This window comes from Lissotriton helveticus, chromosome 11, assembly GCF_964261635.1.
Source record: "Lissotriton helveticus chromosome 11, aLisHel1.1, whole genome shotgun sequence".
In the NCBI taxonomy this organism is placed as follows: Eukaryota; Metazoa; Chordata; class Amphibia; order Caudata; family Salamandridae; genus Lissotriton; species Lissotriton helveticus.
This window is the reverse complement of record NC_136072.1, coordinates 456,818,913-456,891,001: the sequence shown is the minus strand read 5'-3', so window position 1 is coordinate 456,891,001 and position 72,089 is coordinate 456,818,913.

Here is a 72,089-nt window from a genome sequence, read left to right as displayed (position 1 = left end):
CATTACACCTCCCACTTGGCTTGCAGTCATAATTACAGATCGTTACCTAGTGCGCAATTCCTAATGCCTCATTGTTCTGTGTAATTGTCACCCATGGCGATTGGTCAAATGGTGCCCTGACATCATAATGCTACTGCAGGATGTCATCTGACATGAGGGCAAACAATAAGATACATTTATCATGGTATTGAAATAGGTAGCAGAATAGACAGGACTCCCCGATGAAGGCAAAGATTGTGAGATGAAATAAACAAGGGCATTATTTGAAACTTATTCATTAGTTTTATGGTGTCGGTGATCATGATATTCTCAGGTTCTCTATAGGTGAACTGATAGGGATTTGCAAGAATGAAGATGTCAGAATCTGTTGTTTATAGCTTTTCTCATTCCCACTAACTGTAGCATAAACCTTCCTCCGTAAACTTATCAGATAACTTAATGGTCATTGGTGTACCATAACCTAAAAGAATTGCAGTGAGCAGGGTACGCTGTCACTTGGATAGCAATGAGATCTTTTTATCTACATTCTAATATAGGTGCTATGGTTGTGTAGAGAGTGGTAGGAAAGGAGGATTAAGATTGACAGGTATGCTAGGTTGAAAACAATATTGAGATTTGAATTCTTTTTGAGCTGTGGATTTTCAAATATTATAGACGTCATAGTACTGATTAATAACCCTTCATCAAAATCTGTTTGTTGTTGTGTTGCATTAGTTTTGGAATTTTCAGGTTCTGTTAATAGACCAACAGTGGAATTTTCCATTTGCAGAATATATTGAATGACCAGCAGAGGCAGTGTTGCAGAAGATGATTTCTCGGAGTTGCTGAACACAAAAAAAAAGTTCACCAGCTTTCGGCTATATTTACCAACTTACATGGTGAGTCAATCTTTCAATTTATCATTTTCCTTGTCCTTAAAAGAAGTTCAACGCATCTGATGGCTCTCAGCTCCTTTTAGTCGGGTATTACGCATGAATAGTATTTGTCAAGTCTAAAGCGATATGGATGGCGCTATGGCTATCAGGATAGCCTTTCAATGACGTTGACTGTCTACAAGGCTGACAATCCTACTTTAAATACTTGTGCTAACAATATGTCAACAGAGGAAATTAGTGTCTTTGAGGCTGAAAGGAGGTGTCTTATATTGGAGCAATTGGCTTACTCTCGCATGGAGGAAAGCTAATGTAACCTTCTTCCCTTCACACTGCAAGTGGGACTCTTATACTCAAGAAGGTTTACTCTTTTGGATACTCTGTGTTCTTGTACCTCCTGCCCCCCTTTCAAAAGGGGAGCCCAATGATTTCAATATTGCAGAGTCCTTTCCCATTACACCTCCCACTTGGCTTGCAGTCATAATTACAGATCGTTACCTAGTGCGGAATTCCTAATGCCTCATTGTTATGTGTAATTGTCACCCATGGCGATTGGTCAAATGGTGCCCTGACATCATAATGCTACTGCAGGATGTCATCTGACATGAGGGCAAGCAATAGGATACATTTATCATGGTATTGAAATAGGTAGCAGGATAGACAGGACTCCCAGATGATGAAAAGATTGTGAGATGAAATAAACAAGGGCATTATTTGAGACTTATTCATTAGTTTTATGGTGTCGGTGATCATGATATTCTCAGGTTCTCTATAGGTGAACTGATAGGGATTTGCAAGAATGAAGATGTCAGAATCTGTTGTTTATAGCTTTTCTCATTCCCACTAACTGTAGCATAAACCTTCCTCCTTAAACTTATCAGATCACTTAATGGTCATTGGTGTACCATCACCTAAAAGAATTGCAGTGAGCAGGGTATGCTGTCACTTGGATAGCAATGAGATCTTTTTATCTACATTCTAATATTGGTGCTAGGGTTGTGTAGAGAGTGGTAGGAAATGAGGATTAAGATTGACAGGTATGCTAGGTTGAAAACAATATTGCGATTTAAATCTTTTTGAGCTGTGGATTTTCAAATATTATAGAAGTCATAGTACTGATTAATAACCCTTTATCAAAATCTGTTTGTTGTTGTGTTGCATTAGTTTGGGAATATTCAGGTTCTGTTAATAGACTAACAGTGGACTTTTCCATTTGCAGAATATATTGAATGACCAGCAGAGGCAGTGTTGCAGAAGAGGATTTCTCGGACTTGCTGAACACAAAAAAAAAGTTCACCAGCTTTCGGCTATATTTACCAACTTACATGGTGAGTCAAACTTTCAATTTATCATTTTCCTTGTCCTTAAAAGAAGTTCAACGCATCGGATGGCTCTCAGCTCCTTTTAGTCGGGTATTACGCATGAATAGTATTTGTCAAGTCTGAAGCGATATGGATGGCGCTATGGCTATCAGGATAGCCTTTCAATGACGTTGACTGTCTACAAGGCTGACAATCCTACTTTAAATACTTGTGCTAACAATATGTCAACAGAGTAAATTAGTGTCTTTGAGGCTGAAAGGAGGTGTCTTATATTGGAGCAATTGGCTTACTCTCGCATGGAGGAAAGCTAATGTAACCTTCTTCCCTTCACACTGCATGTGGGACTCTTATACTCAAGAAGGTTTACTCTTTAGGATACTCTGTGTTCTTGTACCTCCTGCCCCCCTTTCAAAAGGGGAGCCCAATGATTTCAATATTGCAGAGTCCTTTCCCATTACACCTCCCACTTGGCTTGCAGTCATAATTACAGATCGTTACCTAGTGCGGAATTCCTAATGCCTCATTGTTATGTGTAATTGTCACCCATGGCGATTGGTCAAATGGTGCCCTGACATCATAATGCTACTGCAGGATGTCATCTGACATGAGGGCAAGCAATAGGATACATTTATCATGGTATTGAAATAGGTAGCAGGATAGACAGGACTCCCAGATGAAGAAAAGATTGTGAGATGAAATAAACAAGGGCATTATTTGAGACTTATTAATTAGTTTTATGGTGTCGGTGATCATGATATTCTCAGGTTCTCTATAGGTGAACTGAAAGGGATTTGCAAGAATGAAGATGTCAGAATCTGTTGTTTATAGCTTTTCTCATTCCCACTAACTGTAGCATAAACCTTCCTCCGTAAACTTATCAGATCACTTAATGGTCATTGGTGTACCATAACCTAAAAGAATTGCAGTGAGCAGGTTACGCTGTCACTTGGATAGCAATGAGATCTTTTTATCTACATTCTAATATAGGTGCTATGGTTGTGTAGAGAGTGGTAGGAAAGGAGGATTAAGATTGACAGGTATGCTAGGTTGAAAACAATATTGAGATTTGAATTCTTTTTGAGCTGTGGATTTTCAAATATTATAGACGTCATAGTACTGATTAATAACCCTTTATCAAAATCTGTTTGTTGTTGTGTTGCATTAGTTTGGGAATTTTCAGGTTCTGTTAATAGACTAACAGTGGACTTTTCCATTTGCAGAATATATTGAATGACCAGCAGAGGCAGTGTTGCAGAAGATGATTTCTCGGAGTTGCAGAACACAAAAAAAAAAGTTCACCAGCTTTCGGCTATATTTACCAACTTACATGGTGAGTCAATCTTTCAATTTATCATTTTCCTTGTCCTTAAAAGAAGTTCAATGCATCTGATGGCTCTCAGCTCCTTTTAGTTGGGAATTACGCATGAATAGTATTTGTCAAGTCTAAAGCGATATGGATGGCACTATGGCTATCAGGATAGCCTTTCAATGACGTGGACTGTCTACAAGGCTGACAATCCTACTTTAAATACTTGTGCTAACAATATGTCAACAGAGGAAATTAGTGTCTTTGAGGCTGAAAGGAGGTGTCTTATATTGGAGCAATTGGCTTACTCTCGCATGGAGGAAAGCTAATGTAACCTTCTTCCCTTCACACTGCAAGTGGGACTCTTATACTGAAGAAGGTTTACTCTTTCGGATACTCTGTGTTCTAGTACCTCCTGCCCCCCTTTCAAAAGGGGAGCCCAATGATTTCAATATTGCAGAGTCCTTTCCCATTACACCTCCCACTTGGCTTGCAGTCATAATTACAGACCGTTACCTAGTGCGGAATTCCTAATGCCTCATTGTTATGTGTAATTGTCACCCATGGCGATTGGTCAAATGGTGCCCTGACATCATAATGCTACTGCAGGATGTCATCTGACATGAGGGCAAGCAATAGGATACATTTAACATGGTATTGAAATAGGTAGCAGGATAGACAGGACTCCCAGATGATGAAAAGATTGTGAGATGAAATAAACAAGGGCATTATTTGAGACTTATTCATTCGTTTTATGGTGTCGGTGATCATGATATTCTCAGGTTCTCTATAGGTGAACTGATAGGGATTTGCAAGAATGAAGATGTCAGAATCTGTTGTTTATAGCTTTTCTCATTCCCACTAACTGTAGCATAAACCTTCCTCCTTAAACTTATCAGATCACTTAATGGTCATTGGTGTACCATCACCTAAAAGAATTGCAGTGAGCAGGGTATGCTGTCACTTGGATAGCAATGAGATCTTTTTATCTACATTCTAATATAGGTGCCAGGGTTGTGTAGAGAGTGGTAGGAAATGAGGATTAAGATTGACAGGTATGCTAGGTTGAAAACAATATTGAGATTTAAATATTTTTGAGCTGTGGATTTTCAAATATTATAGAAGTCATAGTACTGATTAATAACCCTTTATCAAAATCTGTTTGTTGTTGTGTTGCATTAGTTTGGGAATATTCAGTTTCTGTTAATAGACTAACAGTGGACTTTTCCATTTGCAGAATATATTGAATGACCAGCAGAGGCAGTGTTGCAGAAGATGATTTCTCGGAGTTGCAGAACACAAAAAAAAAAGTTCACCAGCTTTCGGCTATATTTACCAACTTACATGGTGAGTCAATCTTTCAATTTATCATTTTCCTTGTCCTTAAAAGAAGTTCAATGCATCTGATGGCTCTCAGCTCCTTTTAGTTGGGAATTACGCATGAATAGTATTTGTCAAGTCTAAAGCGATATGGATGGCGCTATGGCTATCAGGATAGCCTTTCAATGATGTGGACTGTCTACAAGGCTGACAATCCTACTTTAAATACTTGTGCTAACAATATGTCAACAGAGGAAATTAGTGTCTTTGAGGCTGAAAGGAGGTGTCTTATATTGGAGCAATTGGCTTACTCTCGCATGGAGGAAAGCTAATGTAACCTTCTTCCCTTCACACTGAAAGTGGGACTCTTATACTGAAGAAGGTTTACTCTTTCGGATACTCTGTGTTCTTGTACCTCCTGCCCCCCTTTCAAAAGGGGAGCCCAAGGATTTCAATATTGCAGAGTCCTTTCCCATTACACCTCCCACTTGGCTTGCAGTCATAATTACAGACCGTTACCTAGTGCGGAATTCCTAATGCCTCATTGTTATGTGTAATTGTCACCCATGGCGATTGGTCAAATGGTGCCCTGACATCATAATGCTACTGCAGGATGTCATCTGACATGAGGGCAAGCAATAGGATACATTTAAAATGGTATTGAAATAGGTAGCAGGATAGACAGGACTCCCAGATGATGAAAAGATTGTGAGATGAAATAAACAAGGGCATTATTTGAGACTTATTCATTCGTTTTCTGGTGTCGGTGATCATGATATTCTCAGGTTCTCTATAGGTGAACTGATAGGGATTTGCAAGAATGAAGATGTCAGAATCTGTTGTTTATAGCTTTTCTCATTCCCACTAACTGTAGCATAAACCTTCCTCCTTAAACTTATCAGATCACTTAATGGTCATTGGTGTACCATCACCTAAAAGAATTGCAGTGAGCAGGGTATGCTGTCACTTGGATAGCAATGAGATCTTTTTATCTACATTCTAATATAGCTGCTAGGGTTGTGTAGAGAGTGGTAGGAAATGAGGATTAAGATTGACAGGTATGCTAGGTTGAAAACAATATTGAGATTTAAATCTTTTTGAGCCGTGGATTTTCAAATATTATAGAAGTCATAGTACTGATTAATAACCCTTTATCAAAATCTGTTTGTTGTTGTGTTGCATTAGTTTGGGAATATTCAGGTTCTGTTAATAGACTAACAGTGGACTTTTCCATTTGCAGAATATATTGAATGACCAGCAGAGGCAGTGTTGCAGAAGAGGATTTCTCGGAGTTGCTGAACACAAAAAAAAAGTTCACCAGCTTTCGGCTATATTTACCAACTTACATGGTGAGTCAAACTTTCAATTTATCATTTTCCTTGTCCTTAAAAGAAGTTCAACGCATCTGATGGCTCTCAGCTCCTTTTAGTCGGGTATTACGCATGAATAGTATTTGTCAAGTCTGAAGCGATATGGATGGCGCTATGGCTATCAGGATAGCCTTTCAATGACGTTGACTGTCTACAAGGCTGACAATCCTACTTTAAATACTTGTGCTAACAATATGTCAACAGAGTAAATTAGTGTCTTTGAGGCTGAAAGGAGGTGTCTTATATTGGAGCAATTGGCTTACTCTCGCATGGAGGAAAGCTAATGTAACCTTCTTCCCTTCACACTGCATGTGGGACTCTTATACTCAAGAAGGTTTACTCTTTAGGATACTCTGTGTTCTTGTACCTCCTGCCCCCCTTTCAAAAGGGGAGCCCAATGATTTCAATATTGCAGAGTCCTTTCCCATTACACCTCCCACTTGGCTTGCAGTCATAATTACAGATCGTTACCTAGTGCGGAATTCCTAATGCCTCATTGTTATGTGTAATTGTCACCCATGGCGATTGGTCAAATGGTGCCCTGACATCATAATGCTACTGCAGGATGTCATCTGACATGAGGGCAAGCAATAGGATACATTTATCATGGTATTGAAATAGGTAGCAGGATAGACAGGACTCCCAGATGAAGAAAAGATTGTGAGATGAAATAAACAAGGGCATTATTTTAGACTTATTAATTAGTTTTATGGTGTCGGTGATCATGATATTCTCAGGTTCTCTATAGGTGAACTGAAAGGGATTTGCAAGAATGAAGATGTCAGAATCTGTTGTTTATAGCTTTTCTCATTCCCACTAACTGTAGCATAAACCTTCCTCCGTAAACTTATCAGATCACTTAATGGTCATTGGTGTACCATCACCTAAAAGAATTGCAGTGAGCAGGGTATGCTGTCACTTGGATAGCAATGATATCTTTTTATCTACATTCTAATATAGGTGCTAGGGTTGTGTAGAGAGTGGTAGGAAATGAGGATTAAGATTGACAGGTATGCTAGGTTAAAAACAATATTGAGATTTAAATCTTTTTGAGCTGTGGATTTTCAAATATTATAGACGTCATAGTACTGATTAATAACCCTTTATCAAAATCTGTTTGTTGTTGTGTTGCATTAGTTTGGGAATATTCAGGTTCTGTTAATAGACTAACAGTGGACCTTTCCATTTGCAGAATATATTGAATGACCAGCAGAGGCAGTGTTGCAGAAGATGATTTCTCGGAGTTGCTGAAGACAAAAAAAAAAAAGTTCAGCAGCTTTCGGCTATATTTACCAACTTACATGGTGAGTCAAACTTTCAATTTATCATTTTCCTTGTCCTTAAAAGAAGTTCAACGCATCTGATGGCTCTCAGCTCCTTTTAGTCGGGTATTACGCATGAATAGTATTTGTCAAGTCTGAAGCGATATGGATGGCGCTATGGCCATCAGGATAGCCTTTCAAAGACTTTGACTGTCTACAAGGCTGACAATCCTACTTTAAATACTTGTGCTAACAATATGTCAACAGAGGAAATTAGTGTCTTTGAGGCTGAAAGGAGGTGTCTTATATTGGAGCAATTGGCTTACTCTCGCATGGAGGAAAGCTAATGTAACCTTCTTCCCTTCACACTGCATGTGGGACTCTTATACTCAAGAAGGTTTACTCTTTAGGATACTCTGTGTTCTTGTACCTCCAGCCCCCCTTTCAAAAGGGGAGCCCAATGATTTCAATATTGCAGAGTCCTTTCCCATTACACCTCCCACTTGGCTTGCAGTCATAATTACAGATCGTTACCTAGTGCGCAATTCCTAATGCCTCATTGTTCTGTGTAATTGTCACCCATGGCGATTGGTCAAATGGTGCCCTGACATCATAATGCTACTGCAGGATGTCATCTGACATGAGGGCAAACAATAAGATACATTTATCATGGTATTGAAATAGGTAGCAGAATAGACAGGACTCCCCGATGAAGGCAAAGATTGTGAGATGAAATAAACAAGGGCATTATTTGAAACTTATTCATTAGTTTTATGGTGTCGGTGATCATGATATTCTCAGGTTCTCTATAGGTGAACTGATAGGGATTTGCAAGAATGAAGATGTCAGAATCTGTTGTTTATAGCTTTTCTCATTCCCACTAACTGTAGCATAAACCTTCCTCCGTAAACTTATCAGATAACTTAATGGTCATTGGTGTACCATAACCTAAAGGAATTGCAGTGAGCAGGGTACGCTGTCACTTGGATAGCAATGAGATCTTTTTATCTACATTCTAATATAGGTGCTATGGTTGTGTAGAGAGTGGTAGGAAAGGAGGATTAAGATTGACAGGTATGCTAGGTTGAAAACAATATTGAGATTTGAATTCTTTTTGAGCTGTGGATTTTCAAATATTATAGACGTCATAGTACTGATTAATAACCCTTTATCAAAATCTGTTTGTTGTTGTGTTGCATTAGTTTTGGAATTTTCAGGTTCTGTTAATAGACCAACAGTGGACTTTTCTATTTGCAGAATATATTGAATGACCAGCAGAGGCAGTGTTGCAGAAGATGATTTCTCGGAGTTGCTGAACACAAAAAAAAAGTTCACCAGCTTTCGGCTATATTTACCAACTTACATGGTGAGTCAATCTTTCAATTTATCATTTTCCTTGTCCTTAAAAGAAGTTCAACGCATCTGATGGCTCTCAGCTCCTTTTAGTCGGGTATTACGCATGAATAGTATTTGTCAAGTCTAAAGCGATATGGATGGCGCTATGGCTATCAGGATAGCCTTTCAATGACGTTGACTGTCTACAAGGCTGACAATCCTACTTTAAATACTTGTGCTAACAATATGTCAACAGAGGAAATTAGTGTCTTTGAGGCTGAAAGGAGGTGTCTTATATTGGAGCAATTGGCTTACTCTCGCATGGAGGAAAGCTAATGTAACCTTCTTCCCTTCACACTGCAAGTGGGACTCTTATACTCAAGAAGGTTTACTCTTTTGGATACTCTGTGTTCTTGTACCTCCTGCCCCCCTTTCAAAAGGGGAGCCCAATGATTTCAATATTGCAGAGTCCTTTCCCATTACACCTCCCACTTGGCTTGCAGTCATAATTACAGATCGTTACCTAGTGCGGAATTCCTAATGCCTCATTGTTATGTGTAATTGTCACCCATGGCGATTGGTCAAATGGTGCCCTGACATCATAATGCTACTGCAGGATGTCATCTGACATGAGGGCAAGCAATAGGATACATTTATCATGGTATTGAAATAGGTAGCAGGATAGACAGGACTCCCAGATGATGAAAAGATTGTGAGATGAAATAAACAAGGGCATTATTTGAGACTTATTCATTAGTTTTATGGTGTCGGTGATCATGATATTCTCAGGTTCTCTATAGGTGAACTGATAGGCATTTGCAAGAATGAAGATGTCAGAATCTGTTGTTTATAGCTTTTCTCATTCCCACTAACTGTAGCATAAACCTTCCTCCTTAAACTTATCAGATCACTTAATGGTCATTGGTGTACCATCACCTAAAAGAATTGCAGTGAGCAGGGTATGCTGTCACTTGGATAGCAATGAGATCTTTTTATCTACATTCTAATATTGGTGCTAGGGTTGTGTAGAGAGTGGTAGGAAATGAGGATTAAGATTGACAGGTATGCTAGGTTGAAAACAATATTGCGATTTAAATCTTTTTGAGCTGTGGATTTTCAAATATTATAGAAGTCATAGTACTGATTAATAACCCTTTATCAAAATCTGTTTTTTGTTGTGTTGCATTAGTTTGGGAATATTCAGGTTCTGTTAATAGACTAACAGTGGACTTTTCCATTTGCAGAATATATTGAATGACCAGCAGAGGCAGTGTTGCAGAAGAGGATTTCTCGGACTTGCTGAACACAAAAAAAAAGTTCACCAGCTTTCGGCTATATTTACCAACTTACATGGTGAGTCAAACTTTCAATTTATCATTTTCCTTGTCCTTAAAAGAAGTTCAACGCATCGGATGGCTCTCAGCTCCTTTTAGTCGGGTATTACGCATGAATAGTATTTGTCAAGTCTGAAGCGATATGGATGGCGCTATGGCTATCAGGATAGCCTTTCAATGACGTTGACTGTCTACAAGGCTGACAATCCTACTTTAAATACTTGTGCTAACAATATGTCAACAGAGTAAATTAGTGTCTTTGAGGCTGAAAGGAGGTGTCTTATATTGGAGCAATTGGCTTACTCTCGCATGGAGGAAAGCTAATGTAACCTTCTTCCCTTCACACTGCATGTGGGACTCTTATACTCAAGAAGGTTTACTCTTTAGGATACTCTGTGTTCTTGTACCTCCTGCCCCCCTTTCAAAAGGGGAGCCCAATGATTTCAATATTGCAGAGTCCTTTCCCATTACACCTCCCACTTGGCTTGCAGTCATAATTACAGATCGTTACCTAGTGCGGAATTCCTAATGCCTCATTGTTATGTGTAATTGTCACCCATGGCGATTGGTCAAATGGTGCCCTGACATCATAATGCTACTGCAGGATGTCATCTGACATGAGGGCAAGCAATAGGATACATTTATCATGGTATTGAAATAGGTAGCAGGATAGACAGGACTCCCAGATGAAGAAAAGATTGTGAGATGAAATAAACAAGGGCATTATTTGAGACTTATTAATTAGTTTTATGGTGTCGGTGATCATGATATTCTCAGGTTCTCTATAGGTGAACTGAAAGGGATTTGCAAGAATGAAGATGTCAGAATCTGTTGTTTATAGCTTTTCTCATTCCCACTAACTGTAGCATAAACCTTCCTCCGTAAACTTATCAGATCACTTAATGGTCATTGGTGTACCATAACCTAAAAGAATTGCAGTGAGCAGGTTACGCTGTCACTTGGATAGCAATGAGATCTTTTTATCTACATTCTAATATAGGTGCTATGGTTGTGTAGAGAGTGGTAGGAAAGGAGGATTAAGATTGACAGGTATGCTAGGTTGAAAACAATATTGAGATTTGAATTCTTTTTGAGCTGTGGATTTTCAAATATTATAGACGTCATAGTACTGATTAATAACCCTTTATCAAAATCTGTTTGTTGTTGTGTTGCATTAGTTTGGGAATTTTCAGGTTCTGTTAATAGACTAACAGTGGACTTTTCCATTTGCAGAATATATTGAATGACCAGCAGAGGCAGTGTTGCAGAAGATGATTTCTCGGAGTTGCAGAACACAAAAAAAAAAGTTCACCAGCTTTCGGCTATATTTACCAACTTACATGGTGAGTCAATCTTTCAATTTATCATTTTCCTTGTCCTTAAAAGAAGTTCAATGCATCTGATGGCTCTCAGCTCCTTTTAGTTGGGAATTACGCATGAATAGTATTTGTCAAGTCTAAAGCGATATGGATGGCACTATGGCTATCAGGATAGCCTTTCAATGACGTGGACTGTCTACAAGGCTGACAATCCTACTTTAAATACTTGTGCTAACAATATGTCAACAGAGGAAATTAGTGTCTTTGAGGCTGAAAGGAGGTGTCTTATATTGGAGCAATTGGCTTACTCTCGCATGGAGGAAAGCTAATGTAACCTTCTTCCCTTCACACTGCAAGTGGGACTCTTATACTGAAGAAGGTTTACTCTTTCGGATACTCTGTGTTCTTGTACCTCCTGCCCCCCTTTCAAAAGGGGAGCCCAATGATTTCAATATTGCAGAGTCCTTTCCCATTACACCTCCCACTTGGCTTGCAGTCATAATTACAGACCGTTACCTAGTGCGGAATTCCTAATGCCTCATTGTTATGTGTAATTGTCACCCATGGCGATTGGTCAAATGGTGCCCTGACATCATAATGCTACTGCAGGATGTCATCTGACATGAGGGCAAGCAATAGGATACATTTAACATGGTATTGAAATAGGTAGCAGGATAGACAGGACTCCCAGATGATGAAAAGATTGTGAGATGAAATAAACAAGGGCATTATTTGAGACTTATTCATTCGTTTTATGGTGTCGGTGATCATGATATTCTCAGGTTCTCTATAGGTGAACTGATAGGGATTTGCAAGAATGAAGATGTCAGAATCTGTTGTTTATAGCTTTTCTCATTCCCACTAACTGTAGCATAAACCTTCCTCCTTAAACTTATCAGATCACTTAATGGTCATTGGTGTACCATCACCTAAAAGAATTGCAGTGAGCAGGGTATGCTGTCACTTGGATAGCAATGAGATCTTTTTATCTACATTCTAATATAGGTGCTAGGGTTGTGTAGAGAGTGGTAGGAAATGAGGATTAAGATTGACAGGTATGCTAGGTTGAAAACAATATTGAGATTTAAATATTTTTGAGCTGTGGATTTTCAAATATTATAGAAGTCATAGTACTGATTAATAACCCTTTATCAAAATCTGTTTGTTGTTGTGTTGCATTAGTTTGGGAATATTCAGTTTCTGTTAATAGACTAACAGTGGACTTTTCCATTTGCAGAATATATTGAATGACCAGCAGAGGCAGTGTTGCAGAAGATGATTTCTCGGAGTTGCAGAACACAAAAAAAAAAGTTCACCAGCTTTCGGCTATATTTACCAACTTACATGGTGAGTCAATCTTTCAATTTATCATTTTCCTTGTCCTTAAAAGAAGTTCAATGCATCTGATGGCTCTCAGCTCCTTTTAGTTGGGAATTACGCATGAATAGTATTTGTCAAGTCTAAAGCGATATGGATGGCGCTATGGCTATCAGGATAGCCTTTCAATGATGTGGACTGTCTACAAGGCTGACAATCCTACTTTAAATACTTGTGCTAACAATATGTCAACAGAGGAAATTAGTGTCTTTGAGGCTGAAAGGAGGTGTCTTATATTGGAGCAATTGGCTTACTCTCGCATGGAGGAAAGCTAATGTAACCTTCTTCCCTTCACACTGAAAGTGGGACTCTTATACTGAAGAAGGTTTACTCTTTCGGATACTCTGTGTTCTTGTACCTCCTGCCCCCCTTTCAAAAGGGGAGCCCAAGGATTTCAATATTGCAGAGTCCTTTCCCATTACACCTCCCACTTGGCTTGCAGTCATAATTACAGACCGTTACCTAGTGCGGAATTCCTAATGCCTCATTGTTATGTGTAATTGTCACCCATGGCGATTGGTCAAATGGTGCCCTGACATCATAATGCTACTGCAGGATGTCATCTGACATGAGGGCAAGCAATAGGATACATTTAACATGGTATTGAAATAGGTAGCAGGATAGACAGGACTCCCAGATGATGAAAAGATTGTGAGATGAAATAAACAAGGGCATTATTTGAGACTTATTCATTCGTTTTCTGGTGTCGGTGATCATGATATTCTCAGGTTCTCTATAGGTGAACTGATAGGGATTTGCAAGAATGAAGATGTCAGAATCTGTTGTTTATAGCTTTTCTCATTCCCACTAACTGTAGCATAAACCTTCCTCCTTAAACTTATCAGATCACTTAATGGTCATTGGTGTACCATCACCTAAAAGAATTGCAGTGAGCAGGGTATGCTGTCACTTGGATAGCAATGAGATCTTTTTATCTACATTCTAATATAGGTGCTAGGGTTGTGTAGAGAGTGGTAGGAAATGAGGATTAAGATTGACAGGTATGCTAGGTTGAAAACAATATTGAGATTTTAATTCTTTTTGAGCTGTGGATTTTCAAATATTATAGACGTCATAGTACTGATTAATAACCCTTTATCAAAATCTGTTTGTTGTTGTGTTGCATTAGTTTGGGAATATTCAGGTTCTGTTAATAGACTAACAGTGGACTTTTCCATTTGCAGAATATATTGAATGACCAGCAGAGGCAGTGTTGCAGAAGATGATTTCTCGGAGTTGCTGAACACAAAAAAAAAGTTCACCAGCTTTCGGCTATATTTACCAACTTACATGGTGAGTCAAACTTTCAATTTATCATTTTCCTTGTCCTTAAAAGAAGTTCAACGCATCGGATGGCTCTCAGCTCCTTTTAGTCGGGTATTACACATGAATAGTATTTGTCAAGTCTGAAGCGATATGGATGGCGCTATGGCTATCAGGATAGCCTTTCAATGACGTTGACTGTCTACAAGGCTGACAATCCTACTTTAAATACTTGTGCTAACAATATGTCAACAGAGTAAATTAGTGTCTTTGAGGCTGAAAGGAGGTGTCTTATATTGGAGCAATTGGCTTACTCTCGCATGGAGGAAAGCTAATGTAACCTTCTTCCCTTCACACTGCATGTGGGACTCTTATACTCAAGAAGGTTTACTCTTTAGGATACTCTGTGTTCTTGTACCTCCTGCCCCCCTTTCAAAAGGGGAGCCCAATGATTTCAATATTGCAGAGTCCTTTCCCATTACACCTCCCACTTGGCTTGCAGTCATAATTACAGATCGTTACCTAGTGCGGAATTCCTAATGCCTCATTGTTATGTGTAATTGTCACCCATGGCGATTGGTCAAATGGTGCCCTGACATCATAATGCTACTGCAGGATGTCATCTGACATGAGGGCAAGCAATAGGATACATTTATCATGGTATTGAAATAGGTAGCAGGATAGACAGGACTCCCAGATGAAGAAAAGATTGTGAGATGAAATAAACGAGGGCATTATTTGAGACTTATTAATTAGTTTTATGGTGTCGGTGATCATGATATTCTCAGGTTCTCTATAGGTGAACTGAAAGGGATTTGCAAGAATGAAGATGTCAGAATCTGTTGTTTATAGCTTTTCTCATTCCCACTAACTGTAGCATAAACCTTCCTCCGTAAACTTATCAGATCACTTAATGGTCATTGGTGTACCATAACCTAAAAGAATTGCAGTGAGCAGGTTACGCTGTCACTTGGATAGCAATGAGATCTTTTTATCTACATTCTAATATAGGTGCTATGGTTGTGTAGAGAGTGGTAGGAAAGGAGGATTAAGATTGACAGGTATGCTAGGTTGAAAACAATATTGAGATTTGAATTCTTTTTGAGCTGTGGATTTTCAAATATTATAGACGTCATAGTACTGATTAATAACCCTTTATCAAAATCTGTTTGTTGTTGTGTTGCATTAGTTTGGGAATTTTCAGGTTCTGTTAATAGACTAACAGTGGACTTTTCCATTTGCAGAATATATTGAATGACCAGCAGAGGCAGTGTTGCAGAAGATGATTTCTCGGAGTTGCAGAACACAAAAAAAAAAGTTCACCAGCTTTCGGCTATGTTTACCAACTTACATGGTGAGTCAATCTTTCAATTTATCATTTTCCTTGTCCTTAAAAGAAGTTCAATGCATCTGATGGCTCTCAGCTCCTTTTAGTTGGGAATTACGCATGAATAGTATTTGTCAAGTCTAAAGCGATATGGATGGCGCTATGGCTATCAGGATAGCCTTTCAATGACGTGGACTGTCTACAAGGCTGACAATCCTACTTTAAATACTTGTGCTAACAATATGTCAACAGAGGAAATTAGTGTCTTTGAGGCTGAAAGGAGGTGTCTTATATTGGAGCAATTGGCTTACTCTCGCATGGAGGAAAGCTAATGTAACCTTCTTCCCTTCACACTGCAAGTGGGACTCTTATACTCAAGAAGGTTTACTCTTTAGGATATTCTGTGTTCTTGTACCTCCTGCCCCCCTTTCAAAAGGGGAGCCCAATGATTTCAATATTGCAGAGTCCTTTCCCATTACACCTCCCACTTGGCTTGCAGTCATAATTACAGATCGTTACCTAGTGCGGAATTCCTAATGCCTCATTGTTATGTGTAATTGTCACCCATGGCGATTGGTCAAATGGTGCCCTGACATCATAATGCTACTGCAGGATGTCATCTGACATGAGGGCAAGCAATAGGATACATTTATCATGGTATTGAAATAGGTAGCAGGATAGACAGGACTCCCAGATGAAGAAAAGATTGTGAGATGAAATAAACAAGGGCATTATTTGAGACTTATTAATTAGTTTTATGGTGTCGGTGATCATGATATTCTCAGGTTCTCTATAGGTGAACTGAAAGGGATTTGCAAGAATGAAGATGTCAGAATCTGTTGTTTATAGCTTTTCTCATTCCCACTAACTGTAGCATAAACCTTCCTCCGTAAACTTATCAGATCACTTAATGGTCATTGGTGTACCATAACCTAAAAGAATTGCAGTGAGCAGGTTACGCTGTCACTTGGGTAGCAATGAGATCTTTTTATCTACATTCTAATATAGGTGCTATGGTTGTGTAGAGAGTGGTAGGAAAGGAGGATTAAGATTGACAGGTATGCTAGGTTGAAAACAATATTGAGATTTGAATTCTTTTTGAGCTGTGGATTTTCAAATATTATAGACGTCATAGTACTGATTAATAACCCTTTATCAAAATCTGTTTGTTGTTGTGTTGCATTAGTTTGGGAATTTTCAGGTTCTGTTAATAGACTAACAGTGGACTTTTCCATTTGCAGAATATATTGAATGACCAGCAGAGGCAGTGTTGCAGAAGATGATTTCTCGGAGTTGCAGAACACAAAAAAAAAAGTTCACCAGCTTTCGGCTATATTTACCAACTTACATGGTGAGTCAATCTTTCAATTTATCATTTTCCTTGTCCTTAAAAGAAGTTCAATGCATCTGATGGCTCTCAGCTCCTTTTAGTTGGGAATTACGCATGAATAGTATTTGTCAAGTCTAAAGCGATATGGATGGCGCTATGGCTATCAGGATAGCCTTTCAATGACGTGGACTGTCTACAAGGCTGACAATCCTACTTTAAATACTTGTGCTAACAATATGTCAACAGAGGAAATTAGTGTCTTTGAGGCTGAAAGGAGGTGTCTTATATTGGAGCAATTGGCTTACTCTCGCATGGAGGAAAGCTAATGTAACCTTCTTCCCTTCACACTGCAAGTGGGACTCTTATACTGAAGAAGGTTTACTCTTTCGGATACTCTGTGTTCTTGTACCTCCTGCCCCCCTTTCAAAAGGGGAGCCCAATGATTTCAATATTGCAGAGTCCTTTCCCATTACACCTCCCACTTGGCTTGCAGTCATAATTACAGACCGTTACCTAGTGCGGAATTCCTAATGCCTCATTGTTATGTGTAATTGTCACCCATGGCGATTGGTCAAATGGTGCCCTGACATCATAATGCTACTGCAGGATGTCATCTGACATGAGGGCAAGCAATAGGATACATTTAACATGGTATTGAAATAGGTAGCAGGATAGACAGGACTCCCAGATGATGAAAAGATTGTGAGATGAAATAAACAAGGGCATTATTTGAGACTTATTCATTCGTTTTATGGTGTCGGTGATCATGATATTCTCAGGTTCTCTATAGGTGAACTGATAGGGATTTGCAAGAATGAAGATGTCAGAATCTGTTGTTTATAGCTTTTCTCATTCCCACTAACTGTAGCATAAACCTTCCTCCTTAAACTTATCAGATCACTTAATGGTCATTGGTGTACCATCACCTAAAAGAATTGCAGTGAGCAGGGTATGCTGTCACTTGGATAGCAATGAGATCTTTTTATCTACATTCTAATATAGCTGCTAGGGTTGTGTAGAGAGTGGTAGGAAATGAGGATTAAGATTGACAGGTATGCTAGGTTGAAAACAATATTGAGATTTAAATCTTTTTGAGCCGTGGATTTTCAAATATTATAGAAGTCATAGTACTGATTAATAACCCTTTATCAAAATCTGTTTGTTGTTGTGTTGCATTAGTTTGGGAATATTCAGGTTCTGTTAATAGACTAACAGTGGACTTTTCCATTTGCAGAATATATTGAATGACCAGCAGAGGCAGTGTTGCAGAAGATGATTTCTCGGAGTTGCTGAACACAAAAAAAAAGTTCACCAGCTTTCGGCTATATTTACCAACTTACATGGTGAGTCAAACTTTCAATTTATCATTTTCCTTGTCCTTAAAAGAAGTTCAACGCATCGGATGGCTCTCAGCTCCTTTTAGTCGGGTATTACACATGAATAGTATTTGTCAAGTCTGAAGCGATATGGATGGCGCTATGGCTATCAGGATAGCCTTTCAATGACGTTGACTGTCTACAAGGCTGACAATCCTACTTTAAATACTTGTGCTAACAATATGTCAACAGAGTAAATTAGTGTCTTTGAGGCTGAAAGGAGGTGTCTTATATTGGAGCAATTGGCTTACTCTCGCATGGAGGAAAGCTAATGTAACCTTCTTCCCTTCACACTGCATGTGGGACTCTTATACTCAAGAAGGTTTACTCTTTAGGATACTCTGTGTTCTTGTACCTCCTGCCCCCCTTTCAAAAGGGGAGCCCAATGATTTCAATATTGCAGAGTCCTTTCCCATTACACCTCCCACTTGGCTTGCAGTCATAATTACAGATCGTTACCTAGTGCGGAATTCCTAATGCCTCATTGTTATGTGTAATTGTCACCCATGGCGATTGGTCAAATGGTGCCCTGACATCATAATGCTACTGCAGGATGTCATCTGACATGAGGGCAAGCAATAGGATACATTTATCATGGTATTGAAATAGGTAGCAGGATAGACAGGACTCCCAGATGAAGAAAAGATTGTGAGATGAAATAAACGAGGGCATTATTTGAGACTTATTAATTAGTTTTATGGTGTCGGTGATCATGATATTCTCAGGTTCTCTATAGGTGAACTGAAAGGGATTTGCAAGAATGAAGATGTCAGAATCTGTTGTTTATAGCTTTTCTCATTCCCACTAACTGTAGCATAAACCTTCCTCCGTAAACTTATCAGATCACTTAATGGTCATTGGTGTACCATAACCTAAAAGAATTGCAGTGAGCAGGTTACGCTGTCACTTGGATAGCAATGAGATCTTTTTATCTACATTCTAATATAGGTGCTATGGTTGTGTAGAGAGTGGTAGGAAAGGAGGATTAAGATTGACAGGTATGCTAGGTTGAAAACAATATTGAGATTTGAATTCTTTTTGAGCTGTGGATTTTCAAATATTATAGACGTCATAGTACTGATTAATAACACTTTATCAAAATCTGTTTGTTGTTGTGTTGCATTAGTTTGGGAATTTTCAGGTTCTGTTAATAGACTAACAGTGGACTTTTCCATTTGCAGAATATATTGAATGACCAGCAGAGGCAGTGTTGCAGAAGATGATTTCTCGGAGTTGCAGAACACAAAAAAAAAAGTTCACCAGCTTTCGGCTATGTTTACCAACTTACATGGTGAGTCAATCTTTCAATTTATCATTTTCCTTGTCCTTAAAAGAAGTTCAATGCATCTGATGGCTCTCAGCTCCTTTTAGTTGGGAATTACGCATGAATAGTATTTGTCAAGTCTAAAGCGATATGGATGGCGCTATGGCTATCAGGATAGCCTTTCAATGACGTGGACTGTCTACAAGGCTGACAATCCTACTTTAAATACTTGTGCTAACAATATGTCAACAGAGGAAATTAGTGTCTTTGAGGCTGAAAGGAGGTGTCTTATATTGGAGCAATTGGCTTACTCTCGCATGGAGGAAAGCTAATGTAACCTTCTTCCCTTCACACTGCAAGTGGGACTCTTATACTCAAGAAGGTTTACTCTTTAGGATACTCTGTGTTCTTGTACCTCCTGCCCCCCTTTCAAAAGGGGAGCCCAATGATTTCAATATTGCAGAGTCCTTTCCCATTACACCTCCCACTTGGCTTGCAGTCATAATTACAGATCGTTACCTAGTGCGGAATTCCTAATGCCTCATTGTTATGTGTAATTGTCACCCATGGCGATTGGTCAAATGGTGCCCTGACATCATAATGCTACTGCAGGATGTCATCTGACATGAGGGCAAGCAATAGGATACATTTATCATGGTATTGAAATAGGTAGCAGGATAGACAGGACTCCCAGATGAAGAAAAGATTGTGAGATGAAATAAACAAGGGCATTATTTGAGACTTATTAATTAGTTTTATGGTGTCGGTGATCATGATATTCTCAGGTTCTCTATAGGTGAACTGAAAGGGATTTGCAAGAATGAAGATGTCAGAATCTGTGTTTATAGCTTTTCTCATTCCCACTAACTGTAGCATAAACCTTCCTCCGTAAACTTATCAGATCACTTAATGGTCATTGGTGTACCATAACCTAAAAGAATTGCAGTGAGCAGGTTACGCTGTCACTTGGGTAGCAATGAGATCTTTTTATCTACATTCTAATATAGGTGCTATGGTTGTGTAGAGAGTGGTAGGAAAGGAGGATTAAGATTGACAGGTATGCTAGGTTGAAAACAATATTGAGATTTGAATTCTTTTTGAGCTGTGGATTTTCAAATATTATAGACGTCATAGTACTGATTAATAACCCTTTATCAAAATCTGTTTGTTGTTGTGTTGCATTAGTTTGGGAATTTTCAGGTTCTGTTAATAGACTAACAGTGGACTTTTCCATTTGCAGAATATATTGAATGACCAGCAGAGGCAGTGTTGCAGAAGATGATTTCTCGGAGTTGCAGAACACAAAAAAAAAAGTTCACCAGCTTTCGGCTATATTTACCAACTTACATGGTGAGTCAATCTTTCAATTTATCATTTTCCTTGTCCTTAAAAGAAGTTCAATGCATCTGATGGCTCTCAGCTCCTTTTAGTTGGGAATTACGCATGAATAGTATTTGTCAAGTCTAAAGCGATATGGATGGCGCTATGGCTATCAGGATAGCCTTTCAATGACGTGGACTGTCTACAAGGCTGACAATCCTACTTTAAATACTTGTGCTAACAATATGTCAACAGAGGAAATTAGTGTCTTTGAGGCTGAAAGGAGGTGTCTTATATTGGAGCAATTGGCTTACTCTCGCATGGAGGAAAGCTAATGTAACCTTCTTCCCTTCACACTGCAAGTGGGACTCTTATACTGAAGAAGGTTTACTCTTTCGGATACTCTGTGTTCTTGTACCTCCTGCCCCCCTTTCAAAAGGGGAGCCCAATGATTTCAATATTGCAGAGTCCTTTCCCATTACACCTCCCACTTGGCTTGCAGTCATAATTACAGACCGTTACCTAGTGCGGAATTCCTAATGCCTCATTGTTATGTGTAATTGTCACCCATGGCGATTGGTCAAATGGTGCCCTGACATCATAATGCTACTGCAGGATGTCATCTGACATGAGGGCAAGCAATAGGATACATTTAACATGGTATTGAAATAGGTAGCAGGATAGACAGGACTCCCAGATGATGAAAAGATTGTGAGATGAAATAAACAAGGGCATTATTTGAGACTTATTCATTCGTTTTATGGTGTCGGTGATCATGATATTCTCAGGTTCTCTATAGGTGAACTGATAGGGATTTGCAAGAATGAAGATGTCAGAATCTGTTGTTTATAGCTTTTCTCATTCCCACTAACTGTAGCATAAACCTTCCTCCTTAAACTTATCAGATCACTTAATGGTCATTGGTGTACCATCACCTAAAAGAATTGCAGTGAGCAGGGTATGCTGTCACTTGGATAGCAATGAGATCTTTTTATCTACATTCTAATATAGCTGCTAGGGTTGTGTAGAGAGTGGTAGGAAATGAGGATTAAGATTGACAGGTATGCTAGGTTAAAAACAATATTGAGATTTAAATCTTTTTGAGCTGTGGATTTTCAAATATTATAGACGTCATAGTACTGATTAATAACCCTTTATCAAAATCTGTTTGTTGTTGTGTTGCATTAGTTTGGGAATATTCAGGTTCTGTTAATAGACTAACAGTGGACCTTTCCATTTGCAGAATATATTGAATGACCAGCAGAGGCAGTGTTGCAGAAGATGATTTCTCGGAGTTGCTGAAGACAAAAAAAAAAAAGTTCAGCAGCTTTCGGCTATATTTACCAACTTACATGGTGAGTCAAACTTTCAATTTATCATTTTCCTTGTCCTTAAAAGAAGTTCAACGCATCTGATGGCTCTCAGCTCCTTTTAGTCGGGTATTACGCATGAATAGTATTTGTCAAGTCTGAAGCGATATGGATGGCGCTATGGCCATCAGGATAGCCTTTCAAAGACTTTGACTGTCTACAAGGCTGACAATCCTACTTTAAATACTTGTGCTAACAATATGTCAACAGAGGAAATTAGTGTCTTTGAGGCTGAAAGGAGGTGTCTTATATTGGAGCAATTGGCTTACTCTCGCATGGAGGAAAGCTAATGTAACCTTCTTCCCTTCACACTGCATGTGGGACTCTTATACTCAAGAAGGTTTACTCTTTAGGATACTCTGTGTTCTTGTACCTCCAGCCCCCCTTTCAAAAGGGGAGCCCAATGATTTCAATATTGCAGAGTCCTTTCCCATTACACCTCCCACTTGGCTTGCAGTCATAATTACAGATCGTTACCTAGTGCGCAATTCCTAATGCCTCATTGTTCTGTGTAATTGTCACCCATGGCGATTGGTCAAATGGTGCCCTGACATCATAATGCTACTGCAGGATGTCATCTGACATGAGGGCAAACAATAAGATACATTTATCATGGTATTGAAATAGGTAGCAGAATAGACAGGACTCCCCGATGAAGGCAAAGATTGTGAGATGAAATAAACAAGGGCATTATTTGAAACTTATTCATTAGTTTTATGGTGTCGGTGATCATGATATTCTCAGGTTCTCTATAGGTGAACTGATAGGGATTTGCAAGAATGAAGATGTCAGAATCTGTTGTTTATAGCTTTTCTCATTCCCACTAACTGTAGCATAAACCTTCCTCCGTAAACTTATCAGATAACTTAATGGTCATTGGTGTACCATAACCTAAAAGAATTGCAGTGAGCAGGGTACGCTGTCACTTGGATAGCAATGAGATCTTTTTATCTACATTCTAATATAGGTGCTATGGTTGTGTAGAGAGTGGTAGGAAAGGAGGATTAAGATTGACAGGTATGCTAGGTTGAAAACAATATTGAGATTTGAATTCTTTTTGAGCTGTGGATTTTCAAATATTATAGACGTCATAGTACTGATTAATAACCCTTTATCAAAATCTGTTTGTTGTTGTGTTGCATTAGTTTTGGAATTTTCAGGTTCTGTTAATAGACCAACAGTGGACTTTTCTATTTGCAGAATATATTGAATGACCAGCAGAGGCAGTGTTGCAGAAGATGATTTCTCGGAGTTGCTGAACACAAAAAAAAAGTTCACCAGCTTTCGGCTATATTTACCAACTTACATGGTGAGTCAATCTTTCAATTTATCATTTTCCTTGTCCTTAAAAGAAGTTCAACGCATCTGATGGCTCTCAGCTCCTTTTAGTCGGGTATTACGCATGAATAGTATTTGTCAAGTCTAAAGCGATATGGATGGCGCTATGGCTATCAGGATAGCCTTTCAATGACGTTGACTGTCTACAAGGCTGACAATCCTACTTTAAATACTTGTGCTAACAATATGTCAACAGAGGAAATTAGTGTCTTTGAGGCTGAAAGGAGGTGTCTTATATTGGAGCAATTGGCTTACTCTCGCATGGAGGAAAGCTAATGTAACCTTCTTCCCTTCACACTGCAAGTGGGACTCTTATACTCAAGAAGGTTTACTCTTTTGGATACTCTGTGTTCTTGTACCTCCTGCCCCCCTTTCAAAAGGGGAGCCCAATGATTTCAATATTGCAGAGTCCTTTCCCATTACACCTCCCACTTGGCTTGCAGTCATAATTACAGATCGTTACCTAGTGCGGAATTCCTAATGCCTCATTGTTATGTGTAATTGTCACCCATGGCGATTGGTCAAATGGTGCCCTGACATCATAATGCTACTGCAGGATGTCATCTGACATGAGGGCAAGCAATAGGATACATTTATCATGGTATTGAAATAGGTAGCAGGATAGACAGGACTCCCAGATGATGAAAAGATTGTGAGATGAAATAAACAAGGGCATTATTTGAGACTTATTCATTAGTTTTATGGTGTCGGTGATCATGATATTCTCAGGTTCTCTATAGGTGAACTGATAGGGATTTGCAAGAATGAAGATGTCAGAATCTGTTGTTTATAGCTTTTCTCATTCCCACTAACTGTAGCATAAACCTTCCTCCTTAAACTTATCAGATCACTTAATGGTCATTGGTGTACCATCACCTAAAAGAATTGCAGTGAGCAGGGTATGCTGTCACTTGGATAGCAATGAGATCTTTTTATCTACATTCTAATATTGGTGCTAGGGTTGTGTAGAGAGTGGTAGGAAATGAGGATTAAGATTGACAGGTATGCTAGGTTGAAAACAATATTGCGATTTAAATCTTTTTGAGCTGTGGATTTTCAAATATTATAGAAGTCATAGTACTGATTAATAACCCTTTATCAAAATCTGTTTGTTGTTGTGTTGCATTAGTTTGGGAATATTCAGGTTCTGTTAATAGACTAACAGTGGACTTTTCCATTTGCAGAATATATTGAATGACCAGCAGAGACAGTGTTGCAGAAGAGGATTTCTCGGACTTGCTGAACACAAAAAAAAAGTTCACCAGCTTTCGGCTATATTTACCAACTTACATGGTGAGTCAAACTTTCAATTTATCATTTTCCTTGTCCTTAAAAGAAGTTCAACGCATCGGATGGCTCTCAGCTCCTTTTAGTCGGGTATTACGCATGAATAGTATTTGTCAAGTCTGAAGCGATATGGATGGCGCTATGGCTATCAGGATAGCCTTTCAATGACGTTGACTGTCTACAAGGCTGACAATCCTACTTTAAATACTTGTGCTAACAATATGTCAACAGAGTAAATTAGTGTCTTTGAGGCTGAAAGGAGGTGTCTTATATTGGAGCAATTGGCTTACTCTCGCATGGAGGAAAGCTATTGTAACCTTCTTCCCTTCACACTGCATGTGGGACTCTTATACTCAAGAAGGTTTACTCTTTAGGATACTCTGTGTTCTTGTACCTCCTGCCCCCCTTTCAAAAGGGGAGCCCAATGATTTCAATATTGCAGAGTCCTTTCCCATTACACCTCCCACTTGGCTTGCAGTCATAATTACAGATCGTTACCTAGTGCGGAATTCCTAATGCCTCATTGTTATGTGTAATTGTCACCCATGGCGATTGGTCAAATGGTGCCCTGACATCATAATGCTACTGCAGGATGTCATCTGACATGAGGGCAAGCAATAGGATACATTTATCATGGTATTGAAATAGGTAGCAGGATAGACAGGACTCCCAGATGAAGAAAAGATTGTGAGATGAAATAAACAAGGGCATTATTTGAGACTTATTAATTAGTTTTATGGTGTCGGTGATCATGATATTCTCAGGTTCTCTATAGGTGAACTGAAAGGGATTTGCAAGAATGAAGATGTCAGAATCTGTTGTTTATAGCTTTTCTCATTCCCACTAACTGTAGCATAAACCTTCCTCCGTAAACTTATCAGATCACTTAATGGTCATTGGTGTACCATAACCTAAAAGAATTGCAGTGAGCAGGTTACGCTGTAACTTGGATAGCAATGAGATCTTTTTATCTACATTCTAATATAGGTGCTATGGTTGTGTAGAGAGTGGTAGGAAAGGAGGATTAAGATTGACAGGTATGCTAGGTTGAAAACAATATTGAGATTTGAATTCTTTTTGAGCTGTGGATTTTCAAATATTATAGACGTCATAGTACTGATTAATAACCCTTTATCAAAATCTGTTTGTTGTTGTGTTGCATTAGTTTGGGAATTTTCAGGTTCTGTTAATAGACTAACAGTGGACTTTTCCATTTGCAGAATATATTGAATGACCAGCAGAGGCAGTGTTGCAGAAGATGATTTCTCGGAGTTGCAGAACACAAAAAAAAAAGTTCACCAGCTTTCGGCTATATTTACCAACTTACATGGTGAGTCAATCTTTCAATTTATCATTTTCCTTGTCCTTAAAAGAAGTTCAATGCATCTGATGGCTCTCAGCTCCTTTTAGTTGGGAATTACGCATGAATAGTATTTGTCAAGTCTAAAGCGATATGGATGGCACTATGGCTATCAGGATAGCCTTTCAATGACGTGGACTGTCTACAAGGCTGACAATCCTACTTTAAATACTTGTGCTAACAATATGTCAACAGAGGAAATTAGTGTCTTTGAGGCTGAAAGGAGGTGTCTTATATTGGAGCAATTGGCTTACTCTCGCATGGAGGAAAGCTAATGTAACCTTCTTCCCTTCACACTGCAAGTGGGACTCTTATACTGAAGAAGGTTTACTCTTTCGGATACTCTGTGTTCTTGTACCTCCTGCCCCCCTTTCAAAAGGGGAGCCCAATGATTTCAATATTGCAGAGTCCTTTCCCATTACACCTCCCACTTGGCTTGCAGTCATAATTACAGACCGTTACCTAGTGCGGAATTCCTAATGCCTCATTGTTATGTGTAATTGTCACCCATGGCGATTGGTCAAATGGTGCCCTGACATCATAATGCTACTGCAGGATGTCATCTGACATGAGGGCAAGCAATAGGATACATTTAACATGGTATTGAAATAGGTAGCAGGATAGACAGGACTCCCAGATGATGAAAAGATTGTGAGATGAAATAAACAAGGGCATTATTTGAGACTTATTCATTCGTTTTATGGTGTCGGTGATCATGATATTCTCAGGTTCTCTATAGGTGAACTGATAGGGATTTGCAAGAATGAAGATGTCAGAATCTGTTGTTTATAGCTTTTCTCATTCCCACTAACTGTAGCATAAACCTTCCTCCTTAAACTTATCAGATCACTTAATGGTCATTGGTGTACCATCACCTAAAAGAATTGCAGTGAGCAGGGTATGCTGTCACTTGGATAGCAATGAGATCTTTTTATCTACATTCTAATATAGGTGCTAGGGTTGTGTAGAGAGTGGTAGGAAATGAGGATTAAGATTGACAGGTATGCTAGGTTGAAAACAATATTGAGATTTAAATATTTTTGAGCTGTGGATTTTCAAATATTATAGAAGTCATAGTACTGATTAATAACCCTTTATCAAAATCTGTTTGTTGTTGTGTTGCATTAGTTTGGGAATATTCAGTTTCTGTTAATAGACTAACAGTGGACTTTTCCATTTGCAGAATATATTGAATGACCAGCAGAGGCAGTGTTGCAGAAGATGATTTCTCGGAGTTGCAGAACACAAAAAAAAAAGTTCACCAGCTTTCGGCTATATTTACCAACTTACATGGTGAGTCAATCTTTCAATTTATCATTTTCCTTGTCCTTAAAAGAAGTTCAATGCATCTGATGGCTCTCAGCTCCTTTTAGTTGGGAATTACGCATGAATAGTATTTGTCAAGTCTAAAGCGATATGGATGGCGCTATGGCTATCAGGATAGCCTTTCAATGATGTGGACTGTCTACAAGGCTGACAATCCTACTTTAAATACTTGTGCTAACAATATGTCAACAGAGGAAATTAGTGTCTTTGAGGCTGAAAGGAGGTGTCTTATATTGGAGCAATTGGCTTACTCTCGCATGGAGGAAAGCTAATGTAACCTTCTTCCCTTCACACTGAAAGTGGGACTCTTATACTGAAGAAGGTTTACTCTTTCGGATACTCTGTGTTCTTGTACCTCCTGCCCCCCTTTCAAAAGGGGAGCCCAAGGATTTCAATATTGCAGAGTCCTTTCCCATTACACCTCCCACTTGGCTTGCAGTCATAATTACAGACCGTTACCTAGTGCGGAATTCCTAATGCCTCATTGTTATGTGTAATTGTCACCCATGGCGATTGGTCAAATGGTGCCCTGACATCATAATGCTACTGCAGGATGTCATCTGACATGAGGGCAAGCAATAGGATACATTTAACATGGTATTGAAATAGGTAGCAGGATAGACAGGACTCCCAGATGATGAAAAGATTGTGAGATGAAATAAACAAGGGCATTATTTGAGACTTATTCATTCGTTTTCTGGTGTCGGTGATCATGATATTCTCAGGTTCTCTATAGGTGAACTGATAGGGATTTGCAAGAATGAAGATGTCAGAATCTGTTGTTTATAGCTTTTCTCATTCCCACTAACTGTAGCATAAACCTTCCTCCTTAAACTTATCAGATCACTTAATGGTCATTGGTGTACCATCACCTAAAAGAATTGCAGTGAGCAGGGTATGCTGTCACTTGGATAGCAATGAGATCTTTTTATCTACATTCTAATATAGGTGCTAGGGTTGTGTAGAGAGTGGTAGGAAATGAGGATTAAGATTGACAGGTATGCTAGGTTGAAAACAATATTGAGATTTTAATTCTTTTTGAGCTGTGGATTTTCAAATATTATAGACGTCATAGTACTGATTAATAACCCTTTATCAAAATCTGTTTGTTGTTGTGTTGCATTAGTTTGGGAATATTCAGGTTCTGTTAATAGACTAACAGTGGACTTTTCCATTTGCAGAATATATTGAATGACCAGCAGAGGCAGTGTTGCAGAAGATGATTTCTCGGAGTTGCTGAACACAAAAAAAAAGTTCACCAGCTTTCGGCTATATTTACCAACTTACATGGTGAGTCAAACTTTCAATTTATCATTTTCCTTGTCCTTAAAAGAAGTTCAACGCATCGGATGGCTCTCAGCTCCTTTTAGTCGGGTATTACACATGAATAGTATTTGTCAAGTCTGAAGCGATATGGATGGCGCTATGGCTATCAGGATAGCCTTTCAATGACGTTGACTGTCTACAAGGCTGACAATCCTACTTTAAATACTTGTGCTAACAATATGTCAACAGAGTAAATTAGTGTCTTTGAGGCTGAAAGGAGGTGTCTTATATTGGAGCAATTGGCTTACTCTCGCATGGAGGAAAGCTAATGTAACCTTCTTCCCTTCACACTGCATGTGGGACTCTTATACTCAAGAAGGTTTACTCTTTAGGATACTCTGTGTTCTTGTACCTCCTGCCCCCCTTTCAAAAGGGGAGCCCAATGATTTCAATTTTGCAGAGTCCTTTCCCATTACACCTCCCACTTGGCTTGCAGTCATAATTACAGATCGTTACCTAGTGCGGAATTCCTAATGCCTCATTGTTATGTGTAATTGTCACCCATGGCGATTGGTCAAATGGTGCCCTGACATCATAATGCTACTGCAGGATGTCATCTGACATGAGGGCAAGCAATAGGATACATTTATCATGGTATTGAAATAGGTAGCAGGATAGACAGGACTCCCAGATGAAGAAAAGATTGTGAGATGAAATAAACAAGGGCATTATTTGAGACCTATTAATTAGTTTTATGGTGTCGGTGATCATGATATTCTCAGGTTCTCTATAGGTGTACTGATAGGGATTTGCAAGAATGAAGATGTCAGATTCTGTTGTTTATAGCTTTTCTCATTCCCACTAACTGTAGCATAAACCTTCCTCCGTAAACTTATCAGATCACTTAATGGGCATTGGTGTACCATAACCTAAAAGAATTGCAGTGAGCAGGGTACGCTGTCACTTGGATAGCAATGAGATCTTTTTATCTACATTCTAATATAGGTGCTATGGTTGTGTAGAGAGTGGTAGGAAAGGAGGATTAAGATTGACAGGTATGCTAGGTTGAAAACAATATTGAGATTTGAATTCTTTTTGAGCTGTGGATTTTCAAATATTATAGACGTCATAGTACTGATTAATAACCCTTTATCAAAATCTGTTTGTTGTTGTGTTGCATTAGTTTGGGAATTTTCAGGTTCTGTTAATAGACTAACAGTGGACTTTTCCATTTGCAGAATATATTGAATGACCAGCAGAGGCAGTGTTGCAGAAGATGATTTCTCGGAGTTGCAGAACACAAAAAAAAAAGTTCACCAGCTTTCGGCTATGTTTACCAACTTACATGGTGAGTCAATCTTTCAATTTATCATTTTCCTTGTCCTTAAAAGAAGTTCAATGCATCTGATGGCTCTCAGCTCCTTTTAGTTGGGAATTACGCATGAATAGTATTTGTCAAGTCTAAAGCGATATGGATGGCGCTATGGCTATCAGGATAGCCTTTCAATGACGTGGACTGTCTACAAGGCTGACAATCCTACTTTAAATACTTGTGCTAACAATATGTCAACAGAGGAAATTAGTGTCTTTGAGGCTGAAAGGAGGTGTCTTATATTGGAGCAATTGGCTTACTCTCGCATGGAGGAAAGCTAATGTAACCTTCTTCCCTTCACACTGCAAGTGGGACTCTTATACTCAAGAAGGTTTACTCTTTAGGATACTCTGTGTTCTTGTACCTCCTGCCCCCCTTTCAAAAGGGGAGCCCAATGATTTCAATATTGCAGAGTCCTTTCCCATTACACCTCCCACTTGGCTTGCAGTCATAATTACAGATCGTTACCTAGTGCGGAATTCCTAATGCCTCATTGTTATGTGTAATTGTCACCCATGGCGATTGGTCAAATGGTGCCCTGACATCATAATGCTACTGCAGGATGTCATCTGACATGAGGGCAAGCAATAGGATACATTTATCATGGTATTGAAATAGGTAGCAGGATAGACAGGACTCCCAGATGAAGAAAAGATTGTGAGATGAAATAAACAAGGGCATTATTTGAGACTTATTAATTAGTTTTATGGTGTCGGTGATCATGATATTCTCAGGTTCTCTATAGGTGAACTGAAAGGGATTTGCAAGAATGAAGATGTCAGAATCTGTTGTTTATAGCTTTTCTCATTCCCACTAACTGTAGCATAAACCTTCCTCCGTAAACTTATCAGATCACTTAATGGTCATTGGTGTACCATAACCTAAAAGAATTGCAGTGAGCAGGTTACGCTGTCACTTGGGTAGCAATGAGATCTTTTTATCTACATTCTAATATAGGTGCTATGGTTGTGTAGAGAGTGGTAGGAAAGGAGGATTAAGATTGACAGGTATGCTAGGTTGAAAACAATATTGAGATTTGAATTCTTTTTGAGCTGTGGATTTTCAAATATTATAGACGTCATAGTACTGATTAATAACCCTTTATCAAAATCTGTTTGTTGTTGTGTTGCATTAGTTTGGGAATTTTCAGGTTCTGTTAATAGACTAACAGTGGACTTTTCCATTTGCAGAATATATTGAATGACCAGCAGAGGCAGTGTTGCAGAAGATGATTTCTCGGAGTTGCAGAACACAAAAAAAAAAGTTCACCAGCTTTCGGCTATATTTACCAACTTACATGGTGAGTCAATCTTTCAATTTATCATTTTCCTTGTCCTTAAAAGAAGTTCAATGCATCTGATGGCTCTCAGCTCCTTTTAGTTGGGAATTACGCATGAATAGTATTTGTCAAGTCTAAAGCGATATGGATGGCGCTATGGCTATCAGGATAGCCTTTCAATGACGTGGACTGTCTACAAGGCTGACAATCCTACTTTAAATACTTGTGCTAACAATATGTCAACAGAGGAAATTAGTGTCTTTGAGGCTGAAAGGAGGTGTCTTATATTGGAGCAATTGGCTTACTCTCGCATGGAGGAAAGCTAATGTAACCTTCTTCCCTTCACACTGCAAGTGGGACTCTTATACTGAAGAAGGTTTACTCTTTCGGATACTCTGTGTTCTTGTACCTCCTGCCCCCCTTTCAAAAGGGGAGCCCAATGATTTCAATATTGCAGAGTCCTTTCCCATTACACCTCCCACTTGGCTTGCAGTCATAATTACAGACCGTTACCTAGTGCGGAATTCCTAATGCCTCATTGTTATGTGTAATTGTCACCCATGGCGATTGGTCAAATGGTGCCCTGACATCATAATGCTACTGCAGGATGTCATCTGACATGAGGGCAAGCAATAGGATACATTTAACATGGTATTGAAATAGGTAGCAGGATAGACAGGACTCCCAGATGATGAAAAGATTGTGAGATGAAATAAACAAGGGCATTATTTGAGACTTATTCATTCGTTTTATGGTGTCGGTGATCATGATATTCTCAGGTTCTCTATAGGTGAACTGATAGGGATTTGCAAGAATGAAGATGTCAGAATCTGTTGTTTATAGCTTTTCTCATTCCCACTAACTGTAGCATAAACCTTCCTCCTTAAACTTATCAGATCACTTAATGGTCATTGGTGTACCATCACCTAAAAGAATTGCAGTGAGCAGGGTATGCTGTCACTTGGATAGCAATGAGATCTTTTTATCTACATTCTAATATAGCTGCTAGGGTTGTGTAGAGAGTGGTAGGAAATGAGGATTAAGATTGACAGGTATGCTAGGTTGAAAACAATATTGAGATTTAAATCTTTTTGAGCCGTGGATTTTCAAATATTATAGAAGTCATAGTACTGATTAATAACCCTTTATCAAAATCTGTTTGTTGTTGTGTTGCATTAGTTTGGGAATATTCAGGTTCTGTTAATAGACTAACAGTGGACTTTTCCATTTGCAGAATATATTGAATGACCAGCAGAGGCAGTGTTGCAGAAGAGGATTTCTCGGAGTTGCTGAACACAAAAAAAAAGTTCACCAGCTTTCGGCTATATTTACCAACTTACATGGTGAGTCAAACTTTCAATTTATCATTTTCCTTGTCCTTAAAAGAAGTTCAACGCATCTGATGGCTCTCAGCTCCTTTTAGTCGGGTATTACGCATGAATAGTATTTGTCAAGTCTGAAGCGATATGGATGGCGCTATGGCTATCAGGATAGCCTTTCAATGACGTTGACTGTCTACAAGGCTGACAATCCTACTTTAAATACTTGTGCTAACAATATGTCAACAGAGTAAATTAGTGTCTTTGAGGCTGAAAGGAGGTGTCTTATATTGGAGCAATTGGCTTACTCTCGCATGGAGGAAAGCTAATGTAACCTTCTTCCCTTCACACTGCATGTGGGACTCTTATACTCAAGAAGGTTTACTCTTTAGGATACTCTGTGTTCTTGTACCTCCTGCCCCCCTTTCAAAAGGGGAGCCCAATGATTTCAATATTGCAGAGTCCTTTCCCATTACACCTCCCACTTGGCTTGCAGTCATAATTACAGATCGTTACCTAGTGCGGAATTCCTAATGCCTCATTGTTATGTGTAATTGTCACCCATGGCGATTGGTCAAATGGTGCCCTGACATCATAATGCTACTGCAGGATGTCATCTGACATGAGGGCAAGCAATAGGATACATTTATCATGGTATTGAAATAGGTAGCAGGATAGACAGGACTCCCAGATGAAGAAAAGATTGTGAGATGAAATAAACAAGGGCATTATTTTAGACTTATTAATTAGTTTTATGGTGTCGGTGATCATGATATTCTCAGGTTCTCTATAGGTGAACTGAAAGGGATTTGCAAGAATGAAGATGTCAGAATCTGTTGTTTATAGCTTTTCTCATTCCCACTAACTGTAGCATAAACCTTCCTCCGTAAACTTATCAGATCACTTAATGGTCATTGGTGTACCATCACCTAAAAGAATTGCAGTGAGCAGGGTATGCTGTCACTTGGATAGCAATGATATCTTTTTATCTACATTCTAATATAGGTGCTAGGGTTGTGTAGAGAGTGGTAGGAAATGAGTATTAAGATTGACAGGTATGCTAGGTTAAAAACAATATTGAGATTTAAATCTTTTTGAGCTGTGGATTTTCAAATATTATAGACGTCATAGTACTGATTAATAACCCTTTATCAAAATCTGTTTGTTGTTGTGTTGCATTAGTTTGGGAATATTCAGGTTCTGTTAATAGACTAACAGTGGACCTTTCCATTTGCAGAATATATTGAATGACCAGCAGAGGCAGTGTTGCAGAAGATGATTTCTCGGAGTTGCTGAAGACAAAAAAAAAAAAGTTCAGCAGCTTTCGGCTATATTTACCAACTTACATGGTGAGTCAAACTTTCAATTTATCATTTTCCTTGTCCTTAAAAGAAGTTCAACGCATCTGATGGCTCTCAGCTCCTTTTAGTCGGGTATTACGCATGAATAGTATTTGTCAAGTCTGAAGCGATATGGATGGCGCTATGGCCATCAGGATAGCCTTTCAAAGACTTTGACTGTCTACAAGGCTGACAATCCTACTTTAAATACTTGTGCTAACAATATGTCAACAGAGGAAATTAGTGTCTTTGAGGCTGAAAGGAGGTGTCTTATATTGGAGCAATTGGCTTACTCTCGCATGGAGGAAAGCTAATGTAACCTTCTTCCCTTCACACTGCATGTGGGACTCTTATACTCAAGAAGGTTTACTCTTTAGGATACTCTGTGTTCTTGTACCTCCAGCCCCCCTTTCAAAAGGGGAGCCCAATGATTTCAATATTGCAGAGTCCTTTCCCATTACACCTCCCACTTGGCTTGCAGTCATAATTACAGATCGTTACCTAGTGCGCAATTCCTAATGCCTCATTGTTCTGTGTAATTGTCACCCATGGCGATTGGTCAAATGGTGCCCTGACATCATAATGCTACTGCAGGATGTCATCTGACATGAGGGCAAACAATAAGATACATTTATCATGGTATTGAAATAGGTAGCAGAATAGACAGGACTCCCCGATGAAGGCAAAGATTGTGAGATGAAATAAACAAGGGCATTATTTGAAACTTATTCATTAGTTTTATGGTGTCGGTGATCATGATATTCTCAGGTTCTCTATAGGTGAACTGATAGGGATTTGCAAGAATGAAGATGTCAGAATCTGTTGTTTATAGCTTTTCTCATTCCCACTAACTGTAGCATAAACCTTCCTCCGTAAACTTATCAGATAACTTAATGGTCATTGGTGTACCATAACCTAAAAGAATTGCAGTGAGCAGGGTACGCTGTCACTTGGATAGCAATGAGATCTTTTTATCTACATTCTAATATAGGTGCTATGGTTGTGTAGAGAGTGGTAGGAAAGGAGGATTAAGATTGACAGGTATGCTAGGTTGAAAACAATATTGAGATTTGAATTCTTTTTGAGCTGTGGATTTTCAAATATTATAGACGTCATAGTACTGATTAATAACCCTTTATCAAAATCTGTTTGTTGTTGTGTTGCATTAGTTTTGGAATTTTCAGGTTCTGTTAATAGACCAACAGTGGACTTTTCTATTTGCAGAATATATTGAATGACCAGCAGAGGCAGTGTTGCAGAAGATGATTTCTCGGAGTTGCTGAACACAAAAAAAAAGTTCACCAGCTTTCGGCTATATTTACCAACTTACATGGTGAGTCAATCTTTCAATTTATCATTTTCCTTGTCCTTAAAAGAAGTTCAACGCATCTGATGGCTCTCAGCTCCTTTTAGTCGGGTATTACGCATGAATAGTATTTGTCAAGTCTAAAGCGATATGGATGGCGCTATGGCTATCAGGATAGCCTTTCAATGACGTTGACTGTCTACAAGGCTGACAATCCTACTTTAAATACTTGTGCTAACAATATGTCAACAGAGGAAATTAGTGTCTTTGAGGCTGAAAGGAGGTGTCTTATATTGGAGCAATTGGCTTACTCTCGCATGGAGGAAAGCTAATGTAACCTTCTTCCCTTCACACTGCAAGTGGGACTCTTATACTCAAGAAGGTTTACTCTTTTGGATACTCTGTGTTCTTGTACCTCCTGCCCCCCTTTCAAAAGGGGAGCCCAATGATTTCAATATTGCAGAGTCCTTTCCCATTACACCTCCCACTTGGCTTGCAGTCATAATTACAGATCGTTACCTAGTGCGGAATTCCTAATGCCTCATTGTTATGTGTAATTGTCACCCATGGCGATTGGTCAAATGGTGCCCTGACATCATAATGCTACTGCAGGATGTCATCTGACATGAGGGCAAGCAATAGGATACATTTATCATGGTATTGAAATAGGTAGCAGGATAGACAGGACTCCCAGATGATGAAAAGATTGTGAGATGAAATAAACAAGGGCATTATTTGAGACTTATTCATTAGTTTTATGGTGTCGGTGATCATGATATTCTCAGGTTCTCTATAGGTGAACTGATAGGGATTTGCAAGAATGAAGATGTCAGAATCTGTTGTTTATAGCTTTTCTCATTCCCACTAACTGTAGCATAAACCTTCCTCCTTAAACTTATCAGATCACTTAATGGTCATTGGTGTACCATCACCTAAAAGAATTGCAGTGAGCAGGGTATGCTGTCACTTGGATAGCAATGAGATCTTTTTATCTACATTCTAATATTGGTGCTAGGGTTGTGTAGAGAGTGGTAGGAAATGAGGATTAAGATTGACAGGTATGCTAGGTTGAAAACAATATTGCGATTTAAATCTTTTTGAGCTGTGGATTTTCAAATATTATAGAAGTCATAGTACTGATTAATAACCCTTTATCAAAATCTGTTTGTTGTTGTGTTGCATTAGTTTGGGAATATTCAGGTTCTGTTAATAGACTAACAGTGGACTTTTCCATTTGCAGAATATATTGAATGACCAGCAGAGACAGTGTTGCAGAAGAGGATTTCTCGGACTTGCTGAACACAAAAAAAAAGTTCACCAGCTTTCGGCTATATTTACCAACTTACATGGTGAGTCAAACTTTCAATTTATCATTTTCCTTGTCCTTAAAAGAAGTTCAACGCATCGGATGGCTCTCAGCTCCTTTTAGTCGGGTATTACGCATGAATAGTATTTGTCAAGTCTGAAGCGATATGGATGGCGCTATGGCTATCAGGATAGCCTTTCAATGACGTTGACTGTCTACAAGGCTGACAATCCTACTTTAAATACTTGTGCTAACAATATGTCAACAGAGTAAATTAGTGTCTTTGAGGCTGAAAGGAGGTGTCTTATATTGGAGCAATTGGCTTACTCTCGCATGGAGGAAAGCTATTGTAACCTTCTTCCCTTCACACTGCATGTGGGACTCTTATACTCAAGAAGGTTTACTCTTTAGGATACTCTGTGTTCTTGTACCTCCTGCCCCCCTTTCAAAAGGGGAGCCCAATGATTTCAATATTGCAGAGTCCTTTCCCATTACACCTCCCACTTGGCTTGCAGTCATAATTACAGATCGTTACCTAGTGCGGAATTCCTAATGCCTCATTGTTATGTGTAATTGTCACCCATGGCGATTGGTCAAATGGTGCCCTGACATCATAATGCTACTGCAGGATGTCATCTGACATGAGGGCAAGCAATAGGATACATTTATCATGGTATTGAAATAGGTAGCAGGATAGACAGGACTCCCAGATGAAGAAAAGATTGTGAGATGAAATAAACAAGGGCATTATTTGAGACTTATTAATTAGTTTTATGGTGTCGGTGATCATGATATTCTCAGGTTCTCTATAGGTGAACTGAAAGGGATTTGCAAGAATGAAGATGTCAGAATCTGTTGTTTATAGCTTTTCTCATTCCCACTAACTGTAGCATAAACCTTCCTCCGTAAACTTATCAGATCACTTAATGGTCATTGGTGTACCATAACCTAAAAGAATTGCAGTGAGCAGGTTACGCTGTCACTTGGATAGCAATGAGATCTTTTTATCTACATTCTAATATAGGTGCTATGGTTGTGTAGAGAGTGGTAGGAAAGGAGGATTAAGATTGACAGGTATGCTAGGTTGAAAACAATATTGAGATTTGAATTCTTTTTGAGCTGTGGATTTTCAAATATTATAGACGTCATAGTACTGATTAATAACCCTTTATCAAAATCTGTTTGTTGTTGTGTTGCATTAGTTTGGGAATTTTCAGGTTCTGTTAATAGACTAACAGTGGACTTTTCCATTTGCAGAATATATTGAATGACCAGCAGAGGCAGTGTTGCAGAAGATGATTTCTCGGAGTTGCAGAACACAAAAAAAAAAGTTCACCAGCTTTCGGCTATATTTACCAACTTACATGGTGAGTCAATCTTTCAATTTATCATTTTCCTTGTCCTTAAAAGAAGTTCAATGCATCTGATGGCTCTCAGCTCCTTTTAGTTGGGAATTACGCATGAATAGTATTTGTCAAGTCTAAAGCGATATGGATGGCACTATGGCTATCAGGATAGCCTTTCAATGACGTGGACTGTCTACAAGGCTGACAATCCTACTTTAAATACTTGTGCTAACAATATGTCAACAGAGGAAATTAGTGTCTTTGAGGCTGAAAGGAGGTGTCTTATATTGGAGCAATTGGCTTACTCTCGCATGGAGGAAAGCTAATGTAACCTTCTTCCCTTCACACTGCAAGTGGGACTCTTATACTGAAGAAGGTTTACTCTTTCGGATACTCTGTGTTCTTGTACCTCCTGCCCCCCTTTCAAAAGGGGAGCCCAATGATTTCAATATTGCAGAGTCCTTTCCCATTACACCTCCCACTTGGCTTGCAGTCATAATTACAGACCGTTACCTAGTGCGGAATTCCTAATGCCTCATTGTTATGTGTAATTGTCACCCATGGCGATTGGTCAAATGGTGCCCTGACATCATAATGCTACTGCAGGATGTCATCTGACATGAGGGCAAGCAATAGGATACATTTAACATGGTATTGAAATAGGTAGCAGGATAGACAGGACTCCCAGATGATGAAAAGATTGTGAGATGAAATAAACAAGGGCATTATTTGAGACTTATTCATTCGTTTTATGGTGTCGGTGATCATGATATTCTCAGGTTCTCTATAGGTGAACTGATAGGGATTTGCAAGAATGAAGATGTCAGAATCTGTTGTTTATAGCTTTTCTCATTCCCACTAACTGTAGCATAAACCTTCCTCCTTAAACTTATCAGATCACTTAATGGTCATTGGTGTACCATCACCTAAAAGAATTGCAGTGAGCAGGGTATGCTGTCACTTGGATAGCAATGAGATCTTTTTATCTACATTCTAATATAGGTGCTAGGGTTGTGTAGAGAGTGGTAGGAAATGAGGATTAAGATTGACAGGTATGCTAGGTTGAAAACAATATTGAGATTTAAATATTTTTGAGCTGTGGATTTTCAAATATTATAGAAGTCATAGTACTGATTAATAACCCTTTATCAAAATCTGTTTGTTGTTGTGTTGCATTAGTTTGGGAATATTCAGTTTCTGTTAATAGACTAACAGTGGACTTTTCCATTTGCAGAATATATTGAATGACCAGCAGAGGCAGTGTTGCAGAAGATGATTTCTCGGAGTTGCAGAACACAAAAAAAAAAGTTCACCAGCTTTCGGCTATATTTACCAACTTACATGGTGAGTCAATCTTTCAATTTATCATTTTCCTTGTCCTTAAAAGAAGTTCAATGCATCTGATGGCTCTCAGCTCCTTTTAGTTGGGAATTACGCATGAATAGTATTTGTCAAGTCTAAAGCGATATGGATGGCGCTATGGCTATCAGGATAGCCTTTCAATGACGTGGACTGTCTACAAGGCTGACAATCCTACTTTAAATACTTGTGCTAACAATATGTCAACAGAGGAAATTAGTGTCTTTGAGGCTGAAAGGAGGTGTCTTATATTGGAGCAATTGGCTTACTCTCGCATGGAGGAAAGCTAATGTAACCTTCTTCCCTTCACACTGAAAGTGGGACTCTTATACTGAAGAAGGTTTACTCTTTCGGATACTCTGTGTTCTTGTACCTCCTGCCCCCCTTTCAAAAGGGGAGCCCAAGGATTTCAATATTGCAGAGTCCTTTCCCATTACACCTCCCACTTGGCTTGCAGTCATAATTACAGACCGTTACCTAGTGCGGAATTCCTAATGCCTCATTGTTATGTGTAATTGTCACCCATGGCGATTGGTCAAATGGTGCCCTGACATCATAATGCTACTGCAGGATGTCATCTGACATGAGGGCAAGCAATAGGATACATTTAACATGGTATTGAAATAGGTAGCAGGATAGACAGGACTCCCAGATGATGAAAAGATTGTGAGATGAAATAAACAAGGGCATTATTTGAGACTTATTCATTCGTTTTCTGGTGTCGGTGATCATGATATTCTCAGGTTCTCTATAGGTGAACTGATAGGGATTTGCAAGAATGAAGATGTCAGAATCTGTTGTTTATAGCTTTTCTCATTCCCACTAACTGTAGCATAAACCTTCCTCCTTAAACTTATCAGATCACTTAATGGTCATTGGTGTACCATCACCTAAAAGAATTGCAGTGAGCAGGGTATGCTGTCACTTGGATAGCAATGAGATCTTTTTATCTACATTCTAATATAGGTGCTAGGGTTGTGTAGAGAGTGGTAGGAAATGAGGATTAAGATTGACAGGTATGCTAGGTTGAAAACAATATTGAGATTTAAATATTTTTGAGCTGTGGATTTTCAAATATTATAGAAGTCATAGTACTGATTAATAACCCTTTATCAAAATCTGTTTGTTGTTGTGTTGCATTAGTTTGGGAATATTCAGTTTCTGTTAATAGACTAACAGTGGACTTTTCCATTTGCAGAATATATTGAATGACCAGCAGAGGCAGTGTTGCAGAAGATGATTTCTCGGAGTTGCAGAACACAAAAAAAAAAGTTCACCAGCTTTCGGCTATATTTACCAACTTACATGGTGAGTCAATCTTTCAATTTATCATTTTCCTTGTCCTTAAAAGAAGTTCAATGCATCTGATGGCTCTCAGCTCCTTTTAGTTGGGAATTACGCATGAATAGTATTTGTCAAGTCTAAAGCGATATGGATGGCGCTATGGCTATCAGGATAGCCTTTCAATGATGTGGACTGTCTACAAGGCTGACAATCCTACTTTAAATACTTGTGCTAACAATATGTCAACAGAGGAAATTAGTGTCTTTGAGGCTGAAAGGAGGTGTCTTATATTGGAGCAATTGGCTTACTCTCGCATGGAGGAAAGCTAATGTAACCTTCTTCCCTTCACACTGAAAGTGGGACTCTTATACTGAAGAAGGTTTACTCTTTCGGATACTCTGTGTTCTTGTACCTCCTGCCCCCCTTTCAAAAGGGGAGCCCAAGGATTTCAATATTGCAGAGTCCTTTCCCATTACACCTCCCACTTGGCTTGCAGTCATAATTACAGACCGTTACCTAGTGCGGAATTCCTAATGCCTCATTGTTATGTGTAATTGTCACCCATGGCGATTGGTCAAATGGTGCCCTGACATCATAATGCTACTGCAGGATGTCATCTGACATGAGGGCAAGCAATAGGATACATTTAACATGGTATTGAAATAGGTAGCAGGATAGACAGGACTCCCAGATGATGAAAAGATTGTGAGATGAAATAAACAAGGGCATTATTTGAGACTTATTCATTCGTTTTCTGGTGTCGGTGATCATGATATTCTCAGGTTCTCTATAGGTGAACTGATAGGGATTTGCAAGAATGAAGATGTCAGAATCTGTTGTTTATAGCTTTTCTCATTCCCACTAACTGTAGCATAAACCTTCCTCCTTAAACTTATCAGATCACTTAATGGTCATTGGTGTACCATCACCTAAAAGAATTGCAGTGAGCAGGGTATGCTGTCACTTGGATAGCAATGAGATCTTTTTATCTACATTCTAATATAGGTGCTAGGGTTGTGTAGAGAGTGGTAGGAAATGAGGATTAAGATTGACAGGTATGCTAGGTTGAAAACAATATTGAGATTTTAATTCTTTTTGAGCTGTGGATTTTCAAATATTATAGACGTCATAGTACTGATTAATAACCCTTTATCAAAATCTGTTTGTTGTTGTGTTGCATTAGTTTGGGAATATTCAGGTTCTGTTAATAGACTAACAGTGGACTTTTCCATTTGCAGAATATATTGAATGACCAGCAGAGGCAGTGTTGCAGAAGATGATTTCTCGGAGTTGCTGAACACAAAAAAAAAGTTCACCAGCTTTCGGCTATATTTACCAACTTACATGGTGAGTCAAACTTTCAATTTATCATTTTCCTTGTCCTTAAAAGAAGTTCAACGCATCGGATGGCTCTCAGCTCCTTTTAGTCGGGTATTACACATGAATAGTATTTGTCAAGTCTGAAGCGATATGGATGGCGCTATGGCTATCAGGATAGCCTTTCAATGACGTTGACTGTCTACAAGGCTGACAATCCTACTTTAAATACTTGTGCTAACAATATGTCAACAGAGTAAATTAGTGTCTTTGAGGCTGAAAGGAGGTGTCTTATATTGGAGCAATTGGCTTACTCTCGCATGGAGGAAAGCTAATGTAACCTTCTTCCCTTCACACTGCATGTGGGACTCTTATACTCAAGAAGGTTTACTCTTTAGGATACTCTGTGTTCTTGTACCTCCTGCCCCCCTTTCAAAAGGGGAGCCCAATGATTTCAATATTGCAGAGTCCTTTCCCATTACACCTCCAACTTGGCTTGCAGTCATAATTACAGATCGTTACCTAGTGCGGAATTCCTAATGCCTCATTGTTATGTGTAATTGTCACCCATGGCGATTGGTCAAATGGTGCCCTGACATCATAATGCTACTTCAGGATGTCATCTGACATGAGGGCAAGCAATAGGATACATTTATCATGGTATTGAAATAGGTAGCAGGATAGACAGGACTCCCAGATGAAGAAAAGATTGTGAGATGAAATAAACGAGGGCATTATTTGAGACTTATTAATTAGTTTTATGGTGTCGGTGATCATGATATTCTCAGGTTCTCTATAGGTGAACTGATAGGGATTTGCAAGAATGAAGATGTCAGAATCTGTTGTTTATAGCTTTTCTCATTCCCACTAACTGTAGCATAAACCTTCCTCCTTAAACTTATCAGATCACTTAATGGTCATTGGTGTACCATCACCTAAAAGAATTGCAGTGAGCAGGGTATGCTGTCACTTGGATAGCAATGAGATCTTTTTATCTACATTCTAATATAGGTGCTAGGGTTGTGTAGAGAGTGGTAGGAAATGAGGATTAAGATTGACAGGTATGCTAGGTTGAAAACAATATTGAGATTTAAATATTTTTGAGCTGTGGATTTTCAAATATTATAGAAGTCATAGTACTGATTAATAACCCTTTATCAAAATCTGTTTGTTGTTGTGTTGCATTAGTTTGGGAATATTCAGTTTCTGTTAATAGACTAACAGTGGACTTTTCCATTTGCAGAATATATTGAATGACCAGCAGAGGCAGTGTTGCAGAAGATGATTTCTCGGAGTTGCAGAACACAAAAAAAAAAGTTCACCAGCTTTCGGCTATATTTACCAACTTACATGGTGAGTCAATCTTTCAATTTATCATTTTCCTTGTCCTTAAAAGAAGTTCAATGCATCTGATGGCTCTCAGCTCCTTTTAGTTGGGAATTACGCATGAATAGTATTTGTCAAGTCTAAAGCGATATGGATGGCGCTATGGCTATCAGGATAGCCTTTCAATGACGTGGACTGTCTACAAGGCTGACAATCCTACTTTAAATACTTGTGCTAACAATATGTCAACAGAGGAAATTAGTGTCTTTGAGGCTGAAAGGAGGTGTCTTATATTGGAGCAATTGGCTTACTCTCGCATGGAGGAAAGCTAATGTAACCTTCTTCCCTTCACACTGAAAGTGGGACTCTTATACTGAAGAAGGTTTACTCTTTCGGATACTCTGTGTTCTTGTACCTCCTGCCCCCCTTTCAAAAGGGGAGCCCAAGGATTTCAATATTGCAGAGTCCTTTCCCATTACACCTCCCACTTGGCTTGCAGTCATAATTACAGACCGTTACCTAGTGCGGAATTCCTAATGCCTCATTGTTATGTGTAATTGTCACCCATGGCGATTGGTCAAATGGTGCCCTGACATCATAATGCTACTGCAGGATGTCATCTGACATGAGGGCAAGCAATAGGATACATTTAACATGGTATTGAAATAGGTAGCAGGATAGACAGGACTCCCAGATGATGAAAAGATTGTGAGATGAAATAAACAAGGGCATTATTTGAGACTTATTCATTCGTTTTCTGGTGTCGGTGATCATGATATTCTCAGGTTCTCTATAGGTGAACTGATAGGGATTTGCAAGAATGAAGATGTCAGAATCTGTTGTTTATAGCTTTTCTCATTCCCACTAACTGTAGCATAAACCTTCCTCCTTAAACTTATCAGATCACTTAATGGTCATTGGTGTACCATCACCTAAAAGAATTGCAGTGAGCAGGGTATGCTGTCACTTGGATAGCAATGAGATCTTTTTATCTACATTCTAATATAGGTGCTAGGGTTGTGTAGAGAGTGGTAGGAAATGAGGATTAAGATTGACAGGTATGCTAGGTTGAAAACAATATTGAGATTTAAATATTTTTGAGCTGTGGATTTTCAAATATTATAGAAGTCATAGTACTGATTAATAACCCTTTATCAAAATCTGTTTGTTGTTGTGTTGCATTAGTTTGGGAATATTCAGTTTCTGTTAATAGACTAACAGTGGACTTTTCCATTTGCAGAATATATTGAATGACCAGCAGAGGCAGTGTTGCAGAAGATGATTTCTCGGAGTTGCAGAACACAAAAAAAAAAGTTCACCAGCTTTCGGCTATATTTACCAACTTACATGGTGAGTCAATCTTTCAATTTATCATTTTCCTTGTCCTTAAAAGAAGTTCAATGCATCTGATGGCTCTCAGCTCCTTTTAGTTGGGAATTACGCATGAATAGTATTTGTCAAGTCTAAAGCGATATGGATGGCGCTATGGCTATCAGGATAGCCTTTCAATGATGTGGACTGTCTACAAGGCTGACAATCCTACTTTAAATACTTGTGCTAACAATATGTCAACAGAGGAAATTAGTGTCTTTGAGGCTGAAAGGAGGTGTCTTATATTGGAGCAATTGGCTTACTCTCGCATGGAGGAAAGCTAATGTAACCTTCTTCCCTTCACACTGAAAGTGGGACTCTTATACTGAAGAAGGTTTACTCTTTCGGATACTCTGTGTTCTTGTACCTCCTGCCCCCCTTTCAAAAGGGGAGCCCAAGGATTTCAATATTGCAGAGTCCTTTCCCATTACACCTCCCACTTGGCTTGCAGTCATAATTACAGACCGTTACCTAGTGCGGAATTCCTAATGCCTCATTGTTATGTGTAATTGTCACCCATGGCGATTGGTCAAATGGTGCCCTGACATCATAATGCTACTGCAGGATGTCATCTGACATGAGGGCAAGCAATAGGATACATTTAACATGGTATTGAAATAGGTAGCAGGATAGACAGGACTCCCAGATGATGAAAAGATTGTGAGATGAAATAAACAAGGGCATTATTTGAGACTTATTCATTCGTTTTCTGGTGTCGGTGATCATGATATTCTCAGGTTCTCTATAGGTGAACTGATAGGGATTTGCAAGAATGAAGATGTCAGAATCTGTTGTTTATAGCTTTTCTCATTCCCACTAACTGTAGCATAAACCTTCCTCCTTAAACTTATCAGATCACTTAATGGTCATTGGTGTACCATCACCTAAAAGAATTGCAGTGAGCAGGGTATGCTGTCACTTGGATAGCAATGAGATCTTTTTATCTACATTCTAATATAGGTGCTAGGGTTGTGTAGAGAGTGGTAGGAAATGAGGATTAAGATTGACAGGTATGCTAGGTTGAAAACAATATTGAGATTTTAATTCTTTTTGAGCTGTGGATTTTCAAATATTATAGACGTCATAGTACTGATTAATAACCCTTTATCAAAATCTGTTTGTTGTTGTGTTGCATTAGTTTGGGAATATTCAGGTTCTGTTAATAGACTAACAGTGGACTTTTCCATTTGCAGAATATATTGAATGACCAGCAGAGGCAGTGTTGCAGAAGATGATTTCTCGGAGTTGCTGAACACAAAAAAAAAGTTCACCAGCTTTCGGCTATATTTACCAACTTACATGGTGAGTCAAACTTTCAATTTATCATTTTCCTTGTCCTTAAAAGAAGTTCAACGCATCGGATGGCTCTCAGCTCCTTTTAGTCGGGTATTACACATGAATAGTATTTGTCAAGTCTGAAGCGATATGGATGGCGCTATGGCTATCAGGATAGCCTTTCAATGACGTTGACTGTCTACAAGGCTGACAATCCTACTTTAAATACTTGTGCTAACAATATGTCAACAGAGTAAATTAGTGTCTTTGAGGCTGAAAGGAGGTGTCTTATATTGGAGCAATTGGCTTACTCTCGCATGGAGGAAAGCTAATGTAACCTTCTTCCCTTCACACTGCATGTGGGACTCTTATACTCAAGAAGGTTTACTCTTTAGGATACTCTGTGTTCTTGTACCTCCTGCCCCCCTTTCAAAAGGGGAGCCCAATGATTTCAATATTGCAGAGTCCTTTCCCATTACACCTCCCACTTGGCTTGCAGTCATAATTACAGATCGTTACCTAGTGCGGAATTCCTAATGCCTCATTGTTATGTGTAATTGTCACCCATGGCGATTGGTCAAATGGTGCCCTGACATCATAATGCTACTTCAGGATGTCATCTGACATGAGGGCAAGCAATAGGATACATTTATCATGGTATTGAAATAGGTAGCAGGATAGACAGGACTCCCAGATGAAGAAAAGATTGTGAGATGAAATAAACGAGGGCATTATTTGAGACTTATTAATTAGTTTTATGGTGTCGGTGATCATGATATTCTCAGGTTCTCTATAGGTGAACTGAAAGGGATTTGCAAGAATGAAGATGTCAGAATCTGTTGTTTATAGCTTTTCTCATTCCCACTAACTGTAGCATAAACCTTCCTCCGTAAACTTATCAGATCACTTAATGGTCATTGGTGTACCATAACCTAAAAGAATTGCAGTGAGCAGGTTACGCTGTCACTTGGATAGCAATGAGATCTTTTTATCTACATTCTAATATAGGTGCTATGGTTGTGTAGAGAGTGGTAGGAAAGGAGGATTAAGATTGACAGGTATGCTAGGTTGAAAACAATATTGAGATTTGAATTCTTTTTGAGCTGTGGATTTTCAAATATTATAGACGTCATAGTACTGATTAATAACCCTTTATCAAAATCTGTTTGTTGTTGTGTTGCATTAGTTTGGGAATTTTCAGGTTCTGTTAATAGACTAACAGTGGACTTTTCCATTTGCAGAATATATTGAATGACCAGCAGAGGCAGTGTTGCAGAAGATGATTTCTCGGAGTTGCAGAACACAAAAAAAAAAGTTCACCAGCTTTCGGCTATATTTACCAACTTACATGGTGAGTCAATCTTTCAATTTATCATTTTCCTTGTCCTTAAAAGAAGTTCAATGCATCTGATGGCTCTCAGCTCCTTTTAGTTGGGAATTACGCATGAATAGTATTTGTCAAGTCTAAAGCGATATGGATGGCACTATGGCTATCAGGATAGCCTTTCAATGACGTGGACTGTCTACAAGGCTGACAATCCTACTTTAAATACTTGTGCTAACAATATGTCAACAGAGTAAATTAGTGTCTTTGAGGCTGAAAGGAGGTGTCTTATATTGGAGCAATTGGCTTACTCTCGCATGGAGGAAAGCTAATGTAACCTTCTTCCCTTCACACTGCAAGTGGGACTCTTATACTGAAGAAGGTTTACTCTTTCGGATACTCTGTGTTCTTGTACCTCCTGCCCCCCTTTCAAAAGGGGAGCCCAATGATTTCAATATTGCAGAGTCCTTTCCCATTACACCTCCCACTTGGCTTGCAGTCATAATTATAGACCGTTACCTAGTGCGGAATTCCTAATGCCTCATTGTTATGTGTAATTGTCACCCATGGCGATTGGTCAAATGGTGCCCTGACATCATAATGCTACTGCAGGATGTCATCTGACATGAGGGCAAGCAATAGGATACATTTAACATGGTATTGAAATAGGTAGCAGGATAGACAGGACTCCCAGATGATGAAAAGATTGTGAGATGAAATAAACAAGGGCATTATTTGAGACTTATTCATTCGTTTTATGGTGTCGGTGATCATGATATTCTCAGGTTCTCTATAGGTGAACTGATAGGGATTTGCAAGAATGAAGATGTCAGAATCTGTTGTTTATAGCTTTTCTCATTCCCACTAACTGTAGCATAAACCTTCCTCCTTAAACTTATCAGATCACTTAATGGTCATTGGTGTACCATCACCTAAAAGAATTGCAGTGAGCAGGGTATGCTGTCACTTGGATAGCAATGAGATCTTTTTATCTACATTCTAATATAGGTGCTAGGGTTGTGTAGAGAGTGGTAGGAAATGAGGATTAAGATTGACAGGTATGCTAGGTTGAAAACAATATTGAGATTTAAATATTTTTGAGCTGTGGATTTTCAAATATTATAGAAGTCATAGTACTGATTAATAACCCTTTATCAAAATCTGTTTGTTGTTGTGTTGCATTAGTTTGGGAATATTCAGTTTCTGTTAATAGACTAACAGTGGACTTTTCCATTTGCAGAATATATTGAATGACCAGCAGAGGCAGTGTTGCAGAAGATGATTTCTCGGAGTTGCAGAACACAAAAAAAAAAGTTCACCAGCTTTCGGCTATATTTACCAACTTACATGGTGAGTCAATCTTTCAATTTATCATTTTCCTTGTCCTTAAAAGAAGTTCAATGCATCTGATGGCTCTCAGCTCCTTTTAGTTGGGAATTACGCATGAATAGTATTTGTCAAGTCTAAAGCGATATGGATGGCGCTATGGCTATCAGGATAGCCTTTCAATGATGTGGACTGTCTACAAGGCTGACAATCCTACTTTAAATACTTGTGCTAACAATATGTCAACAGAGGAAATTAGTGTCTTTGAGGCTGAAAGGAGGTGTCTTATATTGGAGCAATTGGCTTACTCTCGCATGGAGGAAAGCTAATGTAACCTTCTTCCCTTCACACTGAAAGTGGGACTCTTATACTGAAGAAGGTTTACTCTTTCGGATACTCTGTGTTCTTGTACCTCCTGCCCCCCTTTCAAAAGGGGAGCCCAAGGATTTCAATATTGCAGAGTCCTTTCCCATTACACCTCCCACTTGGCTTGCAGTCATAATTACAGACCGTTACCTAGTGCGGAATTCCTAATGCCTCATTGTTATGTGTAATTGTCACCCATGGCGATTGGTCAAATGGTGCCCTGACATCATAATGCTACTGCAGGATGTCATCTGACATGAGGGCAAGCAATAGGATACATTTAACATGGTATTGAAATAGGTAGCAGGATAGACAGGACTCCCAGATGATGAAAAGATTGTGAGATGAAATAAACAAGGGCATTATTTGAGACTTATTCATTCGTTTTCTGGTGTCGGTGATCATGATATTCTCAGGTTCTCTATAGGTGAACTGATAGGGATTTGCAAGAATGAAGATGTCAGAATCTGTTGTTTATAGCTTTTCTCATTCCCACTAACTGTAGCATAAACCTTCCTCCTTAAACTTATCAGATCACTTAATGGTCATTGGTGTACCATCACCTAAAAGAATTGCAGTGAGCAGGGTATGCTGTCACTTGGATAGCAATGAGATCTTTTTATCTACATTCTAATATAGGTGCTAGGGTTGTGTAGAGAGTGGTAGGAAATGAGGATTAAGATTGACAGGTATGCTAGGTTGAAAACAATATTGAGATTTAAATATTTTTGAGCTGTGGATTTTCAAATATTATAGAAGTCATAGTACTGATTAATAACCCTTTATCAAAATCTGTTTGTTGTTGTGTTGCATTAGTTTGGGAATATTCAGTTTCTGTTAATAGACTAACAGTGGACTTTTCCATTTGCAGAATATATTGAATGACCAGCAGAGGCAGTGTTGCAGAAGATGATTTCTCGGAGTTGCAGAACACAAAAAAAAAAGTTCACCAGCTTTCGGCTATATTTACCAACTTACATGGTGAGTCAATCTTTCAATTTATCATTTTCCTTGTCCTTAAAAGAAGTTCAATGCATCTGATGGCTCTCAGCTCCTTTTAGTTGGGAATTACGCATGAATAGTATTTGTCAAGTCTAAAGCGATATGGATGGCGCTATGGCTATCAGGATAGCCTTTCAATGATGTGGACTGTCTACAAGGCTGACAATCCTACTTTAAATACTTGTGCTAACAATATGTCAACAGAGGAAATTAGTGTCTTTGAGGCTGAAAGGAGGTGTCTTATATTGGAGCAATTGGCTTACTCTCGCATGGAGGAAAGCTAATGTAACCTTCTTCCCTTCACACTGAAAGTGGGACTCTTATACTGAAGAAGGTTTACTCTTTCGGATACTCTGTGTTCTTGTACCTCCTGCCCCCCTTTCAAAAGGGGAGCCCAAGGATTTCAATATTGCAGAGTCCTTTCCCATTACACCTCCCACTTGGCTTGCAGTCATAATTACAGACCGTTACCTAGTGCGGAATTCCTAATGCCTCATTGTTATGTGTAATTGTCACCCATGGCGATTGGTCAAATGGTGCCCTGACATCATAATGCTACTGCAGGATGTCATCTGACATGAGGGCAAGCAATAGGATACATTTAACATGGTATTGAAATAGGTAGCAGGATAGACAGGACTCCCAGATGATGAAAAGATTGTGAGATGAAATAAACAAGGGCATTATTTGAGACTTATTCATTCGTTTTCTGGTGTCGGTGATCATGATATTCTCAGGTTCTCTATAGGTGAACTGATAGGGATTTGCAAGAATGAAGATGTCAGAATCTGTTGTTTATAGCTTTTCTCATTCCCACTAACTGTAGCATAAACCTTCCTCCTTAAACTTATCAGATCACTTAATGGTCATTGGTGTACCATCACCTAAAAGAATTGCAGTGAGCAGGGTATGCTGTCACTTGGATAGCAATGAGATCTTTTTATCTACATTCTAATATAGGTGCTAGGGTTGTGTAGAGAGTGGTAGGAAATGAGGATTAAGATTGACAGGTATGCTAGGTTGAAAACAATATTGAGATTTTAATTCTTTTTGAGCTGTGGATTTTCAAATATTATAGACGTCATAGTACTGATTAATAACCCTTTATCAAAATCTGTTTGTTGTTGTGTTGCATTAGTTTGGGAATATTCAGGTTCTGTTAATAGACTAACAGTGGACTTTTCCATTTGCAGAATATATTGAATGACCAGCAGAGGCAGTGTTGCAGAAGATGATTTCTCGGAGTTGCTGAACACAAAAAAAAAGTTCACCAGCTTTCGGCTATATTTACCAACTTACATGGTGAGTCAAACTTTCAATTTATCATTTTCCTTGTCCTTAAAAGAAGTTCAACGCATCGGATGGCTCTCAGCTCCTTTTAGTCGGGTATTACACATGAATAGTATTTGTCAAGTCTGAAGCGATATGGATGGCGCTATGGCTATCAGGATAGCCTTTCAATGACGTTGACTGTCTACAAGGCTGACAATCCTACTTTAAATACTTGTGCTAACAATATGTCAACAGAGTAAATTAGTGTCTTTGAGGCTGAAAGGAGGTGTCTTATATTGGAGCAATTGGCTTACTCTCGCATGGAGGAAAGCTAATGTAACCTTCTTCCCTTCACACTGCATGTGGGACTCTTATACTCAAGAAGGTTTACTCTTTAGGATACTCTGTGTTCTTGTACCTCCTGCCCCCCTTTCAAAAGGGGAGCCCAATGATTTCAATATTGCAGAGTCCTTTCCCATTACACCTCCCACTTGGCTTGCAGTCATAATTACAGATCGTTACCTAGTGCGGAATTCCTAATGCCTCATTGTTATGTGTAATTGTCACCCATGGCGATTGGTCAAATGGTGCCCTGACATCATAATGCTACTTCAGGATGTCATCTGACATGAGGGCAAGCAATAGGATACATTTATCATGGTATTGAAATAGGTAGCAGGATAGACAGGACTCCCAGATGAAGAAAAGATTGTGAGATGAAATAAACGAGGGCATTATTTGAGACTTATTAATTAGTTTTATGGTGTCGGTGATCATGATATTCTCAGGTTCTCTATAGGTGAACTGAAAGGGATTTGCAAGAATGAAGATGTCAGAATCTGTTGTTTATAGCTTTTCTCATTCCCACTAACTGTAGCATAAACCTTCCTCCGTAAACTTATCAGATCACTTAATGGTCATTGGTGTACCATAACCTAAAAGAATTGCAGTGAGCAGGTTACGCTGTCACTTGGATAGCAATGAGATCTTTTTATCTACATTCTAATATAGGTGCTATGGTTGTGTAGAGAGTGGTAGGAAAGGAGGATTAAGATTGACAGGTATGCTAGGTTGAAAACAATATTGAGATTTGAATTCTTTTTGAGCTGTGGATTTTCAAATATTATAGACGTCATAGTACTGATTAATAACCCTTTATCAAAATCTGTTTGTTGTTGTGTTGCATTAGTTTGGGAATTTTCAGGTTCTGTTAATAGACTAACAGTGGACTTTTCCATTTGCAGAATATATTGAATGACCAGCAGAGGCAGTGTTGCAGAAGATGATTTCTCGGAGTTGCAGAACACAAAAAAAAAAGTTCACCAGCTTTCGGCTATGTTTACCAACTTACATGGTGAGTCAATCTTTCAATTTATCATTTTCCTTGTCCTTAAAAGAAGTTCAATGCATCTGATGGCTCTCAGCTCCTTTTAGTTGGGAATTACGCATGAATAGTATTTGTCAAGTCTAAAGCGATATGGATGGCGCTATGGCTATCAGGATAGCCTTTCAATGACGTGGACTGTCTACAAGGCTGACAATCCTACTTTAAATACTTGTGCTAACAATATGTCAACAGAGGAAATTAGTGTCTTTGAGGCTGAAAGGAGGTGTCTTATATTGGAGCAATTGGCTTACTCTCGCATGGAGGAAAGCTAATGTAACCTTCTTCCCTTCACACTGCAAGTGGGACTCTTATACTCAAGAAGGTTTACTCTTTAGGATACTCTGTGTTCTTGTACCTCCTGCCCCCCTTTCAAAAGGGGAGCCCAATGATTTCAATATTGCAGAGTCCTTTCCCATTACACCTCCCACTTGGCTTGCAGTCATAATTACAGATCGTTACCTAGTGCGGAATTCCTAATGCCTCATTGTTATGTGTAATTGTCACCCATGGCGATTGGTCAAATGGTGCCCTGACATCATAATGCTACTGCAGGATGTCATCTGACATGAGGGCAAGCAATAGGATACATTTATCATGGTATTGAAATAGGTAGCAGGATAGACAGGACTCCCAGATGAAGAAAAGATTGTGAGATGAAATAAACAAGGGCATTATTTGAGACTTATTAATTAGTTTTATGGTGTCGGTGATCATGATATTCTCAGGTTCTCTATAGGTGAACTGAAAGGGATTTGCAAGAATGAAGATGTCAGAATCTGTTGTTTATAGCTTTTCTCATTCCCACTAACTGTAGCATAAACCTTCCTCCGTAAACTTATCAGATCACTTAATGGTCATTGGTGTACCATAACCTAAAAGAATTGCAGTGAGCAGGTTACGCTGTCACTTGGGTAGCAATGAGATCTTTTTATCTACATTCTAATATAGGTGCTATGGTTGTGTAGAGAGTGGTAGGAAAGGAGGATTAAGATTGACAGGTATGCTAGGTTGAAAACAATATTGAGATTTGAATTCTTTTTGAGCTGTGGATTTTCAAATATTATAGACGTCATAGTACTGATTAATAACCCTTTATCAAAATCTGTTTGTTGTTGTGTTGCATTAGTTTGGGAATTTTCAGGTTCTGTTAATAGACTAACAGTGGACTTTTCCATTTGCAGAATATATTGAATGACCAGCAGAGGCAGTGTTGCAGAAGATGATTTCTCAGAGTTGCAGAACACAAAAAAAAAAGTTCACCAGCTTTCGGCTATATTTACCAACTTACATGGTGAGTCAATCTTTCAATTTATCATTTTCCTTGTCCTTAAAAGAAGTTCAATGCATCTGATGGCTCTCAGCTCCTTTTAGTTGGGAATTACGCATGAATAGTATTTGTCAAGTCTAAAGCGATATGGATGGCGCTATGGCTATCAGGATAGCCTTTCAATGACGTGGACTGTCTACAAGGCTGACAATCCTACTTTAAATACTTGTGCTAACAATATGTCAACAGAGGAAATTAGTGTCTTTGAGGCTGAAAGGAGGTGTCTTATATTGGAGCAATTGGCTTACTCTCGCATGGAGGAAAGCTAATGTAACCTTCTTCCCTTCACACTGCAAGTGGGACTCTTATACTGAAGAAGGTTTACTCTTTCGGATACTCTGTGTTCTTGTACCTCCTGCCCCCCTTTCAAAAGGGTAGCCCAATGATTTCAATATTGCAGAGTCCTTTCCCATTACACCTCCCACTTGGCTTGCAGTCATAATTACAGACCGTTACCTAGTGCGGAATTCCTAATGCCTCATTGTTATGTGTAATTGTCACCCATGGCGATTGGTCAAATGGTGCCCTGACATCATAATGCTACTGCAGGATGTCATCTGACATGAGGGCAAGCAATAGGATACATTTAACATGGTATTGAAATAGGTAGCAGGATAGACAGGACTCCCAGATGATGAAAAGATTGTGAGATGAAATAAACAAGGGCATTATTTGAGACTTATTCATTCGTTTTATGGTGTCGGTGATCATGATATTCTCAGGTTCTCTATAGGTGAACTGAAAGGGATTTGCAAGAATGAAGATGTCAGAATCTGTTGTTTATAGCTTTTCTCATTCCCACTAACTGTAGCATAAACCTTCCTCCGTAAACTTATCAGATCACTTAATGGTCATTGGTGTACCATAACCTAAAAGAATTGCAGTGAGCAGGTTACGCTGTCACTTGGGTAGCAATGAGATCTTTTTATCTACATTCTAATATAGGTGCTATGGTTGTGTAGAGAGTGGTAGGAAAGGAGGATTAAGATTGACAGGTATGCTAGGTTGAAAACAATATTGAGATTTGAATTCTTTTTGAGCTGTGGATTTTCAAATATTATAGACGTCATAGTACTGATTAATAACCCTTTATCAAAATCTGTTTGTTGTTGTGTTGCATTAGTTTGGGAATTTTCAGGTTCTGTTAATAGACTAACAGTGGACTTTTCCATTTGCAGAATATATTGAATGACCAGCAGAGGCAGTGTTGCAGAAGATGATTTCTCAGAGTTGCAGAACACAAAAAAAAAAGTTCACCAGCTTTCGGCTATATTTACCAACTTACATGGTGAGTCAATCTTTCAATTTATCATTTTCCTTGTCCTTAAAAGAAGTTCAATGCATCTGATGGCTCTCAGCTCCTTTTAGTTGGGAATTACGCATGAATAGTATTTGTCAAGTCTAAAGCGATATGGATGGCGCTATGGCTATCAGGATAGCCTTTCAATGACGTGGACTGTCTACAAGGCTGACAATCCTACTTTAAATACTTGTGCTAACAATATGTCAACAGAGGAAATTAGTGTCTTTGAGGCTGAAAGGAGGTGTCTTATATTGGAGCAATTGGCTTACTCTCGCATGGAGGAAAGCTAATGTAACCTTCTTCCCTTCACACTGCAAGTGGGACTCTTATACTGAAGAAGGTTTACTCTTTCGGATACTCTGTGTTCTTGTACCTCCTGCCCCCCTTTCAAAAGGTGAGCCCAATGATTTCAATATTGCAGAGTCCTTTCCCATTACACCTCCCACTTGGCTTGCAGTCATAATTACAGACCGTTACCTAGTGCGGAATTCCTAATGCCTCATTGTTATGTGTAATTGTCACCCATGGCGATTGGTCAAATGGTGCCCTGACATCATAATGCTACTGCAGGATGTCATCTGACATGAGGGCAAGCAATAGGATACATTTAACATGGTATTGAAATAGGTAGCAGGATAGACAGGACTCCCAGATGATGAAAAGATTGTGAGATGAAATAAACAAGGGCATTATTTGAGACTTATTCATTCGTTTTATGGTGTCGGTGATCATGATATTCTCAGGTTCTCTATAGGTGAACTGATAGGGATTTGCAAGAATGAAGATGTCAGAATCTGTTGTTTATAGCTTTTCTCATTCCCACTAACTGTAGCATAAACCTTCCTCCTTAAACTTATCAGATCACTTAATGGTCATTGGTGTACCATCACCTAAAAGAATTGCAGTGAGCAGGGTATGCTGTCACTTGGATAGCAATGAGATCTTTTTATCTACATTCTAATATAGCTGCTAGGGTTGTGTAGAGAGTGGTAGGAAATGAGGATTAAGATTGACAGGTATGCTAGGTTGAAAACAATATTGAGATTTAAATCTTTTTGAGCCGTGGATTTTCAAATATTATAGAAGTCATAGTACTGATTAATAACCCTTTATCAAAATCTGTTTGTTGTTGTGTTGCATTAGTTTGGGAATATTCAGGTTCTGTTAATAGACTAACAGTGGACTTTTCCATTTGCAGAATATATTGAATGACCAGCAGAGGCAGTGTTGCAGAAGAGGATTTCTCGGAGTTGCTGAACACAAAAAAAAAGTTCACCAGCTTTCGGCTATATTTACCAACTTACATGGTGAGTCAAACTTTCAATTTATCATTTTCCTTGTCCTTAAAAGAAGTTCAACGCATCTGATGGCTCTCAGCTCCTTTTAGTCGGGTATTACGCATGAATAGTATTTGTCAAGTCTGAAGCGATATGGATGGCGCTATGGCTATCAGGATAGCCTTTCAATGACGTTGACTGTCTACAAGGCTGACAATCCTACTTTAAATACTTGTGCTAACAATATGTCAACAGAGGAAATTAGTGTCTTTGAGGCTGAAAGGAGGTGTCTTATATTGGAGCAATTGGCTTACTCTCGCATGGAGGAAAGCTAATGTAACCTTCTTCCCTTCACACTGCATGTGGGACTCTTATACTCAAGAAGGTTTACTCTTTAGGATACTCTGTGTTCTTGTACCTCCTGCCCCCCTTTCAAAAGGGGAGCCCAATGATTTCAATATTGCAGAGTCCTTTCCCATTACACCTCCCACTTGGCTTGCAGTCATAATTACAGATCGTTACCTAGTGCGGAATTCCTAATGCCTCATTGTTATGTGTAATTGTCACCCATGGCGATTGGTCAAATGGTGCCCTGACATCATAATGCTACTGCAGGATGTCATCTGACATGAGGGCAAGCAATAGGATACATTTATCATGGTATTGAAATAGGTAGCAGGATAGACAGGACTCCCAGATGAAGAAAAGATTGTGAGATGAAATAAACAAGGGCATTATTTTAGACTTATTAATTAGTTTTATGGTGTCGGTGATCATGATATTCTCAGGTTCTCTATAGGTGAACTGAAAGGGATTTGCAAGAATGAAGATGTCAGAATCTGTTGTTTATAGCTTTTCTCATTCCCACTAACTGTAGCATAAACCTTCCTCCGTAAACTTATCAGATCACTTAATGGTCATTGGTGTACCATCACCTAAAAGAATTGCAGTGAGCAGGGTATGCTGTCACTTGGATAGCAATGATATCTTTTTATCTACATTCTAATATAGGTGCTAGGGTTGTGTAGAGAGTGGTAGGAAATGAGGATTAAGATTGACAGGTATGCTAGGTTAAAAACAATATTGAGATTTAAATCTTTTTGAGCTGTGGATTTTCAAATATTATAGACGTCATAGTACTGATTAATAACCCTTTATCAAAATCTGTTTGTTGTTGTGTTGCATTAGTTTGGGAATATTCAGGTTCTGTTAATAGACTAACAGTGGACCTTTCCATTTGCAGAATATATTGAATGACCAGCAGAGGCAGTGTTGCAGAAGATGATTTCTCGGAGTTGCTGAAGACAAAAAAAAAAAAGTTCAGCAGCTTTCGGCTATATTTACCAACTTACATGGTGAGTCAAACTTTCAATTTATCATTTTCCTTGTCCTTAAAAGAAGTTCAACGCATCTGATGGCTCTCAGCTCCTTTTAGTCGGGTATTACGCATGAATAGTATTTGTCAAGTCTGAAGCGATATGGATGGCGCTATGGCCATCAGGATAGCCTTTCAAAGACTTTGACTGTCTACAAGGCTGACAATCCTACTTTAAATACTTGTGCTAACAATATGTCAACAGAGGAAATTAGTGTCTTTGAGGCTGAAAGGAGGTGTCTTATATTGGAGCAATTGGCTTACTCTCGCATGGAGGAAAGCTAATGTAACCTTCTTCCCTTCACACTGCATGTGGGACTCTTATACTCAAGAAGGTTTACTCTTTAGGATACTCTGTGTTCTTGTACCTCCAGCCCCCCTTTCAAAAGGGGAGCCCAATGATTTCAATATTGCAGAGTCCTTTCCCATTACACCTCCCACTTGGCTTGCAGTCATAATTACAGATCGTTACCTAGTGCGCAATTCCTAATGCCTCATTGTTCTGTGTAATTGTCACCCATGGCGATTGGTCAAATGGTGCCCTGACATCATAATGCTACTGCAGGATGTCATCTGACATGAGGGCAAACAATAAGATACATTTATCATGGTATTGAAATAGGTAGCAGAATAGACAGGACTCCCCGATGAAGGCAAAGATTGTGAGATGAAATAAACAAGGGCATTATTTGAAACTTATTCATTAGTTTTATGGTGTCGGTGATCATGATATTCTCAGGTTCTCTATAGGTGAACTGATAGGGATTTGCAAGAATGAAGATGTCAGAATCTGTTGTTTATAGCTTTTCTCATTCCCACTAACTGTAGCATAAACCTTCCTCCGTAAACTTATCAGATAACTTAATGGTCATTGGTGTACCATAACCTAAAAGAATTGCAGTGAGCAGGGTACGCTGTCACTTGGATAGCAATGAGATCTTTTTATCTACATTCTAATATAGGTGCTATGGTTGTGTAGAGAGTGGTAGGAAAGGAGGATTAAGATTGACAGGTATGCTAGGTTGAAAACAATATTGAGATTTGAATTCTTTTTGAGCTGTGGATTTTCAAATATTATAGACGTCATAGTACTGATTAATAACCCTTTATCAAAATCTGTTTGTTGTTGTGTTGCATTAGTTTTGGAATTTTCAGGTTCTGTTAATAGACCAACAGTGGACTTTTCTATTTGCAGAATATATTGAATGACCAGCAGAGGCAGTGTTGCAGAAGATGATTTCTCGGAGTTGCTGAACACAAAAAAAAAGTTCACCAGCTTTCGGCTATATTTACCAACTTACATGGTGAGTCAATCTTTCAATTTATCATTTTCCTTGTCCTTAAAAGAAGTTCAACGCATCTGATGGCTCTCAGCTCCTTTTAGTCGGGTATTACGCATGAATAGTATTTGTCAAGTCTAAAGCGATATGGATGGCGCTATGGCTATCAGGATAGCCTTTCAATGACGTTGACTGTCTACAAGGCTGACAATCCTACTTTAAATACTTGTGCTAACAATATGTCAACAGAGGAAATTAGTGTCTTTGAGGCTGAAAGGAGGTGTCTTATATTGGAGCAATTGGCTTACTCTCGCATGGAGGAAAGCTAATGTAACCTTCTTCCCTTCACACTGCAAGTGGGACTCTTATACTCAAGAAGGTTTACTCTTTTGGATACTCTGTGTTCTTGTACCTCCTGCCCCCCTTTCAAAAGGGGAGCCCAATGATTTCAATATTGCAGAGTCCTTTCCCATTACACCTCCCACTTGGCTTGCAGTCATAATTACAGATCGTTACCTAGTGCGGAATTCCTAATGCCTCATTGTTATGTGTAATTGTCACCCATGGCGATTGGTCAAATGGTGCCCTGACATCATAATGCTACTGCAGGATGTCATCTGACATGAGGGCAAGCAATAGGATACATTTATCATGGTATTGAAATAGGTAGCAGGATAGACAGGACTCCCAGATGATGAAAAGATTGTGAGATGAAATAAACAAGGGCATTATTTGAGACTTATTCATTAGTTTTATGGTGTCGGTGATCATGATATTCTCAGGTTCTCTATAGGTGAACTGATAGGGATTTGCAAGAATGAAGATGTCAGAATCTGTTGTTTATAGCTTTTCTCATTCCCACTAACTGTAGCATAAACCTTCCTCCTTAAACTTATCAGATCACTTAATGGTCATTGGTGTACCATCACCTAAAAGAATTGCAGTGAGCAGGGTATGCTGTCACTTGGATAGCAATGAGATCTTTTTATCTACATTCTAATATTGGTGCTAGGGTTGTGTAGAGAGTGGTAGGAAATGAGGATTAAGATTGACAGGTATGCTAGGTTGAAAACAATATTGCGATTTAAATCTTTTTGAGCTGTGGATTTTCAAATATTATAGAAGTCATAGTACTGATTAATAACCCTTTATCAAAATCTGTTTGTTGTTGTGTTGCATTAGTTTGGGAATATTCAGGTTCTGTTAATAGACTAACAGTGGACTTTTCCATTTGCAGAATATATTGAATGACCAGCAGAGACAGTGTTGCAGAAGAGGATTTCTCGGACTTGCTGAACACAAAAAAAAAGTTCACCAGCTTTCGGCTATATTTACCAACTTACATGGTGAGTCAAACTTTCAATTTATCATTTTCCTTGTCCTTAAAAGAAGTTCAACGCATCGGATGGCTCTCAGCTCCTTTTAGTCGGGTATTACGCATGAATAGTATTTGTCAAGTCTGAAGCGATATGGATGGCGCTATGGCTATCAGGATAGCCTTTCAATGACGTTGACTGTCTACAAGGCTGACAATCCTACTTTAAATACTTGTGCTAACAATATGTCAACAGAGTAAATTAGTGTCTTTGAGGCTGAAAGGAGGTGTCTTATATTGGAGCAATTGGCTTACTCTCGCATGGAGGAAAGCTATTGTAACCTTCTTCCCTTCACACTGCATGTGGGACTCTTATACTCAAGAAGGTTTACTCTTTAGGATACTCTGTGTTCTTGTACCTCCTGCCCCCCTTTCAAAAGGGGAGCCCAATGATTTCAATATTGCAGAGTCCTTTCCCATTACACCTCCCACTTGGCTTGCAGTCATAATTACAGATCGTTACCTAGTGCGGAATTCCTAATGCCTCATTGTTATGTGTAATTGTCACCCATGGCGATTGGTCAAATGGTGCCCTGACATCATAATGCTACTGCAGGATGTCATCTGACATGAGGGCAAGCAATAGGATACATTTATCATGGTATTGAAATAGGTAGCAGGATAGACAGGACTCCCAGATGAAGAAAAGATTGTGAGATGAAATAAACAAGGGCATTATTTGAGACTTATTAATTCGTTTTATGGTGTCGGTGATCATGATATTCTCAGGTTCTCTATAGGTGAACTGAAAGGGATTTGCAAGAATGAAGATGTCAGAATCTGTTGTTTATAGCTTTTCTCATTCCCACTAACTGTAGCATAAACCTTCCTCCGTAAACTTATCAGATCACTTAATGGTCATTGGTGTACCATAACCTAAAAGAATTGCAGTGAGCAGGTTACGCTGTCACTTGGATAGCAATGAGATCTTTTTATCTACATTCTAATATAGGTGCTATGGTTGTGTAGAGAGTGGTAGGAAAGGAGGATTAAGATTGACAGGTATGCTAGGTTGAAAACAATATTGAGATTTGAATTCTTTTTGAGCTGTGGATTTTCAAATATTATAGAAGTCATAGTACTGATTAATAACCCTTTATCAAAATCTGTTTGTTGTTGTGTTGCATTAGTTTTGGAATATTCAGGTTCTGTTAATAGACTAACAGTGGACTTTTCCATTTGCAGAATATATTGAATGACCAGCAGAGGCAGTGTTGCAGAAGATGATTTCTCGGAGTTGCTGAACACAAAAAAAAAGTTCACCAGCTTTCGGCTATATTTACCAACTTACATGGTGAGTCAAACTTTCAATTTATCATTTTCCTTGTCCTTAAAAGAAGTTCAACGCATCGGATGGCTCTCAGCTCCTTTTAGTCGGGTATTACGCATGAATAGTATTTGTCAAGTCTGAAGCGATATGGATGGCGCTATGGCTATCAGGATAGCCTTTCAATGACGTTGACTGTCTACAAGGCTGACAATCCTACTTTAAATACTTGTGCTAACAATATGTCAACAGAGTAAATTAGTGTCTTTGAGGCTGAAAGGAGGTGTCTTATATTGGAGCAATTGGCTTACTCTCGCATGGAGGAAAGCTAATGTAACCTTCTTCCCTTCACACTGCAAGTGGGACTCTTATACTGAAGAAGGTTTACTCTTTCGGATACTCTGTGTTCTTGTACCTCCTGCCCCCCTTTCAAAAGGGGAGCCCAATGATTTCAATATTGCAGAGTCCTTTCCCATTACACCTCCCACTTGGCTTGCAGTCATAATTACAGACCGTTACCTAGTGCGGAATTCCTAATGCCTCATTGTTATGTGTAATTGTCACCCATGGCGATTGGTCAAATGGTGCCCTGACATCATAATGCTACTGCAGGATGTCATCTGACATGAGGGCAAGCAATAGGATACATTTAACATGGTATTGAAATAGGTAGCAGGATAGACAGGACTCCCAGATGATGAAAAGATTGTGAGATGAAATAAACAAGGGCATTATTTTAGACTTATTAATTAGTTTTATGGTGTCGGTGATCATGATATTCTCAGGTTCTCTATAGGTGAACTGAAAGGGATTTGCAAGAATGAAGATGTCAGAATCTGTTGTTTATAGCTTTTCTCATTCCCACTAACTGTAGCATAAACCTTCCTCCGTAAACTTATCAGATCACTTAATGGTCATTGGTGTACCATAACCTAAAAGAATTGCAGTGAGCAGGGTACGCTGTCACTTGGAAAGCAATGAGATCTTTTTATCTACATTCTAATATAGGTGCTATGGTTGTGTAGAGAGTGGTAGGAAAGGAGGATTAAGATTGACAGGTATGCTAGGTTAAAAACAATATTGAGATTTAAATCTTTTTGAGCTGTGGATTTTCAAATATTATAGACGTCATAGTACTGATTAATAACCCTTTATCAAAATCTGTTTGTTGTTGTGTTGCATTAGTTTGGGAATATTCAGGTTCTGTTAATAGACTAACAGTGGACCTTTCCATTTGCAGAATATATTGAATGACCAGCAGAGGCAGTGTTGCAGAAGATGATTTCTCGGAGTTGCTGAAGACAAAAAAAAAAAAGTTCAGCAGCTTTCGGCTATATTTACCAACTTACATGGTGAGTCAAACTTTCAATTTATCATTTTCCTTGTCCTTAAAAGAAGTTCAACGCATCTGATGGCTCTCAGCTCCTTTTAGTCGGGTATTACGCATGAATAGTATTTGTCAAGTCTGAAGCGATATGGATGGCGCTATGGCCATCAGGATAGCCTTTCAAAGACTTTGACTGTCTACAAGGCTGACAATCCTACTTTAAATACTTGTGCTAACAATATGTCAACAGAGGAAATTAGTGTCTTTGAGGCTGAAAGGAGGTGTCTTATATTGGAGCAATTGGCTTACTCTCGCATGGAGGAAAGCTAATGTAACCTTCTTCCCTTCACACTGCATGTGGGACTCTTATACTCAAGAAGGTTTACTCTTTAGGATACTCTGTGTTCTTGTACCTCCAGCCCCCCTTTCAAAAGGGGAGCCCAATGATTTCAATATTGCAGAGTCCTTTCCCATTACACCTCCCACTTGGCTTGCAGTCATAATTACAGATCGTTACCTAGTGCGCAATTCCTAATGCCTCATTGTTCTGTGTAATTGTCACCCATGGCGATTGGTCAAATGGTGCCCTGACATCATAATGCTACTGCAGGATGTCATCTGACATGAGGGCAAACAATAAGATACATTTATCATGGTATTGAAATAGGTAGCAGAATAGACAGGACTCCCCGATGAAGGCAAAGATTGTGAGATGAAATAAACAAGGGCATTATTTGAAACTTATTCATTAGTTTTATGGTGTCGGTGATCATGATATTCTCAGGTTCTCTATAGGTGAACTGATAGGGATTTGCAAGAATGAAGATGTCAGAATCTGTTGTTTATAGCTTTTCTCATTCCCACTAACTGTAGCATAAACCTTCCTCCGTAAACTTATCAGATAACTTAATGGTCATTGGTGTACCATAACCTAAAAGAATTGCAGTGAGCAGGGTACGCTGTCACTTGGATAGCAATGAGATCTTTTTATCTACATTCTAATATAGGTGCTATGGTTGTGTAGAGAGTGGTAGGAAAGGAGGATTAAGATTGACAGGTATGCTAGGTTGAAAACAATATTGAGATTTGAATTCTTTTTGAGCTGTGGATTTTCAAATATTATAGACGTCATAGTACTGATTAATAACCCTTTATCAAAATCTGTTTGTTGTTGTGTTGCATTAGTTTTGGAATTTTCAGGTTCTGTTAATAGACCAACAGTGGACTTTTCTATTTGCAGAATATATTGAATGACCAGCAGAGGCAGTGTTGCAGAAGATGATTTCTCGGAGTTGCTGAACACAAAAAAAAAGTTCACCAGCTTTCGGCTATATTTACCAACTTACATGGTGAGTCAATCTTTCAATTTATCATTTTCCTTGTCCTTAAAAGAAGTTCAACGCATCTGATGGCTCTCAGCTCCTTTTAGTCGGGTATTACGCATGAATAGTATTTGTCAAGTCTAAAGCGATATGGATGGCGCTATGGCTATCAGGATAGCCTTTCCATGACGTTGACTGTCTACAAGGCTGACAATCCTACTTTAAATACTTGTGCTAACAATATGTCAACAGAGGAAATTAGTGTCTTTGAGGCTGAAAGGAGGTGTCTTATATTGGAGCAATTGGCTTACTCTCGCATGGAGGAAAGCTAATGTAACCTTCTTCCCTTCACACTGCAAGTGGGACTCTTATACTCAAGAAGGTTTACTCTTTTGGATACTCTGTGTTCTTGTACCTCCTGCCCCCCTTTCAAAAGGGGAGCCCAATGATTTCAATATTGCAGAGTCCTTTCCCATTACACCTCCCACTTGGCTTGCAGTCATAATTACAGATCGTTACCTAGTGCGGAATTCCTAATGCCTCATTGTTATGTGTAATTGTCACCCATGGCGATTGGTCAAATGGTGCCCTGACATCATAATGCTACTGCAGGATGTCATCTGACATGAGGGCAAGCAATAGGATACATTTATCATGGTATTGAAATAGGTAGCAGGATAGACAGGACTCCCAGATGATGAAAAGATTGTGAGATGAAATAAACAAGGGCATTATTTGAGACTTATTCATTAGTTTTATGGTGTCAGTGATCATGATATTCTCAGGTTCTCTATAGGTGAACTGATAGGGATTTGCAAGAATGAAGATGTCAGAATCTGTTGTTTATAGCTTTTCTCATTCCCACTAACTGTAGCATAAACCTTCCTCCTTAAACTTATCAGATCACTTAATGGTCATTGGTGTACCATCACCTAAAAGAATTGCAGTGAGCAGGGTATGCTGTCACTTGGATAGCAATGAGATCTTTTTATCTACATTCTAATATAGGTGCTAGGGTTGTGTAGAGAGTGGTAGGAAATGAGGATTAAGATTGACAGGTATGCTAGGTTGAAAACAATATTGAGATTTTAATTCTTTTTGAGCTGTGGATTTTCAAATATTATAGACGTCATAGTACTGATTAATAACCCTTTATCAAAATCTGTTTGTTGTTGTGTTGCATTAGTTTGGGAATATTCAGGTTCTGTTAATAGACTAACAGTGGACTTTTCCATTTGCAGAATATATTGAATGACCAGCAGAGGCAGTGTTGCAGAAGATGATTTCTCGGAGTTGCTGAACACAAAAAAAAAGTTCACCAGCTTTCGGCTATATTTACCAACTTACATGGTGAGTCAAACTTTCAATTTATCATTTTCCTTGTCCTTAAAAGAAGTTCAACGCATCGGATGGCTCTCAGCTCCTTTTAGTCGGGTATTACACATGAATAGTATTTGTCAAGTCTGAAGCGATATGGATGGCGCTATGGCTATCAGGATAGCCTTTCAATGACGTTGACTGTCTACAAGGCTGACAATCCTACTTTAAATACTTGTGCTAACAATATGTCAACAGAGTAAATTAGTGTCTTTGAGGCTGAAAGGAGGTGTCTTATATTGGAGCAATTGGCTTACTCTCGCATGGAGGAAAGCTAATGTAACCTTCTTCCCTTCACACTGCATGTGGGACTCTTATACTCAAGAAGGTTTACTCTTTAGGATACTCTGTGTTCTTGTACCTCCTGCCCCCCTTTCAAAAGGGGAGCCCAATGATTTCAATATTGCAGAGTCCTTTCCCATTACACCTCCCACTTGGCTTGCAGTCATAATTACAGATCGTTACCTAGTGCGGAATTCCTAATGCCTCATTGTTATGTGTAATTGTCACCCATGGCGATTGGTCAAATGGTGCCCTGACATCATAATGCTACTTCAGGATGTCATCTGACATGAGGGCAAGCAATAGGATACATTTATCATGGTATTGAAATAGGTAGCAGGATAGACAGGACTCCCAGATGAAGAAAAGATTGTGAGATGAAATAAACGAGGGCATTATTTGAGACTTATTAATTAGTTTTATGGTGTCGGTGATCATGATATTCTCAGGTTCTCTATAGGTGAACTGATAGGGATTTGCAAGAATGAAGATGTCAGAATCTGTTGTTTATAGCTTTTCTCATTCCCACTAACTGTAGCATAAACCTTCCTCCTTAAACTTATCAGATCACTTAATGGTCATTGGTGTACCATCACCTAAAAGAATTGCAGTGAGCAGGGTATGCTGTCACTTGGATAGCAATGAGATCTTTTTATCTACATTCTAATATAGGTGCTAGGGTTGTGTAGAGAGTGGTAGGAAATGAGGATTAAGATTGACAGGTATGCTAGGTTGAAAACAATATTGAGATTTAAATATTTTTGAGCTGTGGATTTTCAAATATTATAGAAGTCATAGTACTGATTAATAACCCTTTATCAAAATCTGTTTGTTGTTGTGTTGCATTAGTTTGGGAATATTCAGTTTCTGTTAATAGACTAACAGTGGACTTTTCCATTTGCAGAATATATTGAATGACCAGCAGAGGCAGTGTTGCAGAAGATGATTTCTCGGAGTTGCAGAACACAAAAAAAAAAGTTCACCAGCTTTCGGCTATATTTACCAACTTACATGGTGAGTCAATCTTTCAATTTATCATTTTCCTTGTCCTTAAAAGAAGTTCAATGCATCTGATGGCTCTCAGCTCCTTTTAGTTGGGAATTACGCATGAATAGTATTTGTCAAGTCTAAAGCGATATGGATGGCGCTATGGCTATCAGGATAGCCTTTCAATGACGTGGACTGTCTACAAGGCTGACAATCCTACTTTAAATACTTGTGCTAACAATATGTCAACAGAGGAAATTAGTGTCTTTGAGGCTGAAAGGAGGTGTCTTATATTGGAGCAATTGGCTTACTCTCGCATGGAGGAAAGCTAATGTAACCTTCTTCCCTTCACACTGAAAGTGGGACTCTTATACTGAAGAAGGTTTACTCTTTCGGATACTCTGTGTTCTTGTACCTCCTGCCCCCCTTTCAAAAGGGGAGCCCAAGGATTTCAATATTGCAGAGTCCTTTCCCATTACACCTCCCACTTGGCTTGCAGTCATAATTACAGACCGTTACCTAGTGCGGAATTCCTAATGCCTCATTGTTATGTGTAATTGTCACCCATGGCGATTGGTCAAATGGTGCCCTGACATCATAATGCTACTGCAGGATGTCATCTGACATGAGGGCAAGCAATAGGATACATTTAACATGGTATTGAAATAGGTAGCAGGATAGACAGGACTCCCAGATGATGAAAAGATTGTGAGATGAAATAAACAAGGGCATTATTTGAGACTTATTCATTCGTTTTCTGGTGTCGGTGATCATGATATTCTCAGGTTCTCTATAGGTGAACTGATAGGGATTTGCAAGAATGAAGATGTCAGAATCTGTTGTTTATAGCTTTTCTCATTCCCACTAACTGTAGCATAAACCTTCCTCCTTAAACTTATCAGATCACTTAATGGTCATTGGTGTACCATCACCTAAAAGAATTGCAGTGAGCAGGGTATGCTGTCACTTGGATAGCAATGAGATCTTTTTATCTACATTCTAATATAGGTGCTAGGGTTGTGTAGAGAGTGGTAGGAAATGAGGATTAAGATTGACAGGTATGCTAGGTTGAAAACAATATTGAGATTTAAATATTTTTGAGCTGTGGATTTTCAAATATTATAGAAGTCATAGTACTGATTAATAACCCTTTATCAAAATCTGTTTGTTGTTGTGTTGCATTAGTTTGGGAATATTCAGTTTCTGTTAATAGACTAACAGTGGACTTTTCCATTTGCAGAATATATTGAATGACCAGCAGAGGCAGTGTTGCAGAAGATGATTTCTCGGAGTTGCAGAACACAAAAAAAAAAGTTCACCAGCTTTCGGCTATATTTACCAACTTACATGGTGAGTCAATCTTTCAATTTATCATTTTCCTTGTCCTTAAAAGAAGTTCAATGCATCTGATGGCTCTCAGCTCCTTTTAGTTGGGAATTACGCATGAATAGTATTTGTCAAGTCTAAAGCGATATGGATGGCGCTATGGCTATCAGGATAGCCTTTCAATGATGTGGACTGTCTACAAGGCTGACAATCCTACTTTAAATACTTGTGCTAACAATATGTCAACAGAGGAAATTAGTGTCTTTGAGGCTGAAAGGAGGTGTCTTATATTGGAGCAATTGGCTTACTCTCGCATGGAGGAAAGCTAATGTAACCTTCTTCCCTTCACACTGAAAGTGGGACTCTTATACTGAAGAAGGTTTACTCTTTCGGATACTCTGTGTTCTTGTACCTCCTGCCCCCCTTTCAAAAGGGGAGCCCAAGGATTTCAATATTGCAGAGTCCTTTCCCATTACACCTCCCACTTGGCTTGCAGTCATAATTACAGACCGTTACCTAGTGCGGAATTCCTAATGCCTCATTGTTATGTGTAATTGTCACCCATGGCGATTGGTCAAATGGTGCCCTGACATCATAATGCTACTGCAGGATGTCATCTGACATGAGGGCAAGCAATAGGATACATTTAACATGGTATTGAAATAGGTAGCAGGATAGACAGGACTCCCAGATGATGAAAAGATTGTGAGATGAAATAAACAAGGGCATTATTTGAGACTTATTCATTCGTTTTCTGGTGTCGGTGATCATGATATTCTCAGGTTCTCTATAGGTGAACTGATAGGGATTTGCAAGAATGAAGATGTCAGAATCTGTTGTTTATAGCTTTTCTCATTCCCACTAACTGTAGCATAAACCTTCCTCCTTAAACTTATCAGATCACTTAATGGTCATTGGTGTACCATCACCTAAAAGAATTGCAGTGAGCAGGGTATGCTGTCACTTGGATAGCAATGAGATCTTTTTATCTACATTCTAATATAGGTGCTAGGGTTGTGTAGAGAGTGGTAGGAAATGAGGATTAAGATTGACAGGTATGCTAGGTTGAAAACAATATTGAGATTTTAATTCTTTTTGAGCTGTGGATTTTCAAATATTATAGACGTCATAGTACTGATTAATAACCCTTTATCAAAATCTGTTTGTTGTTGTGTTGCATTAGTTTGGGAATATTCAGGTTCTGTTAATAGACTAACAGTGGACTTTTCCATTTGCAGAATATATTGAATGACCAGCAGAGGCAGTGTTGCAGAAGATGATTTCTCGGAGTTGCTGAACACAAAAAAAAAGTTCACCAGCTTTCGGCTATATTTACCAACTTACATGGTGAGTCAAACTTTCAATTTATCATTTTCCTTGTCCTTAAAAGAAGTTCAACGCATCGGATGGCTCTCAGCTCCTTTTAGTCGGGTATTACACATGAATAGTATTTGTCAAGTCTGAAGCGATATGGATGGCGCTATGGCTATCAGGATAGCCTTTCAATGACGTTGACTGTCTACAAGGCTGACAATCCTACTTTAAATACTTGTGCTAACAATATGTCAACAGAGTAAATTAGTGTCTTTGAGGCTGAAAGGAGGTGTCTTATATTGGAGCAATTGGCTTACTCTCGCATGGAGGAAAGCTAATGTAACCTTCTTCCCTTCACACTGCATGTGGGACTCTTATACTCAAGAAGGTTTACTCTTTAGGATACTCTGTGTTCTTGTACCTCCTGCCCCCCTTTCAAAAGGGGAGCCCAATGATTTCAATATTGCAGAGTCCTTTCCCATTACACCTCCCACTTGGCTTGCAGTCATAATTACAGATCGTTACCTAGTGCGGAATTCCTAATGCCTCATTGTTATGTGTAATTGTCACCCATGGCGATTGGTCAAATGGTGCCCTGACATCATAATGCTACTTCAGGATGTCATCTGACATGAGGGCAAGCAATAGGATACATTTATCATGGTATTGAAATAGGTAGCAGGATAGACAGGACTCCCAGATGAAGAAAAGATTGTGAGATGAAATAAACGAGGGCATTATTTGAGACTTATTAATTAGTTTTATGGTGTCGGTGATCATGATATTCTCAGGTTCTCTATAGGTGAACTGAAAGGGATTTGCAAGAATGAAGATGTCAGAATCTGTTGTTTATAGCTTTTCTCATTCCCACTAACTGTAGCATAAACCTTCCTCCGTAAACTTATCAGATCACTTAATGGTCATTGGTGTACCATAACCTAAAAGAATTGCAGTGAGCAGGTTACGCTGTCACTTGGATAGCAATGAGATCTTTTTATCTACATTCTAATATAGGTGCTATGGTTGTGTAGAGAGTGGTAGGAAAGGAGGATTAAGATTGACAGGTATGCTAGGTTGAAAACAATATTGAGATTTGAATTCTTTTTGAGCTGTGGATTTTCAAATATTATAGACGTCATAGTACTGATTAATAACCCTTTATCAAAATCTGTTTGTTGTTGTGTTGCATTAGTTTGGGAATTTTCAGGTTCTGTTAATAGACTAACAGTGGACTTTTCCATTTGCAGAATATATTGAATGACCAGCAGAGGCAGTGTTGCAGAAGATGATTTCTCGGAGTTGCAGAACACAAAAAAAAAAGTTCACCAGCTTTCGGCTATATTTACCAACTTACATGGTGAGTCAATCTTTCAATTTATCATTTTCCTTGTCCTTAAAAGAAGTTCAATGCATCTGATGGCTCTCAGCTCCTTTTAGTTGGGAATTACGCATGAATAGTATTTGTCAAGTCTAAAGCGATATGGATGGCACTATGGCTATCAGGATAGCCTTTCAATGACGTGGACTGTCTACAAGGCTGACAATCCTACTTTAAATACTTGTGCTAACAATATGTCAACAGAGTAAATTAGTGTCTTTGAGGCTGAAAGGAGGTGTCTTATATTGGAGCAATTGGCTTACTCTCGCATGGAGGAAAGCTAATGTAACCTTCTTCCCTTCACACTGCAAGTGGGACTCTTATACTGAAGAAGGTTTACTCTTTCGGATACTCTGTGTTCTTGTACCTCCTGCCCCCCTTTCAAAAGGGGAGCCCAATGATTTCAATATTGCAGAGTCCTTTCCCATTACACCTCCCACTTGGCTTGCAGTCATAATTACAGACCGTTACCTAGTGCGGAATTCCTAATGCCTCATTGTTATGTGTAATTGTCACCCATGGCGATTGGTCAAATGGTGCCCTGACATCATAATGCTACTGCAGGATGTCATCTGACATGAGGGCAAGCAATAGGATACATTTAACATGGTATTGAAATAGGTAGCAGGATAGACAGGACTCCCAGATGATGAAAAGATTGTGAGATGAAATAAACAAGGGCATTATTTGAGACTTATTCATTCGTTTTATGGTGTCGGTGATCATGATATTCTCAGGTTCTCTATAGGTGAACTGATAGGGATTTGCAAGAATGAAGATGTCAGAATCTGTTGTTTATAGCTTTTCTCATTCCCACTAACTGTAGCATAAACCTTCCTCCTTAAACTTATCAGATCACTTAATGGTCATTGGTGTACCATCACCTAAAAGAATTGCAGTGAGCAGGGTATGCTGTCACTTGGATAGCAATGAGATCTTTTTATCTACATTCTAATATAGGTGCTAGGGTTGTGTAGAGAGTGGTAGGAAATGAGGATTAAGATTGACAGGTATGCTAGGTTGAAAACAATATTGAGATTTAAATATTTTT